Genomic DNA, 69726 nt, shown 5'->3' on the forward strand with positions numbered 1-69726 from the left:
ATGCCTGGCAACATCCTGAAGGGGAGGGGGTGACATATAGGGGTCTGCAGGCGGAAAGGCAGAGCAGGAGAGATAGAGAGGATGCTGGCTGTGGAGGAAACAGGTGTGGGCAGTGGATACCCCGCATCCTCCAGCAGCTAGGCTGCAACTTCAACAGTGACTCCTGAGGCTGCAGGCCAGAGAGGGAGGGGCCTCTCGGACTGGAGAAGTCATTAGCAACCTGCCAGAACCGGGTTAACAAAGGCAGGACTACAACTCCCAGCATGCCGCGCCCCAGTGGGGTGACGGCGGGCGGTGGCTGCGCTGCACCCGCTTGGTGGGCTCAGGACCTGGGTCGGCACCGGAGCCTGTCATTCCGGAGGGGGGCGGTCTGCGTGGCGGGGGGGCGGTGCGGGCGGGCGATGCACCCGGGTCCCCAGCGCACTGGCCGCGCCGGGCTTGCGTCTCCCGCCCCGCGGCCCCGCCCCTTGCCCCACCCCAGCCGGGCGGTTTAGCTGGGGCCGCAGCGCGGCGGCAACATCACTCTCGCCGCGGCTGCTCCGCCCCATCCCCTTCTGTTTTTCTCTCTCATTCTCCGGTGGCGACGGCGGGGAAGGCGGAGGCAGAGGCTGCAGCAGCCGCTCTGGCTGCAATGAATGATCCCCCAGCTGGGGGAGAGGACTCCAGGTGAGCCTCTGCCCTTGGGAGGGCCGGAACCCCCGGCCCCCCAGAACCTGCAGCACCCTTCCCCCCACCCCCCGCCATGGATCTCTAGAGGAGGAGGAGGACAAGGACGAGAAGACAGCTCTGCCGCCCACCCCCATCCCATTTTCCTCTTCCTTTATCTCATTGTTGCCGTCGCTGTTTACGGCAGCGCTCCCTCTGCCCCAGCATGGGGCGGGCTCTGGGTACTGCCGTTCGGCAGGCGCTGCTCCCGCGGCTGCCCGGCGATTCTGCCTAATTCTCCCTCCGCAGCCGGTGCAGCGAGGACCGGAGAGCGGTGGAGGCCCGGACTGCAGCAGCGGCGGGGCCAGCTCCCAGCATCTCCACCCTAGGAGGCTGCATGCGGATTGAAGAACGGTGCCTGGGGGCTGGGCCGGCCCCGCTGATCCCGACCTAGGGCGGACAGCAGGACTAACGAGGCTGCGGAGTGGGTCCGGGGGTGGGGGGTGTGCAGGAAGGACAGAGCAGAAAGATGGCCAGTAAAACCAAGGCCAGCGAGGCCCTGAAGGTGGTGGCCCGGTGCCGCCCCCTCAGCCGGAAGGAGGAGGCTGCTGGTCACGAGCAGATCTTGACCATGGACGTGAAACTAGGCCAGGTGACCCTGCGGAACCCCCGCGCTGCCCTGGGGGAGCTGCCCAAGACCTTCACCTTCGATGCCGTGTATGATGCCAGCTCCAAGCAGGCAGACTTGTATGATGAAACCGTGAGGCCCCTGGTAGACTCGGTGCTTCAAGGTTTCAACGGCACCGTTTTTGCCTATGGACAGACAGGCACGGGCAAGACCTACACCATGCAGGGGACCTGGGTGGAGCCCGAGCAACGCGGGGTCATCCCTAATGCCTTTGAGCATATCTTCACCCACATCTCGCGCTCCCAGAACCAGCAGTACTTGGTCCGGGCCTCCTACCTGGAGATCTACCAGGAGGAGATTCGAGACCTGGTCTCCAAGGAGCCCGGCAAGAGGCTCGAGCTGAAGGAGAACCCTGAGACAGGCGTCTACATCAAGGACCTGTCCTCCTTCGTCACCAAGAATGTCAAGGAGATAGAGCACGTGATGAACCTGGGGAACCAGACCCGGGCAGTGGGCAGCACACACATGAATGAGGTCAGCTCCCGCTCCCATGCCATCTTCGTCATCACCGTGGAGTGCAGTGAGCGTGGCTCAGACGGCCAGGACCACATCCGTGTGGGCAAGCTCAACCTGGTGGACTTGGCTGGTAGCGAGAGGCAGAACAAAGCAGGCCCCAACACCACTGGAGGGACCGCCACACAGCCCACTGGTGGTGGCGGTGGTGGAGGGGGTGGTGGTGGTGGTGGAGAGAGGCCGAAGGAAGCCTCCAAAATCAACCTGTCACTGTCTGCCCTGGGCAACGTGATCGCTGCTCTCTCGGGTAACAGGAGCACCCACATCCCCTACCGGGACTCCAAGCTGACCCGGTTGCTCCAGGACTCTCTGGGGGGAAATGCCAAGACCATCATGGTGGCCACCCTGGGGCCAGCCTCTCACAGCTACGACGAGAGCCTCTCCACCCTGCGCTTCGCCAACCGGGCCAAGAACATCAAGAACAAGCCCCGGGTGAATGAGGACCCAAAGGACACACTTCTGCGGGAATTCCAGGAGGAGATCGCCCGCCTGAAGGCCCAGCTGGAGAAGAAGGGGATGCTGGGAAAGCGACTCCGCAGAAAGAGCAGCCGCAGGAAGAAGGCCGTGTCAGCCCCAGCCGGGTACCCGGAGGGACCGGTGATCGAGGCCTGGGTAGCCGAGGAGGAGGATGACAACAACAACAATCACCGCCCGCCCCAGCCCATCCTGGAGACGGCCTTGGACAAGAACATGGAGAATTACCTGCAGGAGCAGAAGGAGCGGCTAGAGGAAGAGAAGGCGGCCATCCAGGACGACCGCAGTCTGGTGAGCGAAGAGAAGAAGAAGTTGCTGGAGGAGAAGGAGAAGATGCTGGAAGACCTGCGGCGGGAGCAGGAAGCCACAGAGCTGCTCGCTGCCAAGTACAAGGTAAGAGTCCCCAAGGGAGCAAGGGCTCTCCAGAGGCCCCCAGAGGGGTCTGGGCTGGCAGGCTTTGCTTTGAGGGTCTGCGATCTGGCCTGAAGCAAAGTGTCCTGCCCTTCTGCCAAGTGCTCCCCTGGAGAAGCCAGGCAAATTTCTGTGGCTCTGGGCTGCCAGGCAGAGCTGCTGAGGAGCACCTAAAAGGAAACACACACTCACACACAGAGCAAAAGCAGGCAGGCAGTGTCTCAAGCCAGTGAGCTTGGACTGGCCTCACCTGCGGCCTGGCAGTCTCTGCTGGTGGCCCCCAGAACCGGTCAGGTCCATGGACAGCCAGGCAGGCGTTCAGCCTCATTTAGGTGTGGGTTCTCACTCTTGCTTAGCTGCCTCCCTTGTGATATCCTCCCTTTGCAGCACCATCAGACCTCACGCTGCTTTAATACCTGACATTTGGATAACACTTCATGGTTTCCATAACTGTGTATGTGCTCTCATTTGATCCTCACGGTAGCTATCCGGGGTCCTGGTTGTTAAATCCCCATATTTACAGGTGAGGGGCTAAGGCTCAGAAAAGTGACATGAGGTTCCATCCTACAAAGTAGCAGAGCTGAGCTGGAACCAGTGGCCCTTGGGTCTTTTCAATTCTTGAATGGCAAAGTGGGACTATGAATGGGTCCTGCTCCCTGTGAAGGCAGTCCAGCAGCCCACAGGGCCTATTGCTTGGAATCTTAGAAAGGAGATCATGCTGAGGGTAGGAGAGCGCCTCCAGCTCTACACTGGAAACCTGGAGTCTAGGGCTAGATGTACTATAGCTCATTGAGTGACCCTGTGTTCATTGTGTCTTCCTTTCCTCAAGCCTCAGTTTCCCTTTTTGTAAAATAGAAGGGTGGCCTGGGTGATCTCTAAGGTTCTTCTAATCTGAGCAGCAAACCAGCTAGCTCCTAGTAAGACCCAATTCCCCATTGCCCTGAGAGGCCTCAGGGCCTCAGCATTCCCCCAGCCCCAGGGACACCTCCAGGCCCCAGTGGAGCTAAGCTGCAGAGGTCCCCCTGCCTGGCTGGCCACCGACCTGTTAAATTTTGTTGTCACAGATGCCAGGAGTCCCTGTCCCAGGCGTTTCCAGGTCCATAGAGTCCTTAACACTGAGGATTGGAGGAAGGATGCAGGGAACCATGAGCTGATGTCTTGCTGGGGAGAGCAAAACACTGTTTCTTAGTCCCTCTAATGAGTGTGGGCTGGAGCTCAGGGAAGCACCGCCTGGGAGGGAGTGTGGCAGCAGCTGGAAGAGGGACAGTTGAGCTGCACACCATTGTCTGTGTTATGAGAATGTGCTGCTGCACCCTGGGGGTTCTGGCCTTGCTTCTTTAATATTTAATTCACCACCAGGAGCTCAGCAAGGGTTATGCTGAGCCGCTTCCTCAAAGAAAGGATCAGGGGCCTGGCACATTGGGGTCCTCCTGGAAGAAGCAGGATGTGAAAACCAGGACAGTTAGACTCAGCTCTCCCAGGAGAAAGGAAATCTAGGCAGTCCAGTGCTTTCCACTGGGAAATCTTAAAGGGGTGGTGTGTCATCAGTTTCATTACCAAGAGCCTCACCACCACTACCCATTGCTTTCTGCCTCCACCCATCCTTAAAGCCAGGGGGCAAAAGAGGCTAAAAGTGTGCTCTTTGGCCTTAGGAAATGGGTAGAAGGGATGGAGGGAAGGATCCACTGGGATCCTTTCCACTGGGAACAATGGATCTCCCATTGCTGGCTACTCCCTGGCTCCCTCCATAAGATTCTTGAAGCACAGATAATGGGGCAGTCAACAGATCAGTGGCCAGTGCCAGAATTCTTGCAGTAGAGGCATAGCCCACTGAATCCCCCTTCTTACAACTGCCAGAGGCCTTGGGAAACCGAGGCCCAGACTCACCTAGGGCCACACAGGTGAGTTAAGGAGAGCCAGACTCGTTATACTTGGTCCAGCTTCTTTCTATTACACTGCTGTTGTTACCTTGCTACTTGATAATCAGAGTAATTCATTTTTATGTAACTCTTATATTTTGATCTCATGGAATCCTCGCAGCAACCTCCAGAGATGAGTATTACTATTTCCATTTGACAGTGATGAAAGCCAAGGCTGGTGACGGTCTCAGTGACCTGAATTGATAGGTGGCAAGTCAGGACTGGAACCAGGTCTATGCTGTGCTGTTACCAAGTCTTCACGAATCCCTCCATGTGTGCTGTCTGTGTGACTCGTGACGAAGCCCTTTGCCTCTCTAGGCCTCAGGTTTCCATTTGCCTAATGAGGGGAAGTCTGACGCAGCTCCTTGGGGACTGGGTGACATGGTCATTATGTGCCAGGCTTTCGGATATAAGCAAAGGGGGAGGGGCGTCTGGGAAATTCCAGGAGAGGAATGATTCCACATCCTGTGACTTCTTGTCACACCCAGCCCAGGACCAACAGCAGCCAGCAAGCCCAGAACGGAGGCTGGACAGAGGACCCTAGCCTCCCTAAGGCACTGCTGGTTCAGAGTTGGCTGTTTGTAGGATGGAGGAAACAATTTGAGGCCCCTTGAGGGATCCACTGGGTAATGAGGGGAAGAGCATGGTAGAGTCATCCCAGGCCTGCCTGGTTCACAGGGTTATGCTGAAGATGAAGTGAGATCATTAGTGTGAGGGCATTTGAAATAAGTTGAAAGCACTAAATAAGTGGAGGGCATTAACAGCCACTGGGTGGCTTCTGTCTGCCAAGCAGGGGTCCAGTGATCTCCAGGACTGACATCTTTATTTCTGGCTTAAGGCTTTCTTTCCCCTGCCATCTCAGCTGCCTTGCCATAAACCTGCAGCTGTGGGAGCAGAGCCAGGTGAGAAGGATCTAGGAGCCCTCAGAAGGCTGGAGCTCAGGTCCCTCCTGGAAATGAGTTTCTGCTCCCCATGTTCGACACATTCCAGTTCCCACTTTCTGAGTTATGACATCAGCTCCCTTTCTCATTCCCCCACCCAACCCAATTCCCTTCTTCCCGTTCACACTGCCGCTGGGGGCAGTTGAGCAGGAGCTGACACGACCCAGTGCCCTCATTCATTCTCTCTGACTCATCTTATAGTCTGTCTCACCCGTTTTTCCTGCCCACCACCTCTAGGGTCCCCATTCCCTTTGTTCTCCCCTCACTGTGTACAAACACCATGCCTATCTCCTAGGAGTCTCCTTTCATCTCCTCTCACATTTACCTTGAGCCTTACTTAGGGGGTTTGAGGTGTGCAAACGTGTGAGGGTTTGTGATTGTCATCAGCGCCCTGTTCTGGGTAGTCATTAGCCATCCACACTTCTGCCATGTCTCTGGGGGGCTTGAACGCGTACCAGACCTGAGAGGTAGGGGGAGTTCGTCAAGACCCACGGCTGAGGTTACGGCTCTGCACGACAGCAATTCCAGTGTTTGTGCACAGTGCAGTCTCACTACCTTGAGAATATGCAGTGCGTGTGGGTGGATCGAGAGAAAGCCCACTTTCATTGTGCAAGGAACATGTTTTAATGACTGTTTTCATTTTGAGCTTAATTTTTTGAGGGCTTGGACTAGATGATTTCTAAAGCTTTGGTTCTAGATCTTTAGAGGGAAAGAAGGGTGTGTAGGGGAGCCAAGGCCTGCAGATGATACAAAATGCAGGCTCGAAATGAAGAGAGGACTGGAAGAGGTAGAAACAACACATTGCTTGTTGATCCCCACATAAGTAGGTCTGGAGGGAGTGGAAGGAGGGGGCTGCTTGGCTAGAGCCCAACTCTCTCTATAGTGGGTGTGGGAAAGAGACCCTGCAGAAGCCGCCCCTGAAGCCAGAGGGATGAGGTCACTACAGAGAGTACAGACTGCTTGAATTTTCATTGTCTCTCTGTCACTGCCTGTTCTTCCTCCCACTTCTCAGCATTGGGGTTCACCATAGATAGTTTTGCAAGAGAAGGAGTCTGACGCTCGAGAAACAACAGTAATAGCAAGAATCATGCTATTTACATAGCACTTGTCATGTGCCAAGCCCTATACCGTATATTGTATCCAGATTATCTCATGAAATCCCCACAGACACCTTCCAAGAAGGTGTTATTACTGTTTCCATTTTATACTTGAGACAACCAAGATTTTGTGACTTGCTTAAGGCCTCGTGGTTTGTATATGGCAAATCTAATTGAGTCCAGGTCAGTTTGACACAAACTCTCATCCTCTCTTGTGCTTAAAGAATTATGAATCCGAGGACTGGTTGCTGGGGAGGTGGTGAAAAATGACAGCAGTGGGTGTAAATGTGTTGAATTTGAGGTGACAGAGTCCAGTGAACAGCAGGAGATGGAGAAGGGGAGGTTTGGTTTTTTTTTACGATTTTTTTGTTATGGATCATTTTTTTAAAGTCTTCATTGAATTATTTTACAATATTGCTTCTGTTTTATGTTTTGGTTTTTTGTCCACAAGGCATATGGGAATCCTGGCTCCTGGACCAGGAATCAAACCCACACCCCCTGCATTGGAAGGTGGAGTCTTAACTACTGGACCGCCAGGGAGGTCCCAACAGGGGAGTTTAAAAACAAGCACAGGACTGGAAATGGAGTTGAGGGGTCATCTGTAGAAGGTCTTTGCTGACCTTTTTTTTAGAATGCTATATTCAGAGGTGATATCAGAGTCAGGCCGGCCTGATTTACCAGTTCTGAGACCTCAGTTTCCTCAGCTATAAAGTGGGATAATAATACTACCTATGTCATAGTGCTCTTGAGAAGGTGACAGTCAACATTAAAGCATTTTGCACAGTTCTTGGCATGTAAGCGTTCATGGATAATAACTTCATTACTGTTATCTTCAATTACCTAATGGATGTCTTCACTTGGCCATCTTTCTGGTATGTTAAACACATCACATTTTGGTTTGGCATTCAAGACCTACCAGAGCCTGGTTATCGCTCTCCAGTGTCACCTACCTAAGAAAGCGGTAGGAGAGCCTAACAGCCAATTCCTCTACCCCATACTTTGAACTTAGGATGTTTCTCACTGCCCTTCTGCTGTTATATCCCAGGTTGTCCTGGTAACCAGGGAGTGGGAATTACGGCAGCAGGGTAAACTCAGTGTAACGAGCTTCTTGGTAGTTAGGATTGATCTGCTTCAAGAGATAATGTCTCCGATCCCTGGAAGTGTCCAAGGAGAAGCTGAACATCACAGTTGCTCTAAAGGGATTCAAAAGCCAGAAAAGCCACTGAACTAGGTGATCTTTAAAGTTCCCTCCTCTTCAAAGTTCTTTATTGTTAAAAGTAGTATTTTTTTTAAAAGCAAAATATAGAGTGTTCAGTTCATCTTTTTGAAAATTAAGGTGATAAGATTTAAATGTTAATGTATGAATTCAACCAATAATGAAAGATATTTTCAGCTCTCCATCATGACTGGTTAGAGAAAGACAAAGAGAAGAAGAAAATGGGAGGAAAGACAGGAAAGAAATAGAGAGGAAAGACAAATGGAGTCAGATTTGGGGAGAAAGATGGAGAGAGAGAGAGAGAGTGGGTGAAGAGATGGACAACAGAATTTCTGGGGAGAAGAAACCCCAGTTGGGAGAGAAAGTGCTTTAGAGGAGAGCATGAAGTAGTATTGTTCCACTAGCATGATCTTGAGGTTAGTCTCCAAACAGGGGTGTGTCCAGTCTCTAAAGAATCCCCAATAATCCAGGGAGCACCTATGTTCCCAAAGCTGGTCTGGTTCCTTCTCCATATCCCCAGGGACACTAGCCCCAAGTCAGACTCTCTGAAACTTATAGGGCCAAGAGATCAGGGAACTGTACACTGCCCTCCCCACTCCCCACCACTGCCACCACCCATTCCAGCTGAGTCCTCTGTGATCCTTGAGAGAAGCAAGTAACCAGAGCTCCAGGCTGCGTCTGGCATCTAGGTCAGAGTCCATGGCTTCTTGGCACCACTGAGAGCAGTGACTTACATTCCTTCCTGTCCCTGGTGGTGTGATCAGTTAACAGAATTGCCGTGAGCTGGGTGCATTTTGTAATATAAAGATCTGACCTGCAGGAAGTATGTAAGACATTTCCATCAGAGGTTCTGGGATTCAGGTTATGTTGGGACTCAGCAGACCTTTTGGTCCAGTCTTAGGTTTCTCTTTCTGTGTGTTGGCTAGAGGAGTGTATTATCATATTGCCCTTAGTCATCTCCAGCCCCTAGACAGCACAAGATTGGATGAAGTGGCGATTATAATGTTCTTATTGTGCACTGAGGACTAGGAGGAAGGGCCTGGAATTCAGCAGGAGAAGGGCACGCCCTCCCATCTGTGCCCTGCCAGTCTGCTGCCCCTGGCCAGTCTGGGGGCACTTCTGGGGCTGACTGGGCCTGAGAGCTGCTAAATCAGGTAGCCTGAGCAGATAAGAAATGGTCTCACTTCCACCCAGTCTAACCTTTCAACCATGACAAGTCTGCGTAAGGCGGATTCCAGTGCTCTGAGCTTGTAGGGGGGTTGGTGTATATCTAGAATTTTGAATATCCTGAGAAATTCTTGGGCATTAAATTCTGGTCAGACCCAAGACTTACTTTCTAGTTGTTTCCCTTTGCTATCAGATATACTCAACTGAGGGGTACCAGGCCCTGGGCTGAACTGTGTCTGTAGTGGTAAGGAATGGACCTGCAGGCTTTCTCTTTCTTCAAGTGAGCCAGCAGAATAATAACAACAATTGGAGTAATAATAGTAGCCACCATTTCTTTAGTGCATGCTTAATGTCAAGTATGGGCTCCCTGGGTGGCTCAGTGGTAAAGAATCCACCTAGCAATGTGGAAACACAGGAGACATGGGTTCGATCCCTAAGTCAGAAAGATCCCCTGGAGAAGGAAATGGCAACCCACTTCAGAATTCTTGCCTGGAAAATTCCATGGACAGAAGAGCCAGGCAAGCTGCAGTCTACGGGGTCTCAAAGAGTCAATCATGACTGAGCATGCGTGCACAATGTCTAGTACTCACTATATTCTCGAGTTGTTTTATTTAGTCCTCACAATAGCACCATGAAATAGTAGTGTTTAAATCTCCACGTGACAGATGAGGATACTAAGGCACAGTAATGAAAGAACAATCCGAGGTCACATGCTTATGAATGTTAGCCAGGAATATGAACCGATATCTGCTTGATTCCAAAGCCCATGATCTTCCCTCCATCCTGTATCACCAACTCAGAAAGGGGCGTCATGCCAGATCCCTGGCTAATAGACCCCAGTGGGAGCTCTTGTCTGCTGAGATGCTTAACTCATCTCTGTCCTTACACATGATGCAAACCCCAGCCTCAGGCCTCAGTCTGAGGCCGTTCATTTGTATAATCAACAAATCTTCTTGAACACTATGGCCAAGAATATAAATCAATAGGTAGGGTTAACTTTGTCTTTAAATTGTTTAAACTTCTGGAGTGATCACAGGAACTCTCTAATAATGGTTATCTCTAGGGATTTTATTAATAATAGGAAGGAGGCTTTTTTCACTTTTTTAAAAAAATTTGAACAGCAAGCATATAGGGCTTCCCTTGTGGCTCAGTTGGTAAAGAATCCTCCTGCAATGCAGGAGACCCTGGTTTGATTTCTGGTTCAGGAAGATCTGCTGAAGAAGGGATAGGCTACATACTCCAGTATTCTTGGGCTTCCCTTGTAGCTTAGCTGGTAAAGAACCTGCCTGCAATGTGAGAGACCTGGGTTTGATCCCTGGGTTAGGAAGATCCCCTGGAGAAGGGAGAGGCTACCCACCCCAGTACTCTTGCCTGGAGAATTCCATGGACTGTATAGTCCATGGGCTCATAAAGAGTTGACTGAGTGACTTTCATTCACTATATTAGTTTGTTAAAAACAAATCTAGAATTTTTAAGGGAGAAAAATATGTAAAAGAAATGTGTTAACACATGGTTGGAAGATTGGCTTAAATGAATAATTGAGGGAGACCCAGGGTCGAGAATAATTCTTAATGGTACTCAGTTTTTGGTAATCCTGTGACTTGGACAAGTCAGTTGCCCTTCTGGTTCTGTAAGAAATGATCAATCAATGATTCCTTGCTTTCTGCACTATTTGCTGATTCACAGTGGAAGCAGCAGGTCAGGAGCCCAGGTTTAGAGACCAGCCTGGATGAGGAACAGTGAGGGCTGGAAAGGAATGACCAAGCATTGCCTGGAAGCTGGAGGCTGAATGACCCAGGGTCTGTAAACTACCGAGTCTATGCTTTATGCATCCTTAGGTCTCATCCAGTTCTGACATTGTATTAATACCTTTCTTTAGTCTGACTGGATTTTCTTCCCCAGTGTTGGAGAGAAACCCTCTAGGACAATGCAAATAAGTGAACAAAGTAGAGGAGAAAGACAAAGTTAAGGATCAGATCTGAAGTGATCATGGTTTTCCTACTCAAGCAGATGAGCTGATTTTTTTCTTCCTGTTTTTCTCCAACGTGGACTGAAGCGTTTCTGGGCATCCATATTTTGTCCAGTGCAAGACTGGAAGTAGAATACAGCTCATCTCATTCTCTGGCCAATATGTTAACTGATCTCTAATGGTTCCTCCTTTTTTTTTGACTGCATTGGGTGTTTGTTGCACGAGGGCTTTCTCTAGTTGCAGTGAGCCGGGGCTACTCTTTGTTGTGGTATGAGGGCTTCTCACTGAGGTGGCTTCTCTTGTTATGAAGCAAGGGCTCTAGGCACATGGGCTTCAGTAGCTGTGGTGCTATGGCTTAGTTACTCTACAGCATACGGAATCTTCCTGGACCAGGGATTGAACCCATGTCCCCTGCATTAGCAAGTAGATTCTTATCCACTGTACCACCAGGAAAGTCCTAATTGTTCCTTCTTCTGGATGAGAGAATTACTAGCATGTAGTGTTTTGAGGCATCCAAGGAGACCCAAGGCAGGAAACTCAGACTCAGTTTCCTGATTTATGTTCCTGAGGGCAGAGAATCACTGAAAATAGCATTCTTCTTCCCCTCGCCATTGTTTCTTTCATTTCTTCTTCCCTTACTGCTAGTTCCTCAAGATCTATAACCAGAGGCCACAAAAGGAGAAACAGGTTTGTGACTGTAGGCATGGCTGTATTCCCTAAGAGGTGGGACCCAGGATTGCTACGCTGGTTGTTTGTTCTGTTCTGTGTGATGAGTGGTGGATAGATGTCAATCAGGTACTCCAAGAGGAGGTAACCTCTGACATTTGATTGTACGTTATCATTTACTAGGTATTTCTTCACCTGTTATCCAGCTCACCATTCTTACCAAAGCTGCAAGGTTAGTGAATATTTGCCCCATTTTACAGATGAGAAAAACAGAACTCCAAGAGCTAATGCCCTAGATTTCTTAGCAAATAGGATGGCAGAGTGTGTGCCAGGATTCATGCTCTCTGATTGACAGGCCTGGTGCTCTTTGTTTCTTTCCACCATGGAACTTGTGAGGTGGCCCTTCGTGTGAGCATTTGGGCTTCCCCCTCTCCCAGGGACCCTAGTGATACTGATGCCCTCCCCACAAGCACACACTTAAGAGCCCTATCCCACTCATCTCAGAGGCCCCCATAAGAACCTCACACAGGCAGAAGCATCTTCAGCAGAACCCCTCCTGTTTCATCTGAAAGAGAAAGAAATGGTGCCCTGAGCTTTCTTGATGATTCCTAAGTTGGCAAAGGTGCAAAGACCAAATGCTGCTTTCCCCCAAGGCACTTTCCTGCCCAAATCCAGGAGAAAACAAGGACTTGGAATCAGGAGGCTGGTGTTTAAATACTACTTCTGCCATTTACTATCTCCATAACCTTAATCTAGTCACCTCACCTGTCTGAGGATGGGATCAGATCCATTATCTCATGAGGGTCTTGTGATGATTAAATAGGATGATAAATGCAAAAAGGACCCAACCCAGCCATAGGCATATGGCAAGTGGCAGCCAGGACTCCTGTCTCTTGCAAAATGTCGTAGGTTAGCTGGCAGTCACAAGGCAGAGCCTGTTTGGCTTCTCTGTAAAATCATACTTGATGGTATCTCCTCAAAGGGTGGCTGGCTGCGCCTGGCTGTCTCCTTGCTGGTTTTCCAGACCAGCATTTAATGAGCACTGGGCCTCCTTTCTACTCCTGATTTTACACTTCAGTTGATCCTAAGATGGGAAGAGGGGAGTTTCTGAATATCCCAGGCTGTATCTGCAGGCTGGCCTGGTCCCTGTTGTGATCCTGGCTATTAACTGGGGGAATTTTGCAGGAACTAATAATGCTTGTGGCTGGTGGTTTGTTATCTAAGTGAATACTGAAATACTCCAGTCAGTAATGTTCGGGTAACAAAAGACGTGTTAATATGTCTCTGGTCAGTAAGTTGCTAATTTTCACAGCAGCTGACCTGCCTCTAATACCCTAATCAAAGGCCCTAATCAAATTGGGAAATTATTTGGAAAGTGTGTAGTCAGTATAGGAACAGATACACATGTGCGTGTGTGCTCAGTCGCTTCAGTCGTGTCTGACTCTTTGCAACACCATGGACTGTAGCCCACCAGGCTCCTCTGTCCATGGGATTATCCTGGCAAGAATACTGGAGTGGGTTGCCATTTCCTCCTCCAGGGGATCTTCCTGGGCTAGGGATTGAACCCGCGGCTCCTGCACTGGCAGGCAGATTCTTTTATCACCAGCACCACCTGGAAAGCCTCAACAGATACATGTATCGACTCCTTAATTATGAGTTCTAGACTTAGAAGTCTTCATCTCTGGGCCTCAGTTTCCTCCTCTGTGAAGCACAGGGCATTGGGGTTGATGATTTCCTGAGGTCACCTTAATTATCCCGTGATTTGTTTCCCTCTCACAAGAGTCAGACCATGTCCTTGCAACTCCCTGCCCTGTTTTCCGCCCCCACAGCCTCTGCTGGCCTTTTAGTTACACTGGATATATTCAGAACCAGTAGAACCAAACCCAGCCCTGTTTACAGGCTCCACCCACCTGGACTCTTTTCCCCTGAGAAATCGCAAAGGCAGCATTAACTGGGGCAGCTAAGAGCTCTGGGGAACTTTTCCTGGGAACTGGAAACCCCATATTCTGCTTTGTACCCTTCCAGCCTGAAGTGGGCCCAGGGATTTGAGACATCCTTGTCCCCTGCCCTCCTTAGCTGATAAAGGCAGAGATCTCTGAGGAAAAGAAGGAGATGGTTACTGGTATCCTCAGAGAAATGAGAAAAGCAAAAAAGAAAAAACCACCAGAAAACTGTTTCAAAACAAAGAACCGAAGTCACACATGACATGTCTCAGAGCATGGGGTGATCCAGGCAGCAAAGGACTGAGGCTGGAGAGAAGAGGGAGCTCAGATTCTGCACCTGAATTGGGGCTCACCCCCAGATTTTTGTGCCAGGACCAGCCCCCTTTTCTAGCACAAGACAGGTTCTATCAGGCTGGCTTGACTGACAGTGTAGGCTGGGCCAGTGGATAAGACTTGGCAAGAAATCGATAAGGCACATTCGGCTGTCGTTCAGACCATGTCTGTGCTGGGTCCTGGCAGGTCAGGCAGAGACGGGTAGGAGCAGTGGACGAATGAAATGGGGTGATACGGGCAGTCAGGCATCTTCCAGAAATTCTCTGCCTGGAGCCCAGGCCCTGGCCAGAAGGAGAAACCCTGAAACAGAGTTCCAAGTCCAAGGAGGAAGCCTAACACGAAGTCTGATGAGAAAAAACCAGGACAGAAACCAATCCTGGGAACCATAGCATGGGGGGTGGCAGTGGGAGGAGCCTCGGGACTTGGCGGCCCTGGTAGCCTCGACTGATGCTTCAGATTCCAGGCCTGATGGGCAGCATAAAGTCTGCCTGTGTCCAACTTCTTGAGCTGGGTGTGCATAGCCAGAGAACGTGGGGGCTGAATAAACAAAGAATTGTTTTGAGTCAGGTCCATCTCCTCACTTTAAAATCACCAAAACACAAAAAAGCAAGCATAAAAGAGCATGTTGGAAAAGGAGAGAGCAAACCTTTGCAAGCCTACCACAGAGGTACAGAGAATATAAATAGGAGACTCAATTTTATATCTATTATTAAGCCAAATTTAAAAGCATGATAATACTTCATGACTATGAATAAAAGTGGTTCCATTATTTATTGCTGGCAGTGGTTTTAAGTGGTAAAACTGTTAGAAAGGTAACTGGACAGTATGTTCTAAGATATACAAAATGTTTATAACTTTTTGTCCACTTCTGTCATTTCCTTGTAAGAAAATCTTCTAAAAGATAAAGAATTGGGAATTTTCTGGCAGTCCAGTGGTTAGGACTCCACTCTCTCACTGCTGTGACCCAGGTTCAACCCCTGGTCCGGGAACTAAAAGCCGATAAGCCGAGCAGCATATCCAAAAAAATTATATGCATAAGAGTGTTTATTGTAAATATTAACTAGCCAAACAAAATTTCTTATAATGGGGTTTATATTATAAATTATCCACTCTAAATATTATGACTCCTCTGTCCATGGAATTCTCTAGGCAAAAATACTGGAGTAGGTAGCCATTCCCTTTTTCAGGGGATCTTTCTGACCCAGGTATTGAACCCGGATCTCCTGCATTGCAGGCGAATTCTTTACTGTCTGAGCCACCAAGGAAGCTCAAATATTATGCAATCATTAAAGTAACAGAAAATTCTTTTGTTTTTAAATTTTTGTTGGAGCATAGTTGATTTACAATGTTGTGTTAGTTCAGGAAATTCTTGAGCTATTTGATAGTGTGGAAATAGCAGGATATAAACTTATATTTCGGAGAAGGAAATGGCAACCCACTCCAGTATTCTTGCCTGGAGAAGCCCAGAGACAGAAGAGCATGGTGGGCTGCTGTCTATGGGGTCGCACAGAGTTGGACACGACTGAAACGACTTAGCAGCAGCAGCAGCAAACTTATATTTATTCTATGTCTATAGATAGGAAAAATGATGTGTGCATATGGAAAAATCTGGGGTAAAAAGCTAATATGTATGATGAAGAATATGTGAATTTTTTTTCCAGTTTGTTTTATTTCTGTGCTTATTTTGACATTAGTGAAATTTTTTTTCTGAAAGCAGAGAAAGACAATAAAAGGTTAAAAATATGTCCCCATAATCCCTTGATGAACTGTGAGTTACTCAATCTAGTACTCCTGAGATATCACATTCCATAAAATTATTACCTTTGTAAAGAAGAACTTCCCTTTTGTCCTGAAAATTCAAGCTCTTATTCTCCCTACCAGACGTTGATTAGAACAGTCTAGATCTTTGCTTTTCACACCTTTTGATGGTATAGTTTCCAGGTCCATTCTCTTAGCCTTTCTCTGTCTTTGCCAACTAAAGAGTCCTATTTTTTCTTTTTTAAGCCCTTGCGTGGTTTTAGCTGCCCTTTTCTGAATCCTCTCTCTCCTTCAGGTCCCCAGAGATGCAGTAAGAGAACTATACACAGTACTCCAGATTCAGCTGCATCATGGTTTTATATTAGGGTAGAATGATTTTTGTTTTGTTTCCAAAAAAGCCTTGGTGATGGTACCTGGCCAGATACTATGGGCTTTTTTAGCTGTGGCAGCATATTAAGCCATTGTATTCTGGGAACCATAGAGAACTACTCCTCGCTTTTCCTCTTTTTGTGGTTTATAAATGACTGCTCACAGCTATCATTTAATGAAGATTTAGGATTACTTTTTTCCCCAATGTAAAACTAATTGAAGCATTTTTTGGTCCGTTCACATGGCCTAGAAATTCTCCTGCTCTTTCCCACCTGCAGGGATTTGGGGGCATCTGTGAAGTTGGAATTTCACCCTGTGCACCCTTTCTTGCAATTTCTGACATTTGAACATTTTTCCATCTGGAGAGATGTCTGTTTGTTTCCTTCCCCTCCTTCCCCTCCCCTTTCTCTGTTCCCTCTCCCCCTCCGCCACGGAGCTGATGTAGGACTGCGCCAGGAGCATTTTAACCTCTTAAGTTCTGGCCATTGGCTTCCTCGTGGACTGGAATAATCTATTCTGTCCCTGAGGGAACTCTTGTAGAGTAGTCAGACATGAGTCCTCTTGCTGGAAAATGCTGCTTTTCTTTTAGCAGGTTCTGCTTCCTAAAACACTGCACAGCGTCTGTGGTAGGAAGAGCCTGGGCTTGGGAATCAAGCAGACTTGGGTCTGGAGTCTCCGTTTATATGCAACAGCCATGGTGTGACCTTGGATGGATTACTTAACCTCCCTGAGCTTTCATCAGAAAAATGATGGTGCTTATAGTTTGTCCTTAAAGCATGTCACACAAGTTACTGGAGGGGGTCTCAGATGCTGATTCACTAGGCCTGTGGAGGGCCGGAGATTCTGCATTTCTAACAAGTTCTCAGATAATGCTGGTTCTGGGGACTGTAGAAAGCAGTGATTCTCCAATTTGATTGCACCCCCAAATCCCCTGGGAACCTTTAAAATCCACCGATGCCTGGACCTCACCACCTCCCTGCTGTTGCTGCTAAGTCGCTTCAGTCGTGTCCGACCCTGTGCGACCCCATAGACGGCAGCCCACCAGGCTCCCCCGTCCCTGGGATTCTCCAGGCAACAACACTGGAGTGGGTTGCCATTTCCTTCTCCAATGCATGAAAGTGAAAAGTGAAAGCGAAGACACTCAGTTGTGTCCGACTCTTAGTGACCCCATGGACTGCAGCCTACCAGGTTCCTCCATCCACGTGGTTTTCCAGGCAAGAGTACTGGAGTGGGGTGCCATTGCCTTCTCCCCACCACCTCCCTACCTGCCTCCATTTCCAGTTTAACTGGTGGTAGCGTATAGTCTGGGATTTCCCTGGTGGCTCAGACTGTAAAGAAACTGCCTGCAATGCAGGAGACCCAGGTTTGATCGCTGAGTTGGGAAGACCCCCTGAAGTAGGACATGGCAACTCACTCCAGTATTCTTGCCTGGAAAATTCCGTGGACAGAAGAGCCTGGAGGGCTACAGTCCACAGGGTCACAAAGAGTTAGTTGGATACGAATGAGCGACTAACACTTTCAGGGTGTAGTCTGGGCATTGAGCCTTTTAAAAGCTCCCCAGGTGATTCTAATGTACACCAAAATCTTGAGATCCATTATTTAAAGGGTTATGAGCAGAAATAAGTGTGAGACCCCTGGCACATAGCAGGTGCGGAGAAAAGAATTGTTTTCTTCTTCTTGATTCCTTGCCCTCTGCTTCTCTCTCCACCCTCATCCCCAGTCTTTAAATCAGGTAGTAAAAAGCAGGGCATCAGCTGTGGCCCTGTGCCTTCTTCACTCAAATCTTCTCTAGAGCATCTGGTTTGGGAGAAGCCCCACCTCTGACCCCCTCCAAAAGCCACCTTCAACTCCTGTCCTGCTCTGTCGTCCATGATGTATGGGACACAGGGACCCCCCTGCTCCCCTATTCTGCCAGCACTCACTGCTTTGAGAGCCCTCAATTGGTCAGCAACTTCCACTGGAAAGAATTCCAGTGGGGAGGCAGCCAGTTTCTTTTGGTGGCTCAAGGTGATTTCAACCTTCCAGGAGGCCTGGGATGAAATCAGAGAACAATTGGGCAGCACCCTCAGACTAGCAACAGTGAAAATGCATTTTATGTAGTCACAACTGGCACAGTTTATCTGTGGCTGTTATTCTTTAAGCTTCAGATTCAATAAGCACCTACACAATGTCTGTGCCAAGCACCAGGTGAGGGGCTGTGCATAGCATAGGGCTCAGTGGGGAGACTGGTTCACCTCTTTGTTAACCAGCTGCATGACCTAAGGCCAGTTGCTCTTAGTTTCCTTCCTTGTTGATTGAGGTCTCTCTGGGGGTAAAGTTTGAGGCACCTGGCCAGTAACGCTCAGCGGATGTCTGCTGGCTATCTTTCTCAGAGCAGGGGTGGCCCCAGGGTTACAGATGTGAGAGATGAAGGGTAATTGGGCTGAGACCTTGCAGTGAGTGGGTGGAGCTCAAGTCTTTCTGGCCCTCTCCAAACGCCTGCTGCTTCTGGGGCTCCAAATGCCCTTCAGTGCTGTGGAGTCTTCTCCCTGTCTTCTGTTTTTCAGCTGAAGAGCAGACCCTTTCCTGCTGCCTGAATGAGAGCCCCCTTCCTGAGTCAGGAGCCAGTTAGCTAAAGGGCCAGGCTGCTCAGGAATTGTATCCTGCATCTCCCTGCCTCCTGAACACCAGCTGGTCCTGGTTGCCAGGATTAGATCTCTGCCTGCATTCCCTTCCCGAGGCATGGTGAACCAGCCTTCCCTCCGTATCCAAAGCAAACAGATCAGGTGCCCTGTATTCTCTGAGGGCTTCCCTGCCTTGTCTCACCTAATGGTCTTGCTAACAATGGGAGCCTTGTGCTGGGGCCCACAAAGCTAGAGGGGAAAACTTCCTTCTTGTTGAGGGTCATGAGCCCCCATCTGGGACATATCTTCTGTTCCCGCCCTGAAGGGCAGGGAAGCCAAACCTCTCAAGCTGCGGCTGCTCTGGCCCTTTGAAAACCCATCTCTTCACCCCTCTGTGTCCCCAGGCCATGGAGAGCAAGCTGCTCATCGGGGGCAGGAACATCATGGATCACACCAACGAGCAGCAGAAGATGCTCGAACTAAAGAGGCAGGAGATTGCCGAGCAGGTGGGGCTGGGGGGGTGCATGGCCTTGAGGTCAGGTCTGGGGGGCTGAGGGCAGTGAGTCATCTTGAACTCAGGGTCCCTGGAATTACAGTGCTGAGAACCTAACGCTCTGCATCCCATGGGTCCACCCGCCCAGGTGCTGGCTCTCCATGATGTCAGCCTCTACAGGGCACCCAGTCCTAATTCCCAAACCTTCCACAAAGGTGTGAGTTCTTCACCAACTGTAGGGCTGTTTCCGAAAGCATCAAGAACCACAGTTTGTTGGTCTTGCCCATCAGCTGTGATACTACACAGGAGAGGCTGAGACAGCTGAAAAGCCAGTACCTGGGCATCAGTGGATGTGGTCGACACCCCTGGAAGCCCCAGTGGTTAGGGGCGGGGTCTCCTTCCACGTGGGGCAGTGCCTGCAAAAGCACGGCCCTGTGAACTGAGAAGAAGGTTCAGAGAGGCCTCCACTGAGGATGGGGTGGGAGTGATGGACCTGGGCTGTGAGAAACTCTCTGTGTCCTCCTGGCTCCTGTGGCCACGACGGAGCCAGGTTCCATGACAGGCAGAGCTCCCTTGGGTCTTGCCAGTATGTGCTGCTCCTCTGAGCCCTGTCCCCTGCCCTGGCCTAGAAACGCCGTGAGCGGGAAATGCAGCAAGAGATGATGCTCCGGGATGAGGAGACCATGGAGCTCCGGGGCACCTACACGTCCCTGCAGCAAGAGGTGGAGGTCAAAACCAAGAAACTCAAGAAGGTAAGTTGCCACAGCAGGACCCCGGGTCCGGGTGTGTGAGGGCCTGGCAGTCACCTGCCCAAGGAGGGTTGTGCTTTAGCGACCCCTCCCCACTTTGCTTGAACTGCTGACCCCTTGAGTTATGTTGCCTGGGTGCTGGGGTGAGGAGCTGGGGGATGCGGGGGTCTGGGTGGAATAGAACCTTTTCTCTTGCTTCAGGAGGGGCCTGAGAGGCTGGGAATGCCTTCACTTCCGCTCTGCAGGGTGGCTGCCCTCGTGGTCCTGGGTCACTTGCCCCTTCCCTGTGGTGTCACCAGTGAGTCACCGTTTGGATAGTCAGGCACTGAGCAGGCCAGGGGAGTGGAGACTTGAGCCCGGGAGAGCTCAGAGAGGAAGCACAAGGCACTCCAGAGATGAGAGTATTGGCCATCAGGACCCTGTGAGGTCCATGGCCAGGGAATGGCATGCGCATGAGCTGAGGGCCTAGGGCAGGAAGCCGCAGATTCCAGCCTGGATTCTGGAAGAGCCTGGAAAGCCCTTAGATTGCTGAGGTGGCTGCCCCAGAGCAGGCCCGGCAGAGGTCCAGCTCCAGCGGCAGTTTCCAGTTTCCACACCTCGCGGTGTATTAGGAGTGGGATAGACGGTGGGGTTGGGGTGCCCTCCCCACACCCCTCCTTTTAAGAGTCACTGGAGAGGCTGGAGTGGGATGGGCCACCTTCCAAACTGGCTGAGGCTCCCCTTAGCCCTGGACCAGTAGTCCTGATACTCGGGTCCTGATTCAGGCTCTTCTGCACCTTGTATGTGACCTTGAGCAAACCTGTTCCTGAGTTTCCTATCTATAAAAAGAGGGTGTTGGACCAGAAGGTTCCCCAGGTCCCATCAAACTTGAGCATTGCACAATGTGGACAGCAGCTGAGAGTGAGCGGTGTAGGAGGGATGGGGCAGCTCTTAAAATAACCCGATCCGATGGATGGAGGGACATTCACACGGGGACCCTGGCCTCATCCTGCACTGAGCTGGTGGACCCTGAGCCTGCAGGCTGGGGGAGTCGAGCCTCATTGGGTGCCACTCCTTACCACCTCTGAGTTGCACCTTCCCCCGCCAGCTCTACGCCAAGCTGCAGGCGGTGAAGGCGGAGATCCAGGACCAGCACGACGAGTACATCCGCGTGCGGCAGGACCTGGAGGAGGCGCAGAATGAGCAGACCCGGGAACTCAAGCTCAAGTAGGGCCCCTTCTCTTCCCAGCTGGGGCCCGCACAGCCATCTCTCAGGCTCCGGGTCTCTCCCTGACAGGCTCCTGTCTTTCCTGAAGGCTTCAGTTCTGTCTCCTCACCCCTGTCCATGACCCATAGGAATGGATGGGGGAGGGACCCATTGGAGTATCTTCTACCTCCTGTTTTCTCCTTTCTGTCCTCTGCCTGCATTAGATGAACCTTGTAAAGTCATGCTGGGTGTTGCCCAGAGGTAACTCCTAAGGCCCTGAGTCTATAATCTTTGCACGAGAAGCAGTGATTTCCAGGCTCTGTTGTTTCTCTAGGGACCCCCTCCCCCCGACTTTTTGGTTTTTCCATTTTCTCTGTTCCCTCTGCCTCTTTGTGTCTTGCTGCTTCTCTTTCAACCTTCACCTACACTGCGTGGTCTCACTGCCCACACCCCCATCTCTACCTCATTCCTGCTCCCAGGTACCTGATCATCGAGAACTTCATCCCCCCAGAGGAGAAGAACAAGATCATGAACCGGCTTTTCCTAGACTGCGAAGAGGAGCAGTGGAAGTTCCAACCCCTTGTTCCTAGTGGAGCGTGAGTCTCTCATCCTGCTGTCTGGGCCTAGGGACTCTCAAGCTCGCCTCTGGTTGGGGGTGGCCAGGCGCTTGGGGGAGATGGAGGATGGGTTTTTTCAGGACCAAATACAGGGATCTCCGTGAAGGAAGGAACGTCAAATATAGTGTCTCGGCCCAAAAAATACTAGCTGGCTAACATTTGGCCAGTCTGGTGAATATTCGTTTGTCAGATGCCCAAAACAGCATCGATAGATACTATTGCCAAGCACTCACTGTGTGTCGGACACTGTGGGAGACTCTGCAGACAGAAGGTCAATAAGACACAGTCAGAGCTCACAGTCCAGTGGGGAGTACAGAAAAGGAACCAGATCAAGAAATGATAGACAGGTGAGGTCTTTGTAGCCTTACTCAGCTGGGTGATTCAGCATTTCCACCTGTTTCCACATCCTAGCTCTTAGTTTGCATCCATTGGCTGGGTGTGCAGCTCCCTCTGCTGGTGGCCCTGAAGAACAAGACTGGACAGGCACACCCATCAGAGTGACTGCCTCACCCAGCTGAACCACTGTCCCTTCGTTGAAAATCTGTGTACAGGGTGCTCGGGAGGCTGGATACCAGTGCACTTCCCTGGCAATTCTTTATCTATCTTAGGAATATTAATACCAAGTTAGGGCAACAGTCTCTCCAGAGCTGGAGTGGGAAGCTAATTTTAGGGATCCATAACTCCTCACTGGAGCATCAGATTGCCTACTTGATTTGCCTGCTTTCTGAAGGGCTGATCCTGCCCAAGTCCTGCAGTCAGTATCTTGCTTACTGTTGAATTATTGCATCTCCTAGCCTAGTAAGGCAAAGAGAAAGATTCAGTGTTTTCTTTGTCATTGAGAAGCCTAAAAATTTGGCTCATTCCTCAAAAGCTGCTTGCTTTAGCTTACTCTGCAGTGTTTTCATTTCCATGACTCTTTGGGAAGAACAAATCTTGACATACATACCCCATGTGTAAGTTGGTAAGCAGCCAGTTCACGAGTAAAGGACTTTTCAATGGTGTCAGTTTGGGTTTAAAATCCACCTTTCCAATCTAAGTGGAGACCTGCAGTAGTATATCATTTATTGCAGATGTTCTCCACCCTGGCTGCATCTAGAATCACCTCTGAGCTGGGCTCCAGAGAATCTGATTTAAGAGGTCTTATGGGTGGATCCCAGGACTTTTTTTTTAAAAATTGTTTTTTCAAAGCCTCCAGCTGATTCTACTGGGAAGCTAGGTTCAGAAACTACTGTTTCATTGCCATCTACCGGAGGAAGATGCTGGTGAAGCTTCTGCTCTGTAAGGTTATTTTGTACTTACAAAATTCTTGAGCTGAAAGTTTGTAGGTAGAGGAATTTCTTTACATTAGACAGAGATGGATGAGAGAAGCTCTGAAAAGGTATGTTGGGTTTTTTTTTTTTCCCTTACTGGCTAACTTTATTTAAACATTTTTTTAATTGGGGTATAGTTGATTTATATTTGAATTTTTAATTTTGAAAATCAAGAATAATACAAAGAATTCCCGTGTGCCTTTCACCGAAACTCCCCAGTTGTTAGCATCTTGCCACATCTTGCTTGATTAATCCCCTGCCCCCAACAATTTGAGATTAAGTTGCAGGCAGTCAACCCTTTACCCATATTTCCTAAGAACGAGGACATTCTCTTACATAACCACAGTACAGTGATCAGATTCAGGAAATTCTGTATTGACACCAGACGAATACACAACAAACAATATTCAATTTTAGCCAGTTAGCTCAATAATATCCAATAAGGCAATTCTTCCCCACCCGCACCAGCCCACCTGTGATGGTGCATTGCATTTAATAGTCATGCTTCTTCCTTTAATCTGGAACTGAAAAGGGATCTTGATTTGAGTTTTGAAAATTTCATGCTTCAGAGGAGTTTATTCGTTTCTCAAAACATTGTCCCTGCAATTTTTACTTGACTGCCTAAGCACACAATCCAGAGTTCAAAGCATAGTGGTACTTTGCCTGAAGCTAAAATACACTTTCTGCTTAATGTTTATAAATTTCCATTCTTTATTCTATTTTTTTTAAGTTTACTTTCTTCCTTTTACTCAAATAACTTTAATATTTGTAAAAACTTTAAAAATAACTTCTCTTTTTGCAAAAATAAAGTGGTATGCATACATTGGAAATCCATCAGATCAGATCAGTCGCTCAGTCGTGTCCGACTCTTTGCGACCCCATGAATCGCAGCACGCCAGGCCTCCCTGTCCATCACCAACTCCCAGAGTTCACTCAGACTCACGTCCATTGAGTCAGTGCTGCCATCCAGCCATCTCATCCTCTGTCGTCCCCTTCTCCTCTTGCCCCCAATCCCTCCCAGCATCAGAGTCTTTTCCAATGAGTCAACTCTTCACATGAGGTGGCCAAAGTACTGGAGTTTCAGCTTTAGCATCATTCCTTCCAAAGAAATCCCAGGGCTGATCTCCTTCAGAATGGACTGGTTGGATCTCCTTGCAGTCCAAGGGACTCTCAAGAGTCTTGTCCAACACCACACTTCAAAAGCATCAATTCTTCGGCGCTCAGCCTTCTTCAGAGTCCAACTCTCACATCCATACATGACCACAGGAAAAACCATAGCCTTGACTAGACGAACCTTTGTTGGCAAAGTAATGTCTCTGCTCTTGAATATGCTATCTAGGTTGGTCATAACTTTCCTTCCAAGGAGTAAGCGCCTTTTAATTTCATGGCTGCAGTCACCATCTGTAGTGATTTTGGAGCCCCCCAAAATAAAGTCTGACACTGTTTCCACTGTTTCCCCATCTATTTCCCATGAAGTGATGGGACCGGATGCCATGATCTTCGTTTTCTGAATGTTGAGCTTAAAGCCAACTTTTTCACTCTCCACTTTCACTTTCATCAAGAGGCTTTTTAGTTCCTCTTCACTTTCTGCCATAAGGGTGGTGTCATCTGCATATCTGAGGTTATTGATATTTCTCCCGGCAATCTTGATTCCAGCTTGGGTTTCTTTCAGTCCAGCGTTTCTCATGATGTATTCTGCATATAACTTAAATAAACAGGGTGACAATATATAGCTTTGACGAACTCCTTTTCCTATTTGGAACCAGTCTGTTGTTCCATGTCCAGTTCTAATTGTTGCTTCCTGACCTGCATACACATTTCTCAAGAGGCAGATCAGGTGGTCTGGTATTCCCATCTCTTTCAGAATTTTCCACAGTTTATTGTGATTCACACAGTCAAAGGCTTTGGCATAGCCAATAAAGCAGAAATAGATGTTTTTCTGGAACTCTCTTGCTTTTTCCATGATCCAGCAGATGTTGGCAATTTGGTTTCTGGTTCCTCTGCCTTTTCTAAAACCAGCTTGAACATCAGGAAGTTCACGGTTCACATATTGCTGAAGCCTAGCTTGGAGAATTTTGAGCATTACTTTACTAGCGTGTGAGATGAGTGCAATTGTGCGGTAGTTTGAGCATTCTTTGGCATTGCCTTTCTTTGGGATTGGAATGAAAACTGACCTTTTCCGGTCCTGTGGCCACTGCTGAGTTTTCCAAATTGGCTGGCATATTGAGTGCAGCACTTTCACAGCATCATCTTTCAGGATTTGGAATAGCTCAACTGGAATTCCATCACCTCCACTAGCTTTGTTTGTAGTGATGCTTTCTAAGGTCCACTTGACTTCACATTCCAGGATGTCTGGCTCTAGGTCTTTGATCACACCATCATGATTATCTGGGTCGTGAAGGTCTTTTTTGTACAGTTCTTCTGTGTATTCTTGCCATCTCTTCTTAATATCTTCTGCTTCTGTTAGGTCCATACCATTTCTGTCCTTTATCGAGCCCATCTTTGCATGAAATGTTCCTTTGGTATCTCTAATTTTCTTGAAGAGATCTCTAGTCTTTCCCATTCTGTTGTTTTCCTCTCTTTCTTTGCATTGATCACTGAAGAAGGCTTTCTTATCTCTTCTTGCTATTCTTTGGAACTCTGCATTCAGATGTTTATATCTTTCCTTTTCTCCTTTGCTTTTCGCTTCTCTTGTTTTCACAGCTATTTGTAAGGCCTCCCCAGACAGCCATTTTGCTTTTTTGCATTTCTTTTCCATGGGAATGGTCTTGATCCCTGTCTCCTGTACAATGTCACGAACCTCATTCCATAGTTCATCAGGCACTCTATCTATCAGATCTAGGCCCTTAAATCTATTTCTCACTTCCACTGTATAATCATAAGGGATTTGATTTAGGTCATACCTGAATGGTCTAGTGGTTTTCCCTACTTTCTTCAATTTAAGTCTGAATTTGGCAAGAAGGAGTTCATGGTCTGAGCCCCAGTCAGCTCCTGGTCTTGTTTTTGCTGACTGTATAGAGCTTCTCCATCTTTGGCTGCAAAGAATATAATCAATCTGATTTCGGTGTTGACCATCTGGTGATGTCCTTGTATAGAGTCTTCTCTTGTGTTGTTGAAAAACCATACACAGACTTAAAAAAATTAAAACAGCTATCTTAAAATAGCACATGTTAAATAATATTTAGAGTAGATACCAGTAACAGCTTGTAAAATAGAAGAAGTCCTCTACTTGGTATCTTTGCTTACTGTTGATTTATTCCCTCTCCTGCCTAGTAAGGCACCTGGAGAAGGACATGGCAACCCACTCCAATATTCTTGCCTGGAGAATCCCAGGGATGGAGGAGCCTGGTTGGCTGCTGTCTGTGGGGTCGCACAGAGTCGGACATGACTGAAGCGACTTAGCAGCAGGAGCAGCAGCCTAGTAAGGCAAAGAGATAAAGATTCAGTGTTTTCTTTGTCATTGAGAAGCCTAAAAATTTGGCTCATTCCTCAAAAGCTGCTTGCTTTAGCTTATTCTGTAGTGTTTTCATTTCCATAACTTTTTTGGAAGAACCAGTGTACATACCCTGTTAGCTTAAATCTGCATAGAGTTGTTCACCAGCCCGCATTTGTATGTCTCCATTAGCAGCTTTCTGACTGGATCCCAAATGGACTGTGTTTCCATAAAATTTTATATTAAAATTGTAAACATATAAATACTTTCACAAGCTTTTTCAAAGTTACAGTTAAGTATATTCACAACCATGCTATTTCATACAGAATCTGTATGTACCTCTTCGGAATGCAGAGTATATATTTTGTGTAGAAAATAATCTGGGTAAGGGTAAAAAGTATTAAGGCAATTGTGACATCCCAGTGTTCTCCACTGTACTTAAATACGGTTGATATAAACAGGTATTATAGATTTCTTTAAGAAAAAATTCCAATAAATAAATTACTTCAAAAAGACTTATTAATAAATACCAGGTAGTCAACTACATGCTATTCTGAATTACTGCTCCAAATTATTTTCTTTTTTAATGTCACCTGTCCATTGTCTGATAACTGCAATAAATAATATTTATCTCAGAGCTTTTAAAAAATCACAAAAATACAACAGAGAAGTAGTAACAGATCTAGGAAGATTTTTATGAAAGCAATTTTTTTCCATAGCAGTTGGTGGTTAAAGTAAAAACACTTTCCTCCTAATTGGAATTCCCAAGTGAGATAATGACTCAGCACAGAGCGCCCCAGGGTAGCATCCTGGTGTCAGAGTCGTTGGCCTGGATCTGTGCCCCAAGCCCCTCCTTTCACAGCCAGAGAGGGGAGGGCCTTGGATGCAGCTTCCCCCGTTTCGGGGAGCTCTGGGGCCTGAGACTGTGGAACAAGCTGCCTCTCTGGGAGGACTGGGTCCCACTGTTTGCAGTATAACTTGATCAGGGCCGAGAACCTCTTCTGTCCCAAAACACTTAACTAATGAAGGCATTGTCCCGATTGCTCAATTCACCTGTGGAGTGGGCCGAGAACCTCTTCTGTCCCAAAACATTTAACTAATGAAGGCATTGTCCCGTTTGCTCAATTCACCTGTGGAGCATTCCGCTTCACTTTGGCCTGTGGCGTTCTGGGGATGAGACACTGAAGGCTGCTCAAAATGAGAGGACAAAAGCATTGTTGCAAAGAAATTACCTAAAGTCACGCTGTCCCTCTAGAAAGCTTTTGCTGGAAAAAACCTTTCCTCTCCTCCTCTAGCTGCAGGCATCTACCCCCACACTCTTCCCTGCGCTTCTTTCTAAAACAAGGAGTTATTGTTGGGGAGCTCTTGAAACACAGTCATATCGACTTATTTTGGAAGTCTGTCCCTTTTTCTTTTTTCTCCACTGTCTCTCGCTGATATACAATAACTTCAGGTGAGGTCTGTTCCACAATCGCAAATAATTTTGGGTATTTTGAAAAGAAAATTATTTTGGTTACTTTGAAAAGAAAATCTTGGCAGCCACCTTCAACCATCACAGTTTTACAAGTAGAACCTTTTATGTTTGGCTTCTCATAATGGACTTTGTTTTTAATTGCATTTATACACAACTGTCTTCTAAGGGTTGTATACTTGGCAGTGTCTATAGCCCATGGTTTGCAGTTCAAAAATTCTATTTGTAACTTTAGCCCTTTGCTGTTTGCATTCCTGGCCGCTCTAGATTCTTTTCAGAGTGTCATGGTGCAGTAGAAAGAGACTGGATTTGGGATGTAGAACATTCAGAATTCTGGTCCCTGCTCTGCCTTGAGAAGGTTTCTTAACTTCTCTGAACTCAAGTTTCTTCACCTCCAAAGTCAGGATGATGAAACAAAAATCCCTGCAGGACTGTCAAGATTGAAATGAAATAATGCACGTGTGTCTGTGTGTGTTGGGGAGGTGGGGGGCTGTTCTAGGCCACTACCTCGCACAGAGGAGATGGTCCATAAATGGTTGCTGTCATACCAGGAGGCCAACATGATGATTTGGGGACTCCAGAGAAACCAGTTTGTCACCATCTCTTACAAGTGCCATAGAAGGGCAGTTTGATTTGTTGCTTTTGTTTTAGATTTTGATTTTTAAATCAGGCTGCCTCCAAGTTTAGAGAGAGCATTCCTTGCTCTAAACAGAATAAGGATAGAAGGTTAAGCTGGTTTTGTTACAGAGGCAAAGTTTACCTCAGTCAGAACATTCTCTGGTTGAGTCCCTAGATTTGTTCCCAGGCCTGTGAAAACTGAAAAAGAATCTGAAAAAAGAAGTTTTTGCCTTCCCAGGCAGGCGGTGAGCCATGCAGAGGGGCCGTGGGAAGGGGGCACGGGGAGTTTAGATGTGCTAAGGGACGCTGCAAGGTGGACAGCTGATCTACAGGGAAGGGGGTACCTGATCGATCATGGAGAAAAGTCAGATTTGCTGTGGTGGGTGCTTGTAAAGGATGGATGTGCAAGGAGAAAACATACCCTGTGATGTTGACTTCTGGTTTTCAGAACAGAAGAAAGGTATGGTGAGCAGACAGCTGGCAATGAGATTGGGATCAGCCTCTGAGATAGGACTGATATTTTTAATATTAAGGGGAGAATATATATAATCTTGTGATAGAAGCTATGTGGAGAGAGGGTCCTAAGAGAACTCTGAGGATCTACTAAGCACAGGATAACTGCTGTGGCTTTCTTTCGGGAGGGGTGGATACTCCAGAGCCAGGCCTCCATTCTGGGCTGTCAGCCACAACCTGCTTACTACAGAGGGATCAATCATGGAAAGTAGGCCTGGGGCAGAGAGAGAGGAGATGGGAAGTTTGGTGTCCCAATTACAGACTCCCCTCCCCCACCCCCTTCTTCCCTCCTGCCGCCCAGAATAGCCCTGGCATCTTTATTGGGTCAGGCTGCCAATTCACACTGATCCACGGCTCTGCTCGTCCAGCCCTGTTCACTTGTCCCGTTCCCAGAGCCTGCAGCCTTCGAGGCACGCCGAGGCCCAGACAGTTGTGTGTGCGCTCCTGAAAGACAGAGTGGTGTCCTAAAAGGAGCATTTGGGAAGGTTCCGTTCCCAGTCTCTTTCTAGTTGTATGACTTTGGGCGCACAAGGCATTTCACTTTTCTGAGCCTCAGTCTCCTTGTCTGTCCCATCTGAACCTCAGGAGGTTGTTGTAAAGTTTGAATGAGATGCACCTTATAAATGATAAGCTATTATTTTACTGATTTTCCTGCTCCTCTCCGCCAAAAGCCGCCTCCCCACCTCTCAGAGGGTCCGCAGCAGCAGAGCAAGCTGGGGCTTCTACAGCCTCCTCCTTCCTTCCTTTTCATCTGTGAAGAGGGGTTGATGGGAACCCCAAGTGGAGTCCAGCATTCTTGTAGATAAAACCTGAGACTATGGTTCTTCACTATTGCTGTGCAGAAAGCTGGCATTGTTCTGCCAGGGCCTGCACGGTTTGTTCTCCTAGTCAAGGACAGAATGTCCTATCTCTGAGTTACTCAGCCTGTTTCTTCTCTTCTGTCTGCCTTTTGGCTTTTTGCGTTGCTCGTTCGTATCCCTGTTTGAAATTAGCAAGTGGAGCTGAGAATAAATAATCATCACAGCTGCCACGTAGTGAGCCCTTGCCGTGTATTGTGCTATGTGCTTGTTTTGTTAATCTCAGCAGTTCTGTAGGATGGTGATGAGATATCTGAAGCTCAGAGATAATAAGCTGCTTCCCAAGGTAACAAAGCCTAGGGGGTAGAGCCAACATTCAAACTTGGATCTGCCTGACTATAAACCCTGTTAATTTTTTAGTGGAAATAACTGTCTTGTTTTCTTTCCTATTTGTATTTGTTTTGAATAATCAAATACCTCACACTCATTAGGTTGCTGAGAGTAAAAAGTCTAACATAGTATGAGTTGGCCAGAATATACAGCAATGGGAACGTTCTTGTCAGTATATAGCCACTTAGGCAATATCTAGTAAAACTGGAGATGCACGTTGGAACCATGCCCTTCCTGGGTATATACCCCAAAGAAACTGTTGAATATATACTTAAAGATACCTGTACATGCAGAAATCTTTACAACAGCACTGTGTTAAATAGAAAGGGAGAGAGAAAAAGGAATTGACCTAGATGTCCATCAATAAGGGAATATATAAAAAACATAAAATGCTATATTGAAACCTTAAGATAATCAATATAGTTAAATTGTAATCATCTAATCTAGAGCGGTATGGATAAATATAAAAGACATGTTTGGGCACACAAAAAATGTATCTGTACTATACAGTACAAAATTTAGAAATAGGCATACAATACTATGTATGTTGTTTATGAATATATACATATATAAGTAAATATAAAACCATGCCTGACATTAATAATCACCAAATTCAAGAGAGGGATTAATTCTGGAGAAGGAAAGTCTTAAAAACTGTGCCTACATTTTACTTCTCAAAAAAGATTTGATGTTCAGTATAACAAAATGTTAAGATTTAGCAAAACTGGATGGTAGGTAAACAGATATATATTATTTTCTGTGCTTTTCTGAGTATTTGAAATAACTTATTAGATATAAACTTATACATTTTAAAGATTGTAAAGCCATCCAAAGACAATTACTATTAACATTTCATTGAATATCCAAACTTCTTTCTAAGCATCCACATATGTGTACACACTTCTTTAAAATCAAAACAAATTTCATTTTTTTATTTGCTTTTTTACTTAATATGTTGTAGAAATCTTTTCATGGCTACATAAAGCCAAAAACAATATGACTGCATAATATTCCTTCACGTGACTGAATAATAATTTAACTTGTCCATCCTGGTGCACATTTAGTTTGTTTCTAATTGTTTGCACTTGTAAATAATATTGCAGCAAACATCCCAAATTTTTGACCCATTCTCTGATTATTTCCTTAGGGAAATTCCTAGGAATGGGAATTTGGGTCAAAGACTATGCATGTTTTAAAAGCCGAGCCTGAGTTTTGTTTGTTTTATAAGTAATAGCTTTATTGAGATATAAACCATATATAAAGTTCACCATTTTAAAGTATGTTCTTCAGTGGATTTTAGTATATTCACAGTTATGTAATAACGCCACTGTCTAATTCCAGAACATTTTCATCACTCCAAAAAGAAACCTCAAACCCATTAGCTCCCTAGTGTCCCCATCCCTAGAAAACCACTAGTCTATCCACTTTCTGTCTCTATGGACTTGCCTATTCCAGATAGTTCATATAAATGGAATATTACAACATGTGGTCTTTTATATCTACTGTCTTTCACTTAGCAAAATGTTTTCAAGGTTCTTCCACATTGTAGCATGCATCAGTCCTTCATTCCTTTTTGTTGCTGAATAATATTCCATTCTATGATATTCCACATTTTGTTTATTTTTCATAAATGAATAGTCATTTGGGTTATTTCTACTTTTTGGCTATTATGAATAATTATTCTTTGAACATTCATGTACAAGTTTTTGTAGAGCATATGTTTTCAGTTTTCTTGACTATGTACCTCTAGTAATGGAAGTACCAGGTCATATGGTAACTCCATGTTTAACTTTTTGAAGAACCGCTATGCTGTTTGCAAAGAGGCTGCATCATTTTATATTCCCACCAACAATGCCTGGAGGGTCCAATTTCTCTGTATTTTCACCAACATGTGTTATTAGCTGTCTTCAGGATTATAGTTATCCTAGTAGCTAATGAGATATCATGAAGTGGTATCTGACTGTGGGTTTGATTTGTATTTTCATAATAACTAATAGTGTTGAGCATCTTTTCATGTGCTTATTGGCCATTATATATTTTCTTTGGAGGAATGGCTATCCATATCCTTTGTCCAGTTTTAAACTGGATTATTTGTGTTTTTATTGTTGATTTATAAGAGTTATTTATAGATTCTAAATACAACTCATATATCACATGGATGATTTGCAGATAATTTCTCCCATTTTATAAGGTCATGAAGATTTACTCCTTTGTTTTACCTAAGAGTCTTATAGGTTTAACACTTACATTGACGTCTATGATTAATTTTTAAGTTAGTTTTTTGTATATGGTACAAGGGAAGAATCCAACTTCATTTTTGTGTGTGTGGCTATCCAACTGTACCTGTGCCATTTGCTGAAGAGACTGTTCATGCCCCATTGAATAGTCTTGGTACCCTTATAGAGAATCAGTTGCTTGTAATAAATATAAGGGTTTATTTCTAGATTCTTAATTCTGTTCCATTGATCCTTATGTCTTTCCTTATGCCAGTATCATACAGCCTTCATTACTGTAACTTTGTAATTTTTAATTTTTTTATTAATGTATAGTTAAATTACAATGTTGTAATAAGTTTTGAGGGGCTTCCCTTATAGCTCAGTTGGTAAAGAATCTGCCTGCAATGCAGGAGACCCGGGTTCAATCCCTGGGTCAGGAAGATCCCCTGGAGAAGGAAATGACAGCTCACTCCAGTATTCTTGTCTGGAGAATCCCATGGACAGAGGAGCCTGGAAGGCTACATACAGTCCATGGGGTTGCAAAAGAGGGACACAACTTAGCAACTAAACCACCACCAATAAGTTTTGAAACTGTAAAAATGTGAATCTTCTCCCTTTGTTCTTTTTCAAGATTGTTTTGGCTATTTTGGAACTCTTGCATTTCAAGCCTAAGTTTCTAATCATTTTATTGTGTTAAAACCTATGAAAAAAAATGAAAAGCAGAACCACTAATTAATGGTTTTGTGTAGTATGTGAAGTCAGTCTGTGAGTCTGACAGCTAAAATAAGATTGGATTGCCTTTCTTCATTCCAGTCTTCAGTCAGACCTTTTCACTGTGGGAAAAAATGGAAGCAACAAGAGTGAAGAAATGTCTTCTTGTGTTATTACTCTTTTGAGTTGTCAGATTGTTTTAGAGCAAAGAGAAGCAAATTCCAGAACTCGCAGTCTGTGCGGCCTCCTGACTACCTGAATGATATGTAAGCCTTCATATCACTCTCCCTTTGTGTTCAGAGGAAATTGATTTAAAATATAGCCTTTTCCCTACAGCAATAGCAGCCAAATGAAGAAGCGGCCAACTTCTGCGGTGGGCTACAAGAGGCCGATCAGCCAGTATGCTCGGGTTGCCATGGCAATGGGGTCCCACCCCAGGTACAGGGTAAGAAGCTGGGAAATAGAAAGGGTGGGTGGATGCTTGCAACTGCTGCTTCCTCTACCTGCCTCATCACCCTTGCTACTCCCATTATCTCCCCGAATGCCCAGAAGATGCTGGCCATCAGGACCAGTGCTCACCTTTGGCCTCATATTCCCACCGCAGGCTGAGAACATCATGTTTCTGGAGTTGGATGTGTCTCCGCCAGCAGTCTTTGAGATGGAATTCTCTCATGACCAAGACCAAGACCCCCGTGCACTACACATGGAGAGGCTCATGCGGTTGGACAGCTTTCTGGAAAGACCTTCCACGTCTAAAGTCCGGAAGTCCAGATCCTGGTCAGTACCATCATGGTCAGAGTGGGCAATGGACTTAGCGTGGAAACCACAGTTGGTGAGGTGGGAGCTGGTGGATGTTGAGGAGGGTTGTGGTTGTACCCAAAGGGCGTGAAGGGAGACTGATAATTGGGGCTGCAGGGGCTGAGTTCCTACAGCGACAGGATGAGGGAAAGAAAAGTTCTTACTTTTTCTGTTTCCTGCACCCCCAACCCCCCAACCTCATCCACACCCCTGCAGGTGCCAGAGTCCTCAGCGGCCTCCACCTCCCACCGCACACGCCTCGCTGGCCGCCTCTGCTGCTCTGCGCCCCACGACAGTGCTCGACCACGAGTGACCACCTTCCGTCGGGCTTGCCCCGTCCCCCCCGCCCAGACCCCCAGGGACGGGGTGGCCAACCCTGGCTCATCTCGCTGCCGCTCGGTGTGCGTGCGTGCGTGTGCGTGTGTGGGCGCATGTGCGTGTGCGTATGTTGGGGGGGACCCCGGCAGGCGTGCCTCTGCCGGCTCTTAGCCTCCTTTATTTAATTAATGTTATTTATTCGTGGAACTCAATTCGTGTGGGAAAGGAGCCCTCGCCTGACCCTGCCGTGCTCACCGCCCAGCCACCTCCTCCTCTTGACTTTAGATCCCACCCCGCTGCCCCAGTCAGACCTCATTCTCCTTCTGGTCAGTTGTGCCCAGAAGGGAAGACGCAGGTGCCTGTGTGTATTTTTTTCTACCTGGCTTGTCCCGGAATCTGCCATCTCCTCCTGTGCCGCTGATGAGCAGCTGCTGAGCGCTTTCTGGGACTAGAGAAATACAAGATGTGTGCTGAGGACAGAAGACATCCATCTTGCTTATGGTGAGCGTGTGCTCCTGGCGGAGGGAGAGCCCCCCTCTCCGCTTTCCAGGCTTCAAACAGCCTCTTTCCGCTTCTCGGGCTCCTTATCAAGGACTCCAGTGACTCCATCCGCACAGCCCATGCTTTTCAGCTTTGGCAAGAACTCATGGCTTCCCGAACTGCTTCCTGCCCACCTTCCCAACTCGGGGAAGGGAACTGTGAACCGACCAGTCGCTGCCTCCTGGGGACCTCCGGGACATGGAACAGTAATGGAGACGGTGTGGACAGTCATCAAGGGACCGTCCATTTGTTTCCGTTCCCTCTGAGAAGTCATTTTGGCCGACAAGGAATCAGGCCAACTCTCCATCTTTGAGATGCTGCTTCTTCCAGCCCTCATCATTCCCTGCAGCTGCCTGTATCCCCACTACTAGTAGGAGGATCAGTGTCCTCCCTCTGGCTAAACAAAGGTACCGGAATTTGATGCTTCTCCCGGCTCATGGAGCACAGGAGATGGAGACCCAGGCACAACCCACCAACTCTGCCCATTGCCCCTGTCCCTGAATCACATTTGTTGGGCACTGTTTTGTTGACAAGACTGACCCTTCAGCATTGTGCAAATTGGTCCCTAAGGAAATCCTCTCACTTCCCTTTGTGACATCCCAAGATGTCTCCGGGTATCTCGGGTAAATTTCTACCAAAAAGAAAGATTAATTTTCATTGACTTACCTTTTAAGTGTATATTTTGGTGGAAGAGTGAAGAGGTAGTCATGAATGAAAACACATAGTTTGGGACTGCAAAACGACCTAATATGAAGTCTCCAGTTACTAGAATATGAGGAGTTTAGTCACTGGGGAAAGGCATGAAGCTGACAGGGCTGCCTGAAATTTGGTGTGTGGGAGGTGGCGGTGGGGATTGCCTACCTGGTTATTCTCTTTCCATCAGGAAATGAACCCTTCTTGCACACAGCTCAATTTCTGCTCTGAGGACCAAGCTGTGGTTTGGTTTACTTGAATGATGCTGTCATTGCTGCTGTAACTATGACAGCAGGTGGTTGGGCCATTCATTTTCCACTGACTCCTGTCCTTCAGGGAAACAACATTTTTCATCAGAGCCCAGAAGATGGTTTGAGACAAGGGTTTCAGATTAGAGATTTGGCTATGGCTAGGACAGGAGTGGCGTGTAGAAATTTTCCAGGTGGCCTGGGCACAGAGGGACCTCCAGGCCTGTGTTGAGCAGCCTCTCCCACTGACCTCTTTCTTGTTTGTGGGTGAAGCCTCACATGTTATCCTTGTTCATCACTTGGACACATCAACTCTGCATTGTCTGCTCACTTGACCCTCACAGTCTTATAGCACAATGTACCCAACTTCCCCACCCCCAGTCGGAGGGCTGGGCCCAAGGTGTGGTCAGAGGAGGAGCTCCTGCCTGCAGTTTTGTGTATGTGTGTGTGTGTGTGCGTGTGTTTGTGTGTGTGCGTTTACCTCCACAGGGGACACTTTACACTCCGTGTAAGATATGCTGGGAACAGGGCCACCGGGGTGGCTGGATCTCAGTCTCTCTGTCTCTTTCTCTTCTTTTCCTTTTGATGTATCCAACACTTGGTTGACAAAGTAAGGGCCTTGATTAGGACCAAATTTCCATGTCTGTTGCTATGGTCTTTATTTAGGACAGCGATTAACAATGCAGTGGCCCGTTCTTTTCACTCTATACAGTTGACGATACAGGACATATGTAATATATAAATATATATATAAAACATTACCCTCTGTCTCCTTGGCTTAGGATGAGATCTCTCTGTCAAGCTGAAATGCACCTGCAGCTCAGTGCTGCCAGCAGCCTGTAGGCCCCAGCCCTGTTCAAATTAACACAGTCGATAATAAAGGAATGAATATCGTTACAAAGTTGCTTGCCTGCCTTCTCTTCCTTGACTCTTTCTATATTTCTTTTTTATGGTCTCCCTTCTTTCTCTTCCTTGGTTTTTTCCCAGAGGGGTTCAAGAGTATTTGGAGCCCAGCAGGAGTGATCAGCACCTGGGAACACTGGCTACTTCATAACAGGGGCTCCATCTGAGCAGTGGGGCCAAAGGGACGGGTCGGGCTCTAGGCTGAAGCCTGTGCCTGAGTTATGGCAGCAGCTGTTCGTGTTCTAGGCTAGCAGTCCCCTCCCAGTTCATTTCGAGTATGAGCAGATTTCAGAACTGCCTAGATGCTGTCCACATTAGCTGTCAGTATCATTTCACAGCTCTGCCCCTTCTGTTTCTCTTTATCAGCCAAGAGAGATTAAAACAGGCAATAATGTGGGAAAAGCACACCCGTATGCCTGGCACATGGTGGGTACTGAATTAAAATAATTAAAAACTAGCTTTCCCTCACCCTGTCTTCCCAGGGCCTCTTTTCCTCCCTCTGAGTTCGTCTGCTGGCTCCCTGTAGTGTGGCAGTCTTATAGGAAATGAGAAGTAGTTGCTGCTAAAAAATGTAAAGCCCAGGGAGTTGCCTGGCAGTCCAGTGGTGGGGCCCAGGTTAGATCACTGGCCAGGGAACTAAGATCCCACAGGCCCCATGGCACAGCAAAAATAAAATGGTGACACTGATGGTTTCCTGCAGGGGCCTCCTTCCTTTGCACTGGGCTCCAGCCCTGAGATCTAAGGGGGTTCTAGGGCTCTGCTGCTTTAGGGATTTGTCAGGTATTTTTAGGTATCAATAATTTGCTATCATGCTAAGTTGCTTCAGTAGTGTCTGACTCTGTGACCCTATGGACTGTATCCCCCCAGGCTCCTCTGTCCAAGAGGTATGGACTGTAGCCCGCCGGGCTCATCTGTCCAAGGCATTCTCCAGGCAAGAATACTGGAGCGGGTTGCCATGACCTCCTCCAAAGGATCTTGCTGACCCAGGGATCGAATCAGCGTCTCTTATGTCTCCTGCATTGACAGGCAGGTTCTTTACCACTGGTGCCACCACCTGGGAAGCCCAATCTTTATACATCTATTGTTCTCCCAGGTAGGAGTTATTGTCCCTAGTTTACAGGTGAGATATATGGAAATTAACTAACTTGGCTAAAGATGTGGGCTTAGTGATGAGGCTGTGAAGCCTGTAATTTTTGATTCTGTGCCTCATCTCATTAGCCCATCTGCACCTCGGAACTGATAGGCACCCTACATGTTCTACAAGTAGTGCAAGCCTGGGACAAAAGGGAAGAGTGGTGGGAATAAACCAAATCTCCAGACCCTTATCCTTGAGATCCTGTTTTAAAGCCACTCATTCCTCCTATTAGCTGTGGGCTCACTTGAGTGGCTGAGCTAGGTGGTTCCAGAATTCCAGTGAAACAGCCAGAGGGCAGAAGCTTACCCTTGGCTGGAGTCTCTTGGAGACAGCTTTGTTGTTGATAAGGCAACTGCCAGGTTTCTCTTTTTCCTTCATGGCTGGGCACCTGATCGCCACAGAGTCACTTCTTTGTGTTTTCAGTTGCCTAAGGCTGAGTGTGTGTTAATTAGAACTCTTCCCCACAACTAAAGATTGACTTAAGCTGGCCTGAGCAAAATAAGGACGCTCAGAAGCATGCTGTGGACCCCCAAGGCCAAGGACAGACTGCGTTCTCAGGAATAACCCAGTACCAGGGGCTCAGACCCCACAAGGACCCTCTCTACCTCACTGCACTTCTGTCTGTGTGAGGTGCATGATCTCCTCAGCTGCTCCAGTCCGGGACTTAGGAAATACATCTGCCAACAGCTGTGTTTACATGACTTAATCATTCAGAGAGACTTAGAAGTCCTAGTGCCAACTTCCTGGGAATGTGATTCCAATTCAGTGGTTTAGGTCCGATAGATGGGAACATGATATATGAATGTGACCTCCAAGAGTCCTAGTTCTGTAACCACACGTACATGGGGTGATGATGGTAGAAACATATTCCTCACAAATGTTGGCGGGGGTAGCAGTCAGGGTGGAGTATGCTCCGGGCAGTCAACAAAACAGATGTTCACAACCAGTGTATCCATCACACAGAATGGCTTAAGAAAAATTTGCTCTGGGATCATCTTTTTCTTTTTTTTCCTGTCTATTTTTCTTATAACCTGCACTAAAATTACCACCCTCAGAGATTCTGCCTTATTACCTCTAGGATAGATCTATATGGTGGACACTGCAGTTTGCCTTTCCAATATCCATTCTTCCCTTCTTCTTTACTTACACAATAATTTTGTTCAAGGAGGGCAGTGCATCTAACTGAAAATACTCATATTCTCAGACTCTGTGCAGCGATGACACCCCTAGGGCATGGTTTTGGCCAAGGAGATGTAAGTGGAAGTCAGCTAGAGATTTCTGGAAATGTTTTTGTTTTTCCTGAACACCCAGTTTTCCTCTTCCTGCCTAGAATTCAAACACACCTCCTGAAGTACATTCTTCACTGAAAAAAAAAAAACATTTATTGAGCACCTGTGACCCTTGTATTCTAAGTTCTGTTCCAAGTGCTTGGTGTACATCAGTGAACAGGGCAGACAGAAGCCCCTGTCTTCATGGTGCTTAACTCTAGGATGGGGAGAAAGACATAAACAAGAAAAACCTCTTGTAGGTTTGGGTGATATGTATGACCACAAAAAAGCAGAGAAAGGAGACGGGGAGCTCTAGGTACTGATGGCAGTGGTAATGGAGGTGGTGATGGTGGGTTGTAGCCATTCTCTTAGTCACTTATTAAGAAGGTGACATTGGAATAGAGTCTTGAAAGACACAAGGAAGTGGACTCCAGGAGAGAGAAAGCAAATGCAAACTTCATAGATGAGAGTGTGTCAGACTTGTTCAAGGAGCAGCAGCCACATTGCAACCTTGAGGCAACAAGCATAACAAGTAAAGATTTATGGAGTGGAGAGACCATGAGACCAAGTCCTTGGGTGGCGGGGGAGGACAGGGGGTTGTGCTGCTGCACCACCTTGAGTCTGTCTACTTCTAGACTTATAATGGTGCCAGACAAACCCCCAGAGGTTTAAGCCAGTGTTAGGGGGATTTGCCAGGGATCTGCTTGTGAGAAAAGCACCTCCAACTGATTCCAGTGAAAACTCACTCAAGTCCGAGAAAGGTGGCTGAAGCCATTTGTGATTCTGAGTCATGCATGGGGCTGCCCTTCAAGCACCAAGTCCACTTGCCTGCATAAACACCAGAACTGCCCTTGAGGGTGGTAAAGGCAAAGGACATAGAGGGCACTTCAGAGCCCCTGTGCTCAACCACATGCCCCCTCTTCCAAACCAGTGGAGTGAGGTGGTGAGGGGCTGCTACCTTGTTTGGGCTAGAAGACTAAAGTGATTATTTGTTAATATCCAAAACTCCCTTTTTGCAATATTGAAGGAAATGGCAACCCTCTCCAGTGTTCTTGCCTGGAGAATCTCAGGGACGGGGGAGCCTGGTGGGCTGCCGTCCATGGGGTCGCACAGAATTGGACATGACTGAAGGGACTTAGCAGCAGCAGCAGCACACCCAGAAAAGGAAAGTAATTTCCCCAAAGTCACATGAATGGTGTGCAAGCTGGGCCTGGGGAGCATAAGGACTTGTTTTCTAGACACACTATGTTTTTTTGTGTTCTTAAAAAATAATTTAAAACTTGTAGAAAAGTTGTAAGAATCACACTAAGAACTCCCCTATACTCTTAGCAATGGCAACCCACTCCAGTACTCTTGCCCGGAAAATCCCATGGACGGAAGAGCTTGGTAGGCTGCAGTCCATGGGGTTGCTAAGAGTCGGACACAACTGAGTGTCTTCACTTTCACTTTTCACTTTCCTGCATTGGAGAAGGAAATGGCAACCCACTCCAGTGTTGTTGCCTGGAGAATCCCAGGGACGGGGAGCCTGGTGGGCTGCCGTCTCTGGGGTTGCACAGAGTCGGACATGACTGAAGCGACTTAGCAGCAGCATATTCTTAGCCCAGAGATCCTGTTCGAATTTTGCCAGCTGTCCCAAGAATGACCTTTATAGCAAAAGGATCCAATCCAGGATCATGTGTTGTATTTAACTGTCATGTCTCTTTAGTCTTCTTCTTGATCTTTACACCTACCTTAACGTTCTTTAATGTTACAGGCCAGTCAATTTGTAGACTGTCCCTCAATTCAGATTTGTCTGAAATCTCCCTTGATTAGAGTCAGGTGATGCACAGAAGTGATGCTGTGGTCCTTTCATTGTATCCCGTCAGATGGAACATGATGACATTGCTTTGTCCTGTACTGATAATGTTCAGTTTGATCACTTACTAAGGTGGTGTCTGCCAGGCTTCTCTACTGTAAAGCAGTCACCCTTTATCCATTTGTAAGTAATAAGCATCTTGTGAGGAGGTACTGTGAAGTCATGTAAACATTCCACTGCTCTAAATTTCACCCATGGTTTTAATATCCATTGATAATTTCCTGCTTGAATGAACTATTGTTATATGGTTGACAAACAGTGGCCTTAAAATTCCATTATTTTTCCTATATTTATTAGTTGACATTAATGTGTTAGAAATTTGCTTTCTCTTCTCCTTATCTGGTTTTTGCTTATTTATATCAGTATGGACTCATGGATTCTTTTGATATTCATAGAATTGTAATCCATCATTACTATGAGTTTCTTTTTTTTTTTTTAACTGTGAGTTGTTTTGACACTCAGATTATCCCAGATTTGATCAGTGGCAGTGCCATCAAGCTGGCTTCTGTGTCCTTTTGAAATTAATGTTCCTGTTATATATATATTTAAATTTCTTTATTTATTTAGCTGTGTAGGGTTTTAGTTGCAGCCTGTGAGCTTAGTTGCCCTGAAGCATATGGGATCTTAGTTTCCCTAATCAGGGGTCAAACCTGCATTCCTTGTATTGGAAGGCAGATTCTTACCCACTGGACCACCAGGGAGTCCCAAATGTTCTCACTATGTTTTAATACATCCTTTCAGTTCAGTTCACTCGCTCAGTCGTGTCCGACTCTTTGAGACCCCATGAACCGCAGCATGCCAGGCCTCCTTGTCCATCACCAACTGCTGGAGTCCGCCCAAACCTATGTCCATTGTGTTGGTGATGCCATCCAACCATCTCATTCTCTGTGGTCCCCTTCTCCTCCTGCCCGCAATCTTTCCCAGCATCAGGGTCTTTTCAAATGAGTCAGCTCTTCTCATCATGTGGCCAAAGTATTGGAGTTTCAGCTTCAACACCAGTCCTTCCAATGAACACCCAGGACTGATCTCCTTTAGGATGGACTGGTTGGATCTCCTTGCAGTCCAAGGGAATCTCAAGAGTTTTCTTCAACACCACAATTCAAAAGTATGAATTCTTCGGTGCTCAACCTTCTTCACAGTCCAACTCTCACATCCATTCATGACCACTGGAAAAACCATAGCCTTAACTAGACGGACCTTTGTTGACAAAGTAATGTCTCTGCCTTTTAATATGCTGTATAGGTTGGTCATAACTTTCCTTCCAAGGACTAAGCGTCTTTTAATTTCATGGCTGCAGTCACCATCTGCAGTGATTTTGGAGCCCCCAAAATAAAGTCAGCCACTGTTTCCACTGTTTTCCCATCTATTTGCCATGAAGTGATGGGACTGGATGCCATGATCTTAGTTTTCTGAATGTGAGCTTTAAGCCAACTTTTCCACTCTCCTCTTTCACCACAGCGGTAAAGAATCTGCCTGCAATGCAGGAGCCACAGGAGACTCAGGTTCGATCCCTGGGTCAGGAAGATTCCCTGGAGAGGGAAATGGCAACCCACTCCAGTATACTTGCCTGGAGAATCCTATGTTCAGGGGAGCCTGGTGGGTTATAGTCCACGGGCTCACAAAGAATCGGACATGACTGAGCAACTTGTCACATAGCACACGGGGCTGCCACCCTGCTCAGCTGTCCTTTTCACATGAGTACCAATATCTCTGGGAGGCCATGGTCTGCATAGCCATGTTTAATGACCAGATTGTGAAGGAGGGAGGCAGAAGAGGATGGAACTGGATGGTGTGGAGGGAGAGGGAGACACATTATATTTGAATCAAAAACCTTCCAGTACTTTATATTTTAGAACTAACACCCAAAAAAGATGTCCTTTTGATTACCAGATCAGATCAGTCGCTCAGTTGTGTCCGACTCTTTGCGACCCCATGAATCGCAGCACGCCAGGCCTCCCTGTCCATCACCAATGCCCAGAGTTCACTCAGACTCATGTCCATCGAGTCAGTGATGCCATCCAGCCATCTCATCCTCTGTCGTCCCCTTCTCCTCCTGCCCCCAATCCCTCCCAGCATCAGAGTCTTTTCCAATGAGTCAACTCTTCACATGAGGTGGCCAAAGTACTGGAGTTTCAGCTTTAGCATCATTCCTTCCAAAGAAATCCCAGGGCTGATCTCCTTCAGAATGGACTGGTTGGATCTCCTTGCAGTCCAAGGGACTCTCAAGAGTCTTGTCCAACACCACAGTTCAAAAGCATCAATTCTTCGGCGCTCACCCTTCTTCACAGTCCAACTCTCACATCCATACATGACCACAGGAAAAACCATAGTCTTGACTAGACGAACCTTTGTTGGCAAAGTAATGTCTCTGCTTTTGAATATGCTATCTAGGTTGATCATAACTTTCCTTCCAAGGAGTAAGCGTCTTTTAATTTCACAGCTGCAGTCACCATCTGTAGTGATTTTGGAGCCCCAAAAATAAAGTCTGACACCGTTTCCACTGTTTCCCCATCTATTTCCCATGAAGTGATGGGACCGGATGCCATGATCTTCGTTTTCTGAATGTTGAGCTTGAAGCCAACTTTTTCACTCTCCACTTTCACTTTCATCAAGAGGCTTTTTAGTTCCTCTTCACTTTCTGCCATAAGGGTGGTGTCATCCGCATGTCTGAGGTTATTGATATTTCTCCCGGCAATCTTGATTCCAGCTTGGGTTTCTTCCAGTCCAGTGTTTCTCATGATGTACTCTGCATGTAAGTTAAATAAACAGGGTGACAATATACAGCCTTGACCTACTCCTTTTCTTATTTGGAACCAGTCTGTTGTTCCATGTCCAGTTCTAACTGTTGCTTCCTGACCTGCATACAAATTTCTCAAGAGGCAGATCAGGTGGTCTGGTATTCCCATCTCTTTCAGAATTTTCCACAGTTTATGTGATCCACACAGTCAAAGGCTTTGGCATAGTCAGTAAAGCAGAAATAGATATTTTTCTGGAACTCTCTTGCTTTTTCCATGATCCAGCAGATGTTGTCAATTTGATGTCTGGTTCCTCTGCCTTTTCTAAAACCAGCTTGAACATCAGGAAGTTCACGGTTCACATATTGCTGAAGCCTGGCTTGGAGAATTTTGAGCATTACTTTACTAGCGTGTGAGATGAGTGCAATTGTGCAGTAGTTTGAGCAGTCTTTGGCATTGCCTCTCTTTGGGATTGGAATGAAAACTGACCTTTTCCAGTCCTGTGGCCACTGCTGAGTTTTCCAAATTGGCTGGCATATTGAGTGCAGCACTTTCACAGCATCATCTTTCAGGATTTGGAATAGTTCAACTGGAATTCCATCACCTCCACTCTCTTTGTTCGTAGTGATAGCAAGTCAAGAAGGACCTGGAATAACAGGCAAATTTGGCCTTGGAATACAGAATGAAGCAGGGCAAAGACTAATAGAGTTTTGCCAAGAAAATACACTGGTCATAACAAACACCCTCTTCCAACAACACAAGAGAAGACTCTATACATGGACATCACCAGATGGTCAATACTGAAATCAGATTGATTTTATTCTTTGCAGCCAAAGATAGAGAAGCTCTATACAGTCAGCAAAAACAAGACCAGGAACTGACTGTGGCTCAGATCATGAACTCCTTATTGCCAAATTCAGACTTAAATTGAAGAAGTAGGGAAAACCACTAGACCATTCAGGTATGACCTAAGTCAAATCCCTTATGATTATACAGTGGAAGTGAGAAATAGATTTAAGGGCCTAGATCTGATAGATAGAATGCCTGATGAACTATGGAATGAGGTTCATGACATTGTACAGGAGACAGGGATCAAGACCATCCCCATGGAAAAGGAATGCAAAAAGGCAAAATGGCTGTCTGAGGAGGCCTTACAAATAGCTGTGAAAAGAAGAGAAGCGAAAAGCAAAGGAGAAAAGGAAAGATATAAGCATCTGAATGCAGAGTTCCAAAGAATAACAAGAAGAGATAAGAAAGCTTTCTTCAGCGATCAGTGCAAAGAAATAGAGGAAAACAACAGAATGGGAAAGACTAGGAATCTCTTCAAGAAAATCAGAGATACCAAAGGAACATTTCATGCAAAGATGGACTCGATAAAGGACAGAAATGGTATGGACCTAACAGAAGCAGAAGATATTAAGAAGAGATGGCAAGAATACACAGAAAAACTGTACAAAAAAGATCTTCACGACCCAGATAATCACGATGGTGTGATCACTGACCTAGAGCCAGACATCCTGGAATGTGAAGTCAAGTGGGCCTTAGAAAGCATCACTACAAACAAAGCTAGTAGAGGTGATGGAATTCCAGTTGAGCTATTCCAAATCCTGAAAGATGATGCTGTGAAAGTGCTGCACTCAGTATGCCAGCCAATTTGGAAAACTCAGCAGTGGCCACAGGACTGGAAAAGGTCAGTTTTCATTCCAATCCCAAAGAAAGGCAATGCCAAAGAATGCTCAAACTACCGCACAATTGCACTCATCTCACACGCTAGTAAAGTAATGCTCAAAATTCTCCAAGCCAGGCTTCAGCAATATGTGAACTGTGAACTTCCTGATGTTCAAGCTGGTTTTAGAAAAGGCAGAGGAACCAGACATCAAATTGCCAACATCCACTGGATCATGGAAAAAGCAAAAGAGTTCCAGAAAAACATGTATTTCTGCTTTATTGACTATGCCAAAGCCTTTGACTGTGTGGATCACAATAAACTATGGAAAATTCTGAAAGAGATGGGAATACCAGACCACTTTATCTGCCTCTTGAGAAATTTGTATGCAGGTCAGGAAGCAACAATTAGAACTGGACATGGAACAACAGACTGATTCCAAATAGGAAAAGGAGTTCGTCAAGGCTGTATATTGTCACCCTGTTTATTTAACTTATATGCAGAGTACATCATGAGAAACGCTGGACTGGAAGAAACCCAAGCTGGAATCAAGATTGCCGGGAGAAATATCAATAACCTCAGACATGCGGATGACACCACCCTTATGGCAGAAAGTGAAGAGGAACTAAAAAGCCTCTTGATGAAAGTGAAAGTGGAGAGTGAAAAAGTTGCTTTAAAGCTCAACATTCAGAAAACGAAGATCATGGCATCCGGTCCCATCACTTCATGGGAAATAGATGGGGAAACAGTGGAAACAGTGTCAGACTTTATTTTTGGGACTCCAAAATCACTACAGATGGTGACTGCAGCCATGAAATTAAAAGGCGCTTACTCCTTGGAAGGAAAGTTATGATCAACCTAGATAGCATATTCAAAAGCAGAGACATTACTTTGCCAACAAAGGTTCGTCTAGTCAAGGCTATGGTTTTTCCTGTGGTCATGTATGGATGTGAGAGTTGGACTGTGAAGAAGGCTGAGCGCCGAAGAATTGATGCTTTTGAACTGTGGTGTTGGACAAGACTCTTGAGAGTCCCTTGGACTGCAAGGAGATCCAACCAGTCCATTCTGAAGGAGATCAGCCCTGGGATTTCTTTGGAAGGAATGATGCTAAAGCTGAAACTCCAGTACTTTGGCCACCTCATGTGAAGAGTTGACTCATTGGAAAAGACTCTGATGCTGGGAGGGATTGGGGGCAGGAGGAGAAGGGGACGACAGAGGATGAGATGGCTGGATGGCATCACTGACTCGATGGATGTGAGTCTGAGTGAACTCTGGGCGTTGGTGATGGACAGGGAGGCCTGGCGTGCTGCGATTCATGGGGTCGCAAAGAGTCGGACACGACTGAGCGACTGTTCTAATCTGATCTGATCTGACTTTATATTTCTCTCTGTGTGCTGCAGCAAATTTAGAAAAGCACAGGAGGATGAGAAAAGAAGGGATGTGAACTATCCCTGCTCTAGGGGTTTACAAATTGAGTAGTTAGGAAGAAATTCTTTTTTGAATGGTAAGAGGGGAAACACCCAGTGTGCTCACCACCCAAGAGCTCTGCACACACACCTGGCTCCCACCGGGCACTGGGCCTCATGGGTGAATTGGCTGTAGCAGGGCCCCTCTCCTGTATGCCCCTAGTCAAGTCATCCAACTCCCTGGGTCATGTAAAATAATGGCTTTTACCCCCTCACCAGCAGTTACTTATGGTAAGAGACACTCTAGAATTTAGAAAGAATAAAGAGCCCTGTAAGTGTAAGCGGTTATTATTATGGTTGTATCAGGATATTAGATTAGCTGCTTAAAAGGGCATCCCAAATAACCGGGGTTTAAAAAGACAGTTTGATCACTCTCCCATATGGTTATATTGGTATAAGTGGACCTGGGCTGGTATGCTGACTGATAGGGCTATTCCATGGGATTAGAAACCTACGTTCTTTCCTCCTTGTTGATTCAACATCTTTAGAGCGTTATTCTTGTCCACAGGGCCAAGACACTCATCACTACATCTGTGTTCCAGTCCCTGGAAAGGGAAAAAAGGAGGAGTAGAGGGCATGCCCCGATCCTTAGTGGGACCTGGAAGTTGCATAATCCCATTGGCCAGAACTTTGTCATGCTCACCTTCAAGGTGGGAGTCTGGGTCTTTATTCTGGGTTGCTAATAATCAGAGATTTTATTATGGCACAACTGTGTGGACTGGCACTGTTCCTGGTCACAAGGTGAGCCCTGTATTCTCCGGATTCCTGCAAATTCCAGATGTGTGTTTCTGTCACGGACAACAGAGCCAAGATTTGCAGGACTTGGACCTTATACAGTTTTGGGGAGAGAAAGGAGAGCTCTAACCAAGAAAAAAGCACAAAGTTAGCTACAGAAGTGAATAGGCAGAATGAAAACACATAGCACTAATTATACAATTTAAAAGCTGGCAAATATCATATCACAAAATTCAGAAAAATAGTATGATATGCTTAATGTTTAAAAATCTGACAGACTTCTCTAAAGCTTTTTCCCTGCATTTTCTGACTGTGCACTTTTTGGATGCATCTGAATAACTTTGCAATATTTTCTTTGCAGTAACCATAACTTTGCAATATTTTCTAGCCAAAAAAGCATACAAAAACCCCAGGTGCATAATTAATTCAGTGTCTCTTTTAAAATGGTTGACTGAAATTTTAAAAATATTATTATTGAGAGTTTAGAAAAGTTTCTTTCTGCTTCACTTCATTATTGGTGCGTCCATGCTAACTTCAGCTGTGCCCAACTCGTTGCGAGCCTATGGGTTGTAGCCCACCAAGCTCCTCTGTCCATGGGGTTCTCCAGGCAAGAATATTGGAGTGGGTTGCCATACTCTCCTCCAGAGGATCTTCCAGACCCAGGGATGGAATCTGAATCTGCCTCCTGTGTTAGTAGGTGGGTTCTTTACCATTAGTGTCACCTGGGGAAGCTGTCATATATTATTTTAGAATTATGACTAAATTTGGGAAAACCTCTATCAAATTTCTTTCATATATGTGCTATCGGATTTCAGGGCATTTCAAGTTATTGGTATATGTGTACAATAACTAATCTTAGATACTGTTTGAAATAATAATACTCATTGACCAATTTGTTGATGATATCCTAACTGTAATGGTTTATTATTAATTTTTTATATCTTCATATGTCAGCATTGCGGGGGATGCAAGAAACATACAACATACACACAGATGTATTAGCTGTTTTACAACTGCTGCAAGACTGTGTCTGTAAACACAAGAATTCTAATAAATTCTCTTTTGCACAACTTCCATCAAAAAGAGGAAAATGAATTGTGTGTTTATGATTAGAAACACTATGTTATGTATATTCCTGACAGGAGGGAATTTTCATTTTGATCAGGGATTGATGAGAACCAAATCGTCTGCTTATACTATTTTGCATGTCTGAAAACTGGAAGAATTTTCTACAGACGAGCTTTTGGTTGGGTAAATTTCAGACCTTGTCTCTCCTTCACTATTCACTGATGTCTGGTGCCAGGCACCGGAGGAATCTTTGTTACCAGTTAACGGTCTCTGGCCCTGCACTTTAATATTTTGCCACCCGAGTGAGTGGGCAGAGTGAGTCATGAGAGGACTCTTGGCAGGTCTTCCTACCCTAGGTCAGATAGCAATATTCATCTATACATTTAGACTGTGCACCACATAAATATATCCCATTGAACCAAGCTAAATATGCCCCCAACTCAACTTCCTTTTAGTTAGATCTAAAATATACATGTAGCCATGTCTTGAGGGTGTCAGGGAATTAGGAGTGGAGACAGTGGTTTTAAGTGACTACAGTAAAAATATCTTACTTTTAGAATTCTTTTCCAATTTTATTTAATTAATTTTTGGCAGAGGGGCATGCGGGATCTTAATTCCCTGACCGGGGATTGAACCCAGGCCATGGCAACGAAAGAAAGTGCCAAGTCCTAACCACAAGACCACCAGGGAATGTCCCCAGTTTTATTGAGATATAATTGACATATAGCACTGTATAAGTTTAAGGTATATAGCCTGATTATTTTATTCACATCCATCATGAAATGATTTCTACAGTAAGTTTAGTGAACATCACCTCTTATAGATACAAAATTGAAGAAATAGAAAAAAAATATTTTTTTTCTTGTGATGAGTATTCTTAAGATTTAGTCTTTATGGGCTTCCTTGGTAGCTCAGTTGGTAAAGAATCTGCCTGCCATGCAGGAGACCCCAGTTTGATTCCTTGGTCAGGAAGACCCACTGGAGAAGGGATAGGTTACCCCCTCCAGTATTCTTGAGCTTCCCTTGCAGCTCAGCTGGTGAAGAATCCGCCTGCAATGCAGAAGAACTGGGTTCGACCCTTGGGTTGGGAAGATCCCTTGGAGAAGGAAAAGGCTACCCACTCCAGTATCCTGGCCTGGAGAATTCCATGTACTGTATAGTCCGTGGAGTCACAAAGAGTCAGACATGACTGAGTAACTTTTACTTTCACTCTCTTAAAAACTTTCATATATAATGTACAACAGTGTTAATTATATTTATCCTTAGTTCTTACTTATCTTCTAACTGGAAGTTTGTACCTTTTGACTGCCTTTATCCAATCTGGTTCTCCCTGATTTCCCCACCCCTTTACAACATGTAACCACAAATCTGTTCTCTTTTTCTAGGAGTTTGTTGGTTTCTTCATCTTGTAGGATAAGTGACCTACCATACAGTATAAGTGACCTACCACATGTTACTTCCTGGTACGTAGCACAGTGATTCAATATTTCTCTACATTGCAAAATGGTCACCACAATAAGTCTATTACCATTTACTTTTATAATTTTTTAAAGAAACATGTGACTATATGATTACATTCTCAGGGCCCCTCATTGGCCCCTGCAAGCAGGGTTTCCTGGGGTTAAAGCTTCCAAATGCACTGGTCATAACAAACACCCTCTTCCAACAACACAAGAGAAGACTCTATACACGAACATCACCAGATGGTCAACACTGAAATCAGATTGATTATATTCTTTGCAGCCAAAGATGGAGAAGTTCTATACAGTCAGCAAAAACAAGACCAGGAGATGACTGGGGCTCAGATCATGAACTCCTTATTGCCAAATTCAGACTTAAATTGAAGAAGTAGGGAAAACCACTAGACCATTCAGGTATGACATAAATCAAATCCCTTATGATTATTCAGTGGAAGTGAGAAATAGATTTAAGGGCCTAGATCTGATAGATAGAGTGCCTGAGGAACTATGGAATGAGGTTCATGACATTGTACAGGAGACAGGGATCAAGACCATTCCCATGGAAAAGAAATGCAAAAAAGCAAAATGGCTGTCTGGGGAGGCCTTACAAATAGCTGTGAAAACAAGAGAAGCGAAAAGCAAAGGAGAAAAGGAAAGATATAAACATCTGAATGCAGAGTTCCAAAGAATAGCAAGAAGAGATAAGAAAGCCTTCTTCAGTGATCAATGCAAAGAAATAGAGGAAAACAACAGAATGGGAAAGACTAGAGATCTCTTCAAGAAAATCAGAGATACCAAAGGAACATTTCATGCAAAGATGGGCTCGATAAAGGACAGAAATGGTATGGACCTAACAGAAGCAGAAGATATTAAGAAGAGATGGCAAGAATACACACAAGAACTGTACAAAAAGATCTTCACGACCCAGATCATCACGATGGTGTGATCACTGACCTAGAGCCAGACATCCTGGAATGTGAAGTCAAGTGGACCTTAGAAAGCATCACTACAAACAAAGCTAGTGGAGGTGATGGAATTCCAGTTGAGCTATTCCAAATCCTGAAAGATGATGCTGTGAAAGTGCTGCACTCAGTATGCCAGCAAATTTGGAAAACTCAGCAGTGGCCACAGGACTGGAAAAGGTCAGTTTTCATTCCAATCCCAAAGAAAGGCAATGCCAAAGAATGCTCAAACTACCGCACAATTGCACTCATCTCACACGCTAGTAAAGTAATGCTCAAAATTCTCCAAGCCAGGCTTCAGCAATAATGTGAACCGTGAACTTCCTGATGTTCAAGCTGGTTTTAGAAAAGGCAGAGGAACCAGACATCAAATTGCCAACATCCACTGGATCATGGAAAAAGCAAAAGAGTTCCAGAAAAACATGTATTTCTGCTTTATTGACTATGCCAAAGCCTTTGACTGTGTGGATCCCAATAAACTGTGGAAAATTCTGAAAGAGATGGGAATACCTGACCACCTGATCTGCCTCTTGAGAAATTTGTATGCAGGTCAGGAAGCAACAGTTAGAACTGGACATGGAACAACAGACTGGTTCCAAATAGGAAAAGGAGGACGTCAAGGCTGTATAATGTCACTCTGTTTATTTAACTTATATGCAGAGTACATCATGAGAAACGCTGGACTGGAAGAAACCCAAGCTGGAATCAAGATTGCCGGGAGAAATATCAATAACCTCAGACATGCGGATGACACCACCCTTATGGCAGAAAGTGAAGAGGAACTAAAAAGCCTCTTGATGAAGGTGAAAGTGGAGAGTGAAAAAGTTGGCTTAAGGCTCAATATTCAGAAAAACGAAGATCATGGCATCCGGTCCCATCACTTCATGGGAAATAGATGGGGAAACAGTGGAAACAGTGTCAGACTTTATTTTGGGGGCTCCAAAATCACTACAGATGGTGACTGCAGCCATGAAATTAAAAGGCGCTTACTCCTTGGAAGGAAAGTTATGACCAACCTAGACAGCATATTCAAAAGCAGAGACATTACTTTGCCAACAAAGGTCTGTCTAGTCAAGGCTATGGTTTTTCCTGTGGTCATGTATGGATGTGAGAGTCGGACTGTGAAGAAGGGTGAGCGCCGAAGAATTGATGCTTTTGAACTGTGGTGTTGGAGAAGACTTTGAGAGTCCCTTGGACTGCAAGGAGATCCAACCAGTCCATTCTGAAGGAGATCAGTCCTGAGATTTCTTTGGAAGGAATGATGCTAAAGCTGAAACTCCAGTACTTTGGCCACCTCATGAGAAGAGTTGTCTCATTGGAAAAGACTCTGATGCTGGGAGGGATTGGGGGCAAGAGGAGAAGGGGATGACAGAGGATGAGATGGCTGGATGGGATCACTGACTCAATGGACATGAGTCTGGGTGAACTCTGGGAGTTGGTGATGGACAAGGAGGCCTGGCCTGCTGCGATTCATGGGGTCGCAAAGAGTCAGACACGGCTGAGAGACTGATCTGATCTGATCTTCATAGTATGTCTTCCTGGTGGCTCAGTGGTAAAGAATCTACCTTCCAATGCAAGAGACACAGATTTGATCCCTGTGTTGGGAAGACTCCCTGGAGAAGGAAATGGCAACCCACTCCAGTATACTTACCTGGGGAATCCCATGGACAAAGGAGTCGGACACAACTTTGTTGCCTGGACAACAACAACAACAACAGCAACGTCTTCATAGTAAATCCACCTCAGTACCCATAGGTGTAGACAGAGCTTTCATGGCAGTGATTCAAGGTAGAAACCAAGTTTGCATTCCCCTTGGTAACCTAGCCCTGCTTTTCCAGCTCTTCTCTTCATACCACTTCCCTTCCAACCCACGTTCTGAAGATTTCTCTCTTCCCGATAAAGAGGATAGGCAGTAATATGCAAGTATCACCACAGATAAATTTCTTAATGTGAACCTTTTTAAACTATAAGTTTTAAACCAAGTCAGAACAGTTAAAATAAATAAACAAACATATACACACATGTGCACACACATTAGAAACAAAACAACATGTAGATAAATAATCTTAATAGTTTATCTATGTAATTAGGCCACTATTAACAATGGGCAGCTAAGAGCTGGCCAACCCACCCTGGGACTGTGCCCAGGCCCTGTTCAAAGGCATCATTCATGGAAGGCTGAACTTGTCCAGAGTGTTGCTTCTTAACCTGTGGTGTGTGTGTGTGCATATGTGTACTCGTATGGGCACACACAAGTATACACACCCATGCTATACAGCAGGTACTGTGGAGAATGTGCTCTCTATTTGGTTGGCAATCCTCTTTCAAAGATGCTTGTTGAATATGTGCTTCCTCACACAGCCCTGTGTTTGGTCTCTCTCCAAAGATGAGGAAGAGTTTCTAGATCCCAGGTATTCACACAGACATTCATTTTTAATGCCAAGCCTGTGTGACCACCGTTTCCAAAGCCAGTGCCGAACCTGGAATGCAGCTGATTAGAGAACATCTTTATTTAAAAATAGGAGTAAAGTCTGATGAGACAGGCTGCTCTCACTGTAGGGAATTTAAGTGCTTGGGGTTGGCCTTCCTTCCTTCCTTCCTTTTTTACCACACCTCTTTGTCTGTCTGTTTCTGTCTCTCTGTCTCTAGAGCCAATGGCCTACAAAAGGGAAATCAGTACTTGAAAAAGAAAACATGGTGGGAAGGGATAAATTAGGAGTTTGGGATCAATGGATACATGCTACTATCTACAAAATAGAGAAACAACAAGGACCTACTGTATAGCACAGGAAACTATATTCAATATCTTATATAACTTACAATGGAAAAGAATCTGAAGAAGAATATATTTATATATGTTAAGGGAAGCACACTGACTGAAACTGCCTACCCTGGCCAGGCACCATAGTAACCATTTGCATGAGTTGTTTTATGACAGGAGGTAAGGAACCTGGTGAGGAACACGGAACTAATAAGCCACCACCAACCCGAAGAGTTCGGGAAAGGTCAAAAGGAGACACCACATGTCCGACCACCTCCCAGGATCCTCCTTGCTGGTATCCATCTTGGCTGAACAAGGCGTGCACCACCAGGAAGGACTCTGAGTCTGAATGATTGGCTTAAGACAACCCGGAAACTAATCCCATCACCATAAAACCCGAGACTGCAAGCCATGTGACAGAGCTGTTCTCCTGGGTTCCCTTACCCTACTGCTCTCCACCGGAGTGCTCTTTCCCAATACAATCTCTTGCTTTGTCAGCACATGTGTCCCCTTGGACAATTCATTTGCGAGTGTTAGACAAGGGCCCAGTTTCAGGCCCTGGAAGGGGTCCCCTTTCCTGCAACATATATGTACAACTGAATCACTTTGCCGTGTACATGAAACTAACACAATATTGTAAATCAACTATACTTCAATAAAAGAAAAGAAAAAAATCCTCAAAAACAAACAAACAAAACAGGATTTTAAAATATTTTTTTGAGAAAGACATGATAATATATTTTACCTGTCTACATTTTTAATGAGGAATGAAGAACTAACAGTTTGTACGTTTACATATAAAACGTATACTTTTTTATGTAAAACTAATAGTCAAACATAAAAAAATTCAGTTCTACAATTCAGCTGGTTTTGTACTTGGCTGGTTAAGATACTCTTAGAGAGAGAATGGAAATGGGTTTGCAGGAAAGAGAGAAAGAAAAATGTGAAAGAGCAATCCTAGGCTGTCGTCTAGAAAACACGGTACCAGGAAAGTACAAGAGCGAGTGATGAAGTGATGGGGAATGAGAAGGAACCAGCAGGAAGAGCTTCGGGTTCATGCACCAGATTCTACCCTCCAGGATCCTGGGACCTAAAGCAAGTGGAAGCTGACCTTTGAGTCCTTTTGACGTCTTGCAGGTATTTCAATTCCATCTTTGCAAGAAAAACAGATTTTCTGCTTTTATGATTACATGTTTAACTTTTGAAACTTCATGCTGAGAAAAAGGGTTTATTTCCCCAGGGAATTCTAAAAGTTTTGCTAGCACTGGAAGGCACGACTTGTGTTTCAGAGATCTTCCTCCCTACTGAACATGGCTGTCAGTGGAGCAGTATGACAGCTCCCTTTGATCTGCAGAAGCTGCTTGACTCATCTTTGTTTTTGCAGAGCTCAGGGCTGTCACACGCCACAGTAGTTGTTCCTGGCCCTTTCTCCTTGTGAAACTCAACTCATATTTTGATTGCATTTCATTCTAGTTGCAAGAGATGCGGTAGAAACAGTAATAAAAGCAGTTCAATGAAAAAGATCCAAAGGAATAAGTGGATTTTTGCCCTAAGTGCAGCAGGGAAGAAGCACTCCTCACCCCCAGCCTCTCCCAGCAACCAGAGCCTCAACTAACTCCTTCCAGCTCCCAGGGGAACTGCAGAGCTCCCAGGCCGCCCCCACTCAATTTGCTTTACAAAGGGAAAATAATTCTTAAGGAGCCGTTGGAAACCTGCATTATATCTGAAAAAGTGGGGGAGGGTAGCAGTGAAATATTTAAAAAGAGAGTTGGAGAATGGAAGGGGATACGATATCCAAAAATACCCAACTAACAGGCACTCACATACACCCACACACACTTACCCAAAGCCCCATTCCCAACTAGAAAATGAAATCTAGCTTAGGAATGATAATTTACCATATTCTTCAATTCCTCAGGGAAATGCAGAGCTGTAGTCATGGTGTTTTAGAAAGGAAGGGAGTTTCATTCATTCATTCATGACTACTTACTGAATACCTGCAAGGAGCAAGGCTTATGCTAAGCCTTTAGCATTGTTGATGTCATTCCCATCAACAATTCCTCACCACCCACATAGCTACCATTTCTCCCTATTTCCACTGCAACTTCCCCTCCCCCATCAAATCCTACAAATCTCCTAACTGGTCTGTCAGCTTCTACCTTCCTCCTTTTCTCCTTGCCCCATCCCCATCCCTGTCCCCATGGTACATTCTCCACACAATAGCCAAAAAGATATTTCACAGCAAAGAGTTTATATTTAAAATGTAAAATAAAATCATAAGAATCCCCTACTTAAAACTCTCCAATGGTTTTATGTTACCCTTTAAAAACTGGGTTTTGTTTTTGTTTTTTTACAACTGCCTTCAAGGTCCTACACAAACTGACTGCATCTATACTTTTATTACAATCTTATATCACATCCCCCACCTCAAAATACTCAGTATTGACACTGGCACTTTTAATTATGTATATGGTGCCTCAGCTTTGCTATGCTTGTTCCCTGCTCAAGGCTTCTGCACTTGCTATGTCCTTGTCTTCGGATACCCTCCCCCCGACTTGTAGATGCTCCTTTTCACCATTCATATCTCGCATCAAATGTCACCCTCTCGGTGAGGTTTTCCCCAAGTGTCACCTTCTCAGTGATGTTTTCCCTGGCCACTCAGTCTAAATTGATTGCTCTTTCTACACCATTACCCTTTTAAATTTATTTTCTAAAAGCTTAGCACTTACCACTATCTGAAGGTGTTTTATTTGCTTGATTTTTGACATAATAGTTTTTACTGTGGTCCCAGGTTCATAAGTTTTGGCATCACCTGGAAAATCATTAGAAGTGCCTGTTCTCAGGCCCTATTCTAGACCTACTGAATCGGACATTCTGAGGGTGGGATCCAGAGATTTGTAGTTGTACAAACCCTCCAGGTGATTCTGATGAGAATTAAAGTTTGAGAACCACTGGCTTTTAATAATTACTGCTTCTCTCCCTCTTCCCCCTCAGAATGTAAATCTAAAAGAATGGAAGTCCATCTGTCTAATTCAGCACAGAGCTACCAGCACCAAACACATAGCAGGCACTCAATAAATTGTTGAATGATGACAGAATGAATGAATGATTGATTGGTGTCCTGAATTCTGTGTCTGGGGGTCACATGGGACGGACTTGGCAGAGAGCCCTGTGGACCAGGCCCCAGGAATCTGCTTTTGTCTGTATAACACATTGATCTTGCAGGCTAGATAAACCCGAACAGGGAGTTCTGAAGTTAAAGAAATGCTTGAAAAGTATTGTTCAAAATGTTATTAACTACAGTTTGGAAACTAGGAGCATATTCCAAGGTCCTTCTCAGAGAACCAGATGCTTTGTAGATTGTATCCGATTAGAGGACAAGGAAAATATCTTTTTCTTTCAATTCTGTACAGTTCTTACTACGTAAATCCCAGAGCAGGCTGCTGATTGACAAAGTGGCTTTCTCTTCCCTCAGTCATTCTGCTTTATATCAATCCTGGAATCTAAAAAAAAAAAAGAAAGAAAAAAAAGCTCTAAACCAATTAATTCTGCCTCCAGCAGTTTCTAAAAGCTTTCAATTTGAAACACCAGGTCAACCTCCAGCCCAGATGAAGGAGGAAAAACACCATCTTTGCAAAAGACATTGAACTTTAGAAAAGGTTAGATCAACAAGGAGAACAATAGAAAGGCCTTGGGAACCTCTTCTTAGAAATAATCCGCTGGCTTGAAGCAGATACTAAAGGGCAGACGCCATGCTGGGTACTGGGGTTACAAAGACCAGGAGAGTAGGGTTCATGTCTTCAAGGAGCTCACAATCTGAGGAGAGAGACAGGTACATACACAAAGAGAGCAGAGAGTCAGTGCTGAAGTGATGACTAACTGTGAGGGTTTGCAAAGGAAAAATTCCTGGAGGAGGTGATATTTGAACAGATCTGGAGAGCTGTTGTCTCATTGGGTAGGCAGGAAAGGGCAGTCCAGGCAGAAAACACAAATGTGAAAGCACAAAGATGAAAAAGGGCAGGGAAGAGTTCAAAAGTGATTAAGAGAAATGACTGAATTGGTTACAAGATATATATAGATAGTTAGAGAAATTTAAATACTGACCGACTGTTTGATATTAAAGTTTATTGTTAATTTTTAAAGATATATTAATGATTTGTGGCTATGTTGTGAAAGAGTTCTTATCTTTTGGTGATACATATTGAAATATGATTTCTGGTTAAAAGAATATGGTATCTGGAATTTGCTTCAAAATAGTATGGGAAGGGCAAGTGAGGGTAGGGATAAAGATGAAAAGAGGTTGGCCCTGAATTTTTGTTGAAACTAGAGGATGGATAAGGCAATGGCATCCCACTCCAGTACTCTTGCCTGGAAAATTCCATGGGTGGAGGAGCCTGCATGGTAGGCTGCAGTCCATGGGGTCACTAAGAGTTGGACATGACTGAGCGACTTCCCTTTCACTTTTCACTTTCATGCATTGGAGAAGGAAATGGCAACCCACTCCAGTGTTCTTGCCTGGAGAGTCCCAGGAACGGGGGAGCCTGGTGGGCTGCCGTTTCTGGGGTCGCACAGAGTTGGACCCGACTGAAGTGACTTAGCAGTAGCAGTAGCAGAGGATGGATAAACTATATTTTATATGTCTATATGTTTGGAATTTTTTATAATAAAGAAGTTGGGTGCTGTGAGAGAGACTGCCTAGGGCTGTAGCTACTGTTGTAATAACCATTCAACAAAGATTTATTGCTTTTCTCGCGCTCTTGAATGTGTCATTAGCTGTGATAACCATATTACTACTTATAGGCACAAGCTGGAGGAAAAAGCTAAGTAAGTCACTGATGCTTTTTCTAACCCAAGTCCTACTTCCCAGAGGTTGCGTTGCCCACTGTTTGAAGCAATGGCCCTGCAAGAGTTGCCCTTGCTTTCTGTTACGCATGGGAGGGGTGGTTGGTCTCCAAAGTGAATGCAGGTTTGTTTCCAAGGGATCCTGCTGAGGGCCACCCTGAGAGATGAAACACACTTGATCAGGGCTCAGCTGGAGCTCCAGCTCCTGGGTTCACAGAGGGGCAGACAGCTCAGCCTCTTCAGGGTCTGCCTCTCTCTTTTACCAAGGACTGAGCTCAGGCTTCCCTGGTGGCACAGATGGTAAAGAATCTGCCTACAATATGGGAGACACAGGTTCGGTCTCTGGGTCGGTAAGACCCCCCAGAGGAGCAAACGGCAACCCACTCCAGTATTTTTGCTTGGAGAGTCCCCATGGGAGCCTGGGGAGGAGCCTGGGGGCCTCAGTCTATGGGGTCACAGAGCTGGACACGACTGAGCACATAGCTAATGCTCGCACGAGCTCAGGCAGGTGAGAAGCATCCCTGGGGAATCTTCTGCACATGGTGTAGCTAGGACACAGGCCTTAAGTGAGGAAAAAGTCAGTGGAGCGTAGGCAGAGGGGACGCTTCTTATCTAGACTCCAGGGTCTATGACCTACCATTTAGGGAAAACTAAAAAACAGAAAAAAAGATTGTGGGAGAAGGTGGATATAGAATACACAAATTGCTGTTTTCTGAAAGAAGTCTCATTGGAAAATTGGAATACCCAAGCAGGGCTGTACTGCTTTACAGGTAGGCTAGATGACTGAGCCACTCATGGCTGATTTGAAGGGACCTCAGAATAGACTCTCTGCAAACAAGTCCCCTAAACACCACAGAGACTAGAAACACTATCATTAGAGAGTATTTCTTTCGTATTAAAATTCACAGGAGGAGAAATACATTGTGCACATATTAGTTATAATTATTATTCATAATTTTCTGCTAATAATATCTTAAATTCATGGAGTATCTTTTAAAAAAATGTTTTATTTTATTTTTCTGCTGTGCTGGGTCTGTTTTGCTGAAAGCAGGCTTTCTCTAGTTTTCTCTAGTTGCAGCAAGCAGGAGCTACTCTTTGTTGAGTTGTGGGGGCTTCTCATTATGGTAGGTTCTCTTGTTGGACACAGGCTCTAAGCACTCTGGCTTTAGTAGCTGAGGCAGGCGGGCTCAGGAGTGGCAGCTTCTAGGTTCTAGAGCGTAGGCTCAGAAATTGTTGCACTGGGGCTTATTTGCTCTGCGGCATGTGGGATCTCCCTGGACCAGGGATTGAACCTGTGTCTCCTTCATTGGCAGGTAGATTCTTAACCCCTGGATCACCAGAGAAATCCCAGACTCTCTTTTGATGGGAGAAGTGGCAAGATATATTATAAAGTGGTATGGACATAGGGAGGCATGATTCATTAGGAATTATTTTTCTTTATTTTTTTTTAAAGCTTTTTTAAGCAGAGATTTAAATAACAGAATAATTGTGGAGATAGTTTGGAGAATTTTCAGATACTCTATATCTACTATTAACATCTCACATTATTAATATGATATATTTGTTACAATTTATAAATCAATAGTAATACATTATTATTAGCTAAAGTCCATTCTTTATTCAGATTTCCTTAGATTTTGCCTAATTTTCTGTTCCAGGATCCCATCTAGAATGCTACATCACTTTTAGTCAGCACAACTCCTTTGATTCCTTTTGACTGTCACAGTTTCTCAGACTTGCCTTGTTTTTGATGAACTTGTCAGTATTACTGGTCAGGTATTTTATAGAACGGTCCCTCTATTGGGCTTTGTTTGATGGTTTCCTCATGACTAGACTGTGGGGTTTGGGGAAGCTGAGGCTATGGGGTTTTGGGAAGAACACCATAGAGGCAAAGTATCATTGTCATCACATCATATTAAGGATACGGGGTGTGTGTATGTGTGTGTGTGTGTGTGTGTCTTAGTTGCCCAGTCACGTCCAACTCTGAGATCCCGTGGACTGTACCCTACCAGACTCCTGTGTCCACAGGACTCCTGTGTCCATAGTAGGCAGAAATGGAGTGGGTTACCAGTCCCCTTTCCAGGGGATCTTCCCAACCCAGGCATCGAAACCAGATTCCCTGCATTGCAGATGGATTCTTTACCATCTAAGCCCACCAGGGAAGCCATATATATAGCTGCACCACACAGCACGTGGGATCTCTAGTTCCCTGACCAGGAATCGAACCCAAACAAGCTCAAAGTCTTTACCACTGGACTGCCAGGGAAGTCCCTAGGGTACATACTACTATTAACATGATTTATCACTGTTGTTTTGACCTTGATAACCTGGCTAAGGTAGTGCTTATCCACTGTGAATTTACTTTAAAAAAAAATCTATTTATCTGGCTGCCCTGGGTCTTAGTTATGGAATGTATACTTTTATTTGTGGCATGTGGGATCTAGTTCCCTGACCAGGGACTGAACCCAGGCCCCTTGCATTGGGACACAGTGTCTTTGCCACTGGATCCCCAGGGAGGCCCCTGAAATTACTTTTTTTTTTTTTTAACTTTCTTTCTTCTATGTTCTTTGGAAGAAATGACTATGTACATCCCACATTTAAGTGGTGAAGAGTTATATTCTTTGCAGCCAAAGATGGAGAAGCTCTATACAGTAAGCAAAAACAAGACCAGGAGCTGACTGTGGCTCAGATCATGAACTCCTTATCGCCAAATTCAGACTTAAATTGAAGAAAGTAGGGAAAACCACTAGACCATTCAGGTATGACCTAAATCAAATCCCTTAGGATTATACAGTGGAAGAGAGAAATAGATTTAAGGGCCTAGATCTGATAGATAGAGTGCCTGAGGAACTATGGAATGAGGTTCATGACATTGTACAGGAGACAGGGATCAAGACCATCCCCATGGAAAAGGAATGCAAAAAAGCAAAATGGCTGTCTGGGGAGGCCTTACAAATAGCTGTGAAAACAAGAGAAGCGAAAAGCAAAGGAGAAAAGGAAAGATATAAACATCTGAATGCAGAGTTCCAAAGAATAGCAAGAAGAGATAAGAAAGCCTTGTTCAGCGATCAGTGTAAAGAAATAGAGGAAAACAACAGAATGGGAAAGACTAGGAATCTCTTCAAGAAAATTAGAGATACCAAAGGAACATTTCATGCAAAGATGGGCTCGATAAAGGACAGAAATGGTATGGACTTAACAGAAGCAGAAGATATTAAGAAGAGATGGCAAGAATACACAGAAGAACTGTACAAAAAAGATCTTCACGACCCAGATAATCACGATGGTGTGATCACTGACCTAGAGCCAGACATCCTGGACCGTGAAGTCAAGTGGGCCTTAGAAAGCATCATCACTACGAACAAAACTAGTGGAGGTGATGGAATTCCAGTGGAGCTATTTCAAATCCTGAAAGATGATGCTGTGAAAGTGCTGCACTCAATATGCCAGCAAATTTGGAAAACTCAGCAGTGGCCACAGGACTGGAAAAGGTCAGCTTTCATTCCAATCCCAAAGAAAGGCAATGCCAAAGAATGCTCAAACTACCGCACAATTGCACTCATCTCACATGCTAGTAAAGTAATGCTCAAAATTCTCCAAGCCAGGCTTCAGCAATAATGTGAACCGTGAACTTCCTGATGTTCAAGCTGGTTTTAGAAAAGGCAGAGGAAAAAAAAAGAAAAGAAAAGAAAAGGCAGAGGAACCAGAGATCAAATTGGCAACATCCGCTGGATCATGGAAAAAACAAGAGAGTTCCAGAAAAACATCTATTTCTGCTTTACTGACTATGCCAAAGCCTTTGACTGTGTGGATCACAATAAACTGTGGAAAATTCTGAAAGAGATGGGAATACCAGACCACCTGACCTGCCCCTTGAGAAATCTGTATGCAGGTCAGGAAGCAACAGTTAGAACTGGACATGGAACAGCAGACTGGTTCCAAATAGGAAAAGGAGTACACCAAGGCTGTATATTGTCACCCTGTTTATTTAACTTATATGCAGAGTACATCATGAGAAACGCTGGACTGGAAGAAACACAAGCTGGAATCAAGATTGCCGGGAGAAATATCAATAACCTCAGATATGCAGATGACACCACCCTTATGGCAGAAAGTGAAGAGGAACTCAAAAGCCTCTTGATGAAAGTGAAAGAGGAGAATGAAAAAGTTGGCTTTAAGCTCAACATTCAGAAAACGAAGATCATGGCATCTGGTCCCACCACTTCATGGGAAATAGATGGGGAAACAGTGGAAACAGTGTCAGACTTTATTTTGGGGGGCTCCAAAATCACTACAGATGGTGACTGCAGCCATGAAATTAAAGACGCTTACTCCTTGAAAGAAAAGTTATGACCAACCTAGATAGCATATTCAAAAGCAGAGACGTTACTTTGCCAACAAAGTTTCGTCTAGTCAAGGCTATGGTTTTTCCTGTGGTCATGTATGGATGTGAGAGTTGGACTGTGAAGAAGGCTGAGTGCCAAAGAATTGATGCTTTTGAACTGTGGTGTTGGAGAAGACTCTTGAGAGTCCCTTGGACTGCAAGGAGATCCAACCAGTCCATTCTGAAGGAGATCAGCCCTAGAATTTCTTTGGAAGGAATGATGCTAAAGCTGAAACTCCAGTACTTTGGCCACCTCATGCGAAGAGTTGACTCATTGGAAAAGACTCTGATGCTGGGAGGGATTGGGGGCAAGAGGAGAAGGGGACGACAGAGGATGAGGTGGCTGGATGGGATCACTGACTCGATGGACGTGAGTCTGGGTGAACTCTGGGAGTTGGTGATGGACAGGGAGGCCTGGCGTGCTGTGATTCATGGGGTCGCAAAGAGTCGGACACGACTGAGCGACTGAACTGAACTGAACTGAGTTATATTCCCTTTCTTTGAGGGTGGAGTGTCATCTACACAAATTATTTGAAATTCTTCTACATGAGAACTCTGTCTCTTGTCCCATATTTATTTATTTTTTAATCATTTATTTATGTCAGTGTAGACTCACAAAATTTATTTTATACTTTGGGTTATTCATTTTGTTGCTCAAATTATTGGAAGTCATTTTAAAAAAATTAATTAATTTATTTTAATTGGAGGCTAATTACTTTACAATATTGTAGTGGTTTTTGCCATACATTGACATGAATCAGCCATGGGTGTACATATGTTCCCCATCCTGAACCCCCCTCCCATCTCTGTCCACATCCCATCCCTCAGGGTCATCCCAGTGCACCAGCCCTGAGCACCCTGTCTCATGCATCAAACCTGGACTGGTGATCAATTTCACATATGATAATATACATGTTTCAATGCTATTCTCTCAAATTTTTGGAAGGCATTTTTAATCATTTATGTCACTACACTACAGAAATAGAATTCTAGCTGTCCAGAAGCTCCCATCATCGTGTCTTCCAGTCACTATTCTGAACTTGTGATGACATCAATCCCTGGGGTCTGCTGTTGCACTGTATATAGTTGGAATTATGTACTCGCCTGTGCTTGGTTTCTTTCCCTCAGCATTATGTTTGTGAGATCTACCCATGTTGCTACACTTTGCTGTGGAGAGGCCTTCTCACTTTGTGGTTTTCAACTTTAGACCTTCCCACCCCAAGATTCTGAAATGGGCCACACTTCCCAAACTTATTTCATTGCAGTCTTAGGTAGAGGTTACCAAAAACAGGCTTGAGATCAGAACATAAGTGTAAATAGTCCATTGGGAATTGATTTCAGGAAGCTCTGGTCAGGGTGTGAGGAAGGAAATACAGAAGGGAGGAAGCCAGGCAGAGGAGTTAAGGAGCAACTCAGTGGAGCTCAGTCTCACAGGGTCCTCCACTCAGTGGGGGGTGGTTCTCCAGGGGGTCCTACCTGGGGGTTCTCCATGGGGGGCCTCCATGGGGTGGGAATGGTTCACCAGGGTATCAGGGGGTCCTCTATGGGGGTCCTCCCTGGAGGTTCTCCACAGGCTGGTGTTCTCCTGGGGGTCCTCCATGGGATCATCCATGTGGGGGCTCTCCACTGGGTCCTTCTTGGGGGTGTTCCACGGAGGTCTCCATGGATTCTCCAGGAGATTGTGTAGAACTTGTTTCAGAGCTGTCCTGCAGAGAAGCAAAGAAACTTCAGGTATTTATAAGCCAATTCCTTTCAGTTATTGTTTGAAAGTTGAGTATATTAACACACTAACAATCACAGTCTGCCCCTAGTGTGGGTTAATATGCACCTGTGCCCAGAGAAAGCTCGTAGGTAGGCTCAGGGTTACAGGTACCAGCAAGAAAAAGCCATCAGAGTGAAGGAGGTCTAGGCCAAGGCAATGGGTGTATTGCAACTGTTAACACCTTTTCCACCCTGATCTATTTGGATCATACATTAAGTCCATTTTGTCATGGACATTTTATGCTGGTAGCCAGCAGCAATAACTACAATAAAAATTAATTGACAGATATAAGGCACCTGTCAAAATGATACAAATTTTTAAAAAGCGGCAACCACAAAGAGTGATTTGGGGATGTGGAATGAGTATTTTCAAACTTTAATGGTAGAACTCTAAATTGTTTATTTTTTGCGGAATGAAATCTGGCAATATCTGTTAAAAATAAGTATTCCAGAGATGATGGATGTTCATTAAACCTATTGTGGTAATCGTTTAATGATGTTTGTAAGTCAGAGCATTCTTTACGTTGTACACCCTAAACTTATACAGTGCTGTGTTATCAGTTATAGCTCGGTAAAACTGGGGATAAAATAGGTATTCCATTGCAACTAGTGTATAAATAAGTTCTGGAAATTTAATGATAACACAGTGATTATAGTCAACAATACTATATTTTAAACTTCAAAATCACCATGAGGTTAAATCTCAATTGTTCTCAATACAAAAAGAAGCAATGATTATGTGACCTGATGAAGGTGTTAGCCAACCCTACTGCAGTAATCATAGTGCAATATAGAAATGTAGCAAACCAACAAATTTACACCTCAAATTTATAATGTTACATGTCAAATATAACTCAATAAGAAAATTTTTTCAATGAGAAAAAAATGAGATTAGTTAATAGAAGCAGTCTCAGCTCCTGTACTGCACTGGCACTGTGACTGTAGTGTTATTTTACTTATCACTTCCCTCCTCTGCCACTCATTCTGGATCCCTCTCACCCTCAGTTGACGTTTTTGCCGATCTTGGTTGCTTGCCTCCATCCTTGAGGAGTCCTGAGTCTTGGTTACCCAGCCTTTGCTTGAGAATTTACTGCTCCAACCCAGTAGTTCCTCCAATAGGGGGCCATACTGGTGTTTTGAGACTCTTGGTGTCAGTGTGAACTGTGATCTCTTGAAAAATCTGAATATCCTCTTCCTGCCATTGTTCAGTTATTCTAGTAAATGACCATAAGTCCTTTTGGGGAAAGATTATAAGGGAATTGCTAGTGTACTGTTGCATCATTTTAGGGTTCATCCTCAAGGGGACTTGGTATCTCCTTCAATTGATGAGCTCTGGGTATGAGAGCTCATGTCTAGAAACCATAAGGGATTGTGATTTTTCCATTGTACTGGCAGAACTCAGCTTTCTACTCACTTGTATTAGTTTTATATTCCTCCCAAACAAACCACCACAAACTCAGAAGTTTTAAAAACAACTCCTGTGTTAATATCTTATAGTTTCCCTGTTTCAGAAATCTGGGTATAGCTTAGCTGGATCCTCCACTTAAGGTCTCACAAGGTTGTAATCAAGGTGTCAGATGGGCTCTGTTCCTTTCTGGAAATCTCTTCTGGATGGAGCTTCTTTCTAGAGCTTAGAGTACTCTTCCAAGTTGACATGGTGGTTGGTTGAACTCAGCTCTTTGCAGTTATAGGACAAAGGGGGTGGCTCTCGGTACAAGGTCCTCTCTCTTATAGGCTGCGGCTGCTAAGTCACTTCAGTCGTGTCCGACTGTGGGACCCCATAGACAGCAGCCCACCAGGCTCCCCCGTCCCTGGGATTCTCCAGGCAAGCACACTGGAGTGGGTTGCCATTTCCTTCTCCAATGCAGGAAAGTGAAAAGTGAAAGTGAAGTCGCTCAGTCGTGTCCGACCCTCAGCGACCCCATGGACTGCAGCCTACCAGGCTCCTCCGTCCATGGGATTTTCCAGGCAAGTGTACTGGAGTGGGATGCCATTGTCTTCTCCGCTCTTACAGGCAGTTCACCTTTTATCAGCTTGCTTTTTCAAGGCAGTAGGAGAATCTTAGTCCAGTTGGCAAAGCCTTTTATAATGTAACCTAATTAAAGCAGTGACGATCCCATCGCCTTTGCCATACTCTATTGGCTAGAAGCAGGTTGTAGGTTTTCAAGGACAGGAGATCATATGAGTATGACTCATGGGAGGAGGTGCTTCACCCTAAAGTGTGTCTGTGTGTCTACCACATTCATTCTTGGTCTTTTTTTAAAAGTTAGGCAATATCCTTATTGTCCATCCATCTATCTTATTCCCAGGAACACCATGGTCTATTAACCATTGTCACTTGAATCTGGAATGGTCTTGTGACTTGCTCTGGCCAATGGAAATGGCAAAAGTGATATTGTGGAGGGCCTTGAGATACCTTACAGCTTTTGCCTTTGCCCCCTTGATATGCAGAGATCTCCACAGGACAAGGAAAGTGGTCTAACCTGGAAAAGGAAAAAAAAAAAAGCCATATGAAGGAACATCAAAGTGTCCTGACTGAACAGCCAGTGCCAGCTGCAAAACATGTAAGTGATACCAACTTGGACCTTTCAGCCTGTCTACCTCTGCAGTTGAACACTGCTACATGAGTGAGCCTGGGCAAACTAGAAGAGGCACCATGCAGCCCACCCACAGAATCATGAAAAAAAACAAATCACTGTCATCTTAAACGACTGGTTTTGGAGTGGTTTATCATATGGCAATAGGTAACTGAAATAGGTGTTTCTACATCAACTGCAATCACTGTTTGAAGGTTGCTCCTAGGGGCATTAAGACCCTGGCTTTTCTGGTCTGCCCTGTTCCAGACTCAAGTACGCTCCAGTGATCAGGGAGAAGTCTCAGGCAGAGTCCCAGACGTTTTCAGGAAGGAGCTGTCAGCAATACATGAACGCTGAGTGTTAGGTTGATATGAGAGCTGCTTTTATTACAACCTCAAAATCTTTTTTTTCTCCAACTTGTAAACATTATGTGGAATGGGGCCGGGGGTGGAAGCAAGATGTTTCTTTTGAGGAACCAAGAACATTGGAGTAGACGATGCCTTTGGGAGACACTATCAGCTAGGGGTGTCTCCCAAAGGCATCATCTACTCCAGTGTTCTTGGTTCCTCAAAAGAAACCTCTTGCTTCCACCCCCGGCCCCATTTCACATGTTTACAAGTTGGAGGAAAAAAAAAGATTTAAGGCAATGCCAAAGAATGCTCAAACTACCGCACAATTGCACTCATCTTACACGCTAGTAAAGTAATGCTCAAAATTCTCCAAGCCAGGCTTCAGCAATATGTGAACCGTGAACTTCCTGATGTTCAAGCTGGTTTTAGAAAAGGCAGAGGAACCAGAGATCAAATTGCCAACATCCGCTGGATCATGGAAAAAGCAAGAGAGTTCCAGAAAAACATCTATTTCTGCTTTATTGACTGTGCCAAAGCCTTTGACTGTGTGGATCACAATAAACTGTGGAAAATTCTGAAAGAGATGGGAATACCAGACCACCTGACCTGCCCCTTGAGAAATCTGTATGCAGGTCAGGAAGCAACAGTTAGAACTGGACATGGAACAACAGACTGGTTCCAAATAGGAAAAGGAGTACACCAAGGCTGTATATTGTCACCCTGTTTATTTAACTTATACGCAGAGTACATCATGAGAAACGCTGGACTGGAAGAAACACAAGCTGGAATCAAGATTGCCGGGAGAAATCTCAATAACCTCAGATATGCAGATGACACCACCCTTATGGCAGAAAGTGAAGAGGAACTCAAAAGCCTCTTGATGAAAGTGAAGGTGGAGAGTGAAAAAGTTGGCTTCAAGCTCAACATTCAGAAAACGAAGATCATGGCATCTGGTCCCATCACTTCATGGGAAATAGATGGGGAAACAGTGGAAACAGTGTCAGACTTTATTTTTCGGGGCTCCAAAATCACTGTAGATGGCGACTGCAGCCATGAAATTAAAAGACACTTACTCCTTGGAAGGAAAGTTATGACCGACCTAGATAGCATATTCAAAAGCAGAGACATTACTTTGCCAACAAAGGTCCGTCTAGCCAAGGCTATGGTTTTTCCTGTGGTCATGTATGGATGTGAGAGTTGGACTGTGAAGAAGGCTGAGCGCCGAAGAATTGATGCTTTTGAACTGTGGTGTTGGAGAAGACTCTTAAGAGTCCCTTGGACTGCAAGGAGATCTAACCAGTCCATTCTGAAGGAGATCAGCCCTGGGATTTCTTTGGAAGGAATGATGCTGAAGCTGAAACTCCAGTGCTTTGGCCACCTCATGCGAACAGTTGACTCATTGGAAAAGACTCTGATGCTGGGAGGGATTGGGGGCAGGAGGAGAAGGGGACGACAGAGGATGAGATGGCTGATGGCATCATTGACTCGATGGACGTGAGTCTGAGTGAACTCCGGGAGTTGGTGATGGACAGGGAGGCCTGGCGTGCTGCGATTCATGGGGTCGCAAAAAGTCGGCCGTGACTGAGCGACTGATCTGATCTGATCTGATCTGATCAGCTAGGGGAAGAATTTGCAGAACACAGAGCTCAGGCTATCAGAGACTGAGATTGACTCCCTATCTTGTTCTTTTCAATGTCTCTGGCTTTGTATAAGAGCTGCAGTTCTCACAGCCTGCTGTCAGACTACATGCCTAGAATCCCTCCTTTTGTTTTCTCTCAGATGCTTCTCTCTGCCTTCCAGTAGATGAGCTCACCTATTATCCCTTGCTGAACTCCTCACTAGCCTACCAACCCAGTTGTCTTTCACCACTCAACACTTACCTATCTCCTAGCTGCTGCCTTGGAGGACCCCTCCAACTGCAGATCCTGTTCTGTTCAAATCTAGTTCATTCAGCGTTTCTGCCATGTTCCATATCAGTATCAGTAC

At 45.4% G+C, this 69726-nt stretch overlaps 1 protein-coding gene across 1 annotated transcript; it reads left to right on the top strand.

The window, feature by feature from the left end:
- The first annotated feature begins 479 nt into the window (after positions 1-479).
- Positions 480-36714, top strand: KIF3C (kinesin family member 3C). Its single transcript, XM_061433084.1, has 8 exons — positions 480-2713; positions 19117-19218; positions 19835-19957; positions 21042-21160; positions 21620-21736; positions 33553-33661; positions 33821-33993; positions 34231-36714. The coding sequence occupies exons 1-8, from the start codon at positions 1175-1177 to the stop codon at positions 34325-34327; spliced, it is 2379 nt and encodes a 792-aa protein (XP_061289068.1). The 5' UTR covers positions 480-1174; the 3' UTR covers positions 34328-36714.
- The last annotated feature ends 33012 nt before the right edge of the window (positions 36715-69726 follow it).

Source organism: Bos javanicus, chromosome 11 (assembly GCF_032452875.1).
Source record: "Bos javanicus breed banteng chromosome 11, ARS-OSU_banteng_1.0, whole genome shotgun sequence".
NCBI lineage: Eukaryota > Metazoa > Chordata > Mammalia > Artiodactyla > Bovidae > Bos > Bos javanicus.

What these genes read in the sequence shown, in the direction of transcription:
- KIF3C (XM_061433084.1), top strand. Translation starts at nt 1,175, where the DNA reads ATGGCCAGTAAAACCAAGGCCAGCGAGGCCCTGAAGGTGGTGGCCCGG. An exon ending in AAACCAAGAAACTCAAGAAG is followed by an intron (nt 19,958 to 21,041) that starts GTAAGTTGCCAC and finishes TTCCCCCGCCAG; the next exon opens with CTCTACGCCAAGCTGCAGGC. An exon ending in GGTCCCACCCCAGGTACAGG is followed by an intron (nt 33,662 to 33,820) that starts GTAAGAAGCTGG and finishes TTCCCACCGCAG; the next exon opens with GCTGAGAACATCATGTTTCT.